Genomic DNA, 72089 nt, shown 5'->3' with positions numbered 1-72089 from the left:
GAAATGCTTACTTACAAGCCCTTAACCAGCAATGCAGTTTTAAGAAAATACCTATGAAAATGTAAAAATTAAATTAAATTAAGAGATAAGAATAACAAATAATTAAAGAGCAGCAGTAAATAACAATAGCGGGGCTATATACAAGTGTCGAGGTAATTGAGGTAACGGCCTGATCTGTTTCACCTGTCCTTGTGCTTGTCTCCACCCCCTCCAGGTTTCGCGCATCTTCCCTATTATTCCCCTGTGTTTTTTATACCTGTGTTCTCTGTCTGTTTGTTGCCAGTTCGCCTTATTCGTTCAAGCTAGCCAGTGTTGTGTCCTGTCAGCTCCTATCGTTTCCCAGCTTCTCTTTCCTCGTCCTCCTGTTTTTTTTTTTTTACCTTTGCCTGTCTTGAACCTGTACCCGCCCGCCTGACCCTGAGTCCACCTGCCATCCTGTACCTTTGCCGTACCCTGGCTTTTCGACCCCTGCCTGCCTTGACCTGTCTTTGCCTGCCCCTGTTGCCACAATAAACAGTGTAACTTCGACAGTCTGCATCTGGGTCTTACCTTGATTCCTGATAGTAATATGTACATGTAGGTAGAGTTATGTAGGTAGAGGGGGGGCAATGCAAATAGTCTGGGTAGCCATTTGATAAGCTGTTCAGGATTCGTATGGCTTGGGGGTACAAGCTATTTAGGAACCTCTTGGACCTAGACTTGGCACTCCGGTACACACTCTATGACTCGGGTGGCTGGAGTCTTTGATCATTTTTAGGGCCTTCCTCTGACACCACCTGGTATAGAGGTCCTGGATGGCAGGAAGCTTGGCCTCGGTGATGTACTGGGCCGTATGCACTACCCTCTGTAGTGCTTTGAGGTTGGATGCCGAGCAGTTGCCATACCAGGCAGTGATGCAACCGGTCAGGATGCTCTCGATGGGGCAGCTGTAAAAGCTTTTGAGAATCTGAGGACCCATGCCAAATCTTTTCAGTCTCCTGAGGGGAATAGGTTCTGTTGTGCCCTCTTCACTACTGTCTTGGTGTGCTTTGACCATGTTAGTTTGTTGGTGATGTGAGAGAGATTAAAGTAGATGTCACGTGTCAAAATTTTGATTGATGACCCTATGTGAACCTATGTGAACTCTATGTGAACCCTATGTAGTGATGACGTGTGCATGTCTTCTGGTCAGGCAAGCCTGGTTAGGTGGGGGCTATGGGGTGAGTAAGGGTCCATTTGACAGGCCGTTAATGATTGATGACCCAAGCCTGATAGGCAAGCCTGGTTAGGTGGGGGCTATGGGGTGAGTAAGGGTCCATTTGACAGGCCGTTAATGATTGATGACCCAAGCCTGATTTATGACCCTATGTAATGATTTATGACCCTATGTCATGTAGAAGGGTGCATGCCCAGGGTTGAGTAAGTGACCATGTGTCAGGTCAACCTGTTACTGTTTCTCACGGTTTGGGTTGGTTAATGCCCCTTATAAAGCGCCTGAACAATTCCTGTTTAAGAGTGCACATGATAACCCCCCTGAATATTAAACAAAAATGACACCTATGCCAATTTTAGGGATGTTATGCTCGGCTTGTCATGAACCCAGTGACCAAAGCCTTGAAGAAGTTCTGTGTGAAGCTCCAGAATGTTTTAAAGGATTTTTGGGTACGAGTGAGGGCCACATGTCTTACATATTCCACCCGGAGGATTCTACGGTAAAGATATTCACAGACCGTGGACCCAAACCCCTTTATCCTGCAAAACCTGGGAGTTTTCCCCCGGCTCTGGGGATGAGAGAATGGCTAAACATCAGGCTGGCTCTTTGTAAAATTGAACAGGTCCTGAGTGTTACAAATGTGCCAGGATATGCGTTGGAAGAACAGGTCTGCGGCCGCAGTGATCTCAAGGCTCTAAGAATTGCTTCAATGGACTATAGCCCTGACAACAAAGTGACAATTTTAGCCTGTGACCTTTATGATAAGTCTAATGCTACAAAGTCTGTCAATTCTCCTGTAGCTTCCAGAGCACGCAAACATGTAAACTTTTTTATTCCTGTGTTTAGTTTTAAATGGGTGGATTATCCAATTTTCATAACACTTATGAATAAGCTGGACATTCTCTTCCAAAATGGGGAACAGTTAAAGCGCTGGGCGAGGCATTTCCTTGAGACAGAGTCAAGACCAAAAGGCCCGACGGAGGATCTACCCCTGGAGTGAAAACTTACCAAGTGTTGATGGACCTAGCAAGAGAGCCTTGCCTTTTGAGGGCGAACTCGACACGGACAATGGCGGTTGGTTGCATAAGCTCCCAGGATCTGTAAGAAAGGCATCGTAAAATACCTTAAGAATGTAAGGATATAAAATGTATGTACTAAATATTTTGAATGAAATAAATGGTTTTAAAATCAGAATCTCACCACGTTATGAACTCTCGCGTTTGTTCACTCTTAGCGCAGTCTGTCCCTGAGAAAAAACTTGCGGAAAAAGCCATGTGCGCGCGTATGTGCGTGAGGGAGTTTTCTGTAGTGGCTGTGTGTGTGTGTGTGTGTGTGTGTGTGTGTGTGTGTGTTTCAAAAACAGAAAAAGGGGGGGCGGGTTGTTTGTTAAAAAAATACCCTTGCATGCCTGGTGGGTCGTTTGAAACCAAGGTTTACACTAGCCTGCAAAACAGATGCCTACCCCCCAACAATAATATTGTGTCTTACGACTCCTAATCTTAAAGGCCTTTCATAAAACTATTTTTTAGGTGGGCTAAAAAGTCATTCATCCCAGCGATGTCGAGACCAACCCACCCCCAGGCATCTAGGTGCTAGCACCCCGGAGATTTTAGAAGATCCAAAAGGATCCTAATGTTTAGACACACCCAATACCATGTGTTTGAAATGTGTCAAATATACCATGGGCGGGGGTATAGCCCGAAAAAAACGACAAACCCCAAATGCTATGTAAAAAATCATTCAGGGGTTTTTCTCTAGGTCGTAGGGTACAAAAGCGCTAGAAACCATGGGCAATGTTAGCAGCGTTTTAGTTCCGATGCAAACAGCACCTCCAGAAACTCCAAGAATCGTTATCGGACTGAAGCGTTAAAAAAGATAATCGGGGAAAACAGTCTAATGGATCTATCGCAAGGTGAGTTCTTGAAATAAATCTTTATTAGATTTGGTTGTTGTGGGGAATTGTTTGAAAAGCGTGGGATGTTATAGAAATATTAAACAATCATTAGGATCAGTATGCTTACCGTATAACAAGGCAATATTAGCTAAAGTGATTATAGCTTTAATATTGTCGAATGTTTTATAGATTCTGAAGCATTCACGCAGATACTCCGAGGTATAACTGAGCTCGAACCATCCAATGGGGCTCCGGAACAAAGTGCAGACAAACAAACGCCTGCCCTGAATTGTAAACGTAAGTAAGCTCCAAGAATTCCATACATAAAAATATTTATACCTTAAAAACAAAAAGTGTGGGCATCTTATATTAAAAGTTATTTTATATGTTTACAGAGGACCTAAAGCCTAGAAGGTTAAACGAGGCCCTATGGAGCCTGAACGGTTTCTGCGAAGCATATGACTACGAGACAATTCTGCCCTACTCCCAGGATGTATTTACACAAAAGCAGCGAACAGAGACTTTAAACGGCAGGTCAACTCCCCTTGGCCAGGACAACGTTGTCCCCCATATTTCTAAACACCAAAGGATAATTAGTGCTCAGATCCACAGTTCCGCTTCACCCGAACAATTCTACTTGGCCGATATTCACGAGACGTCGTTCCAAGGACTAGGTATGAATCAATTATATATTATTATTTATATATATTATTATTTTAATATTTATATATTTTTTTTATGCCGGAATATGTTAAAACAAGGCCTAATGCTGTTTTTTTTTTTTTTGTTTTGTTTTGTTTTTTTCAGGCTCACCATCTACCGAACCTGCAGATGCTGTAATACAGGTTGAACAAAGACATCAGCCCCTGGTTTCAGAGCTTCTTCAGAACAGCCCTCGTCAAAAAAGCCGAGGTATTTAATTAATGTATTGTTAATATATAGGCTTATATCTGAAATGTATTTGGCATTTTTAACATATTTTAGGGTTAATAACCTATTTTTGTATGTATTATTTTTATTTCAGACTCCTCACCGGCTTATAAAGATAACGCACAAACATCGGAGGATGCCCAGACAAGCATCCCCGAGGAGGCTCCAAAGACACCAGTCAAGAAAACAGCGAAACCTGATGATGTCAAAGATTTAAATGACATTTCTGAGGTAGACGATTTGATGTTCTGTGAAGCTGCCAACCTTCTTGAATCGGCCAATTCTGTGGGGGAAACAGCAGATTCTGAAATAGACCAAGAACGTTTTTTCAAAGCGTTTACCCTGGGTTTAAAATCACGAAAGGCTCTACTCCAGAGGCGCATGTGTATTCTACTCGAGCATCAATACAATCAGGATGTGTCATTCTGGCGTAGCGAGCTACCCCGTATGTTAAAAAACATTAGGGCTAAAACAAGCAAATACCGCCGTTAAAAAACACACATGTAAACACACACACACACACACATCCTTAATTAGACAGATGGCGCCCCCTATAGACCAAAGTGAGACAATTGAAACCCTCTTAGCCAGGATCCCTACAGAGCTCCAAGATATAGTTAACCATATGAATGATTCGGGGGTAATTGACATAATGACAATAGATGAAAATCTATTATCCCAGATTCCCTCCGAACTCATAGACATTATTACACGTATGAATGAGTCAGGGCCTTCCGAGGAAAACATGTTAACACAGATTCCCGAAACCATCATATCTCTAATTACCCAGCTTAACGCGAGCCCTAGGTTTAATTCGGCCCCACAGACACCTCTAAGACAGCCTTTAACAACATTGTCCGAAGAGTCTGAAAGTCAATATGATGTTTTTGAACAGTTGGACAAATGTCTAGCAAATCTGGAGGGGGGCGGTCTTGAGATCAGTGTACAGAACGAGAGCGCTAGGTTTAATTCGGCACCCCAGACACCTATAAATCAGCCTTTAACACCAATGTCCGAAGAGTCTGAAACCCAATACGATGTTTTTGAACAGTTGGACAATTGCCTAGCAAATCTGGAGGGGGGAGGTCTTGATCGAAGTGTACATGTTTTGCGTCGAAATAAATTCAACAATATTGAGGTTCGCCAGTTTTTCAATTTCGCATGGGGGGGTCAGATTCGGGAATATGCTGTGTTTTACGTAATGCTTATGGACACTTTGAATGAACTGTTAGCGAGGATTAGAGATTATAGCGAACCTAGGGATCTCTTACAGTTGGAAATTTGTGGAGACAGTCTACAGAGCAAGGTATCGCTTATTTTACAGAATGGTGAAGCAGAGCTTGAACAATTTGTTAAACTGCTAGAACGCCTTGTTCAGTCAAATTTAAACGTGCTAGCAGATAGGACCCTCGAACTTGTAGTACAATTAGTACGACAACCACAAGGGGGCGGGGGTCAGAGACGAAAGCTCGAGAGTTTAATGCAGTCCGAAATCATAAGCAATAAAAGGGCCTATCTCATAAACGTTCACAATCCAGGTAATAAGCTATGTTTTGCCATAGGTTTGGCCCACTTACTCAGCCCAGGATGTACTGATCAAGCCGCGTTACAAAAAGCTCGAGAGCTACAAACTGCGGTGGGTCTCGGTATACAGGATGCTGTGGCTTTCTCAGACATAGTCAAATTTGAAAACTTTCTGAACATCAAGATTGTGGTTTTGTACCACAGTAGGGCTAATGACGCTCTCCTCAAGTTCCAAAATATACCCGAACCACATCCTAAGACTATGTACTTTTATGTGCAAAATGAGCATTACTATGCCGTAACTAACATCACAGCCTTTTTAGGCGCGTCATATGTCTGTCCAGCCTGTCATACCGGCTACACACGCATGGGGGGGCACTCGTGCCGTTACAACTGTTCAGTATGTCTGGATAAACATTGCCCTATGCAGCCGCTAAACTTGACCCCCTGTGCGGATTGTCACCGCACATGTCGTTCGGCCTACTGTTACGAAAAACACAAAACTGAAACATGGCATCCCAAGGCATGTAAATCTGTAAGCAGTTGTGACATTAACAAGAAATGTCCAAAATGTCATTGCAATTACAACCTTAAAATAGATAGCCCTAAACCTCATGTTTGTGGAATTATACACTGCCCAATCTGTAAAGGTCCTTTGAAAAGCAGAGACGCGGAAGCGGTTCAAGAAGTAACACATGAGTGTTACATTCAGCCCTTGGCTGAAGATGAACATACAGAGAAATATGTGTTTTATGATTTTGAGACAAATCAGCAATCAGGGGTTCATTTGCCTATTTTTGTGTCAACCATGACTTTCAAGGGTGAAAAATGGTCGGCCGAGGGACCCAATTGTGCCCGGCTCTTTCTAAAACATTTTAGAAAAGCCCAGTACAGAAACTTCACGTTTATAGCTCACAATGCTAGGGCCTATGACGCCTATCTGCTTCTGAACCCTTTGATACAGCAAGGCGTGGCCCCCAGTGTCATAGCTCAAGGGAGTAAAATATTATGCTTTGTTGACCCCGCCTTCAAACAGAGATACATTGACAGCTTAAGCTTCTTACCCATGAGATTGGCTCAAATGCCAGAGGCCTTGGGTTTTGAAAACTCTGTCAAAGGCTATTTCCCTCATTTCTTCACATCTGAGGAGAATCTACATTATATAGGATCTTATCCAGCCCCCGAAATGTACGGGTGTGATCAAATGTCTCCCAAAGAGCGTGAGAGATTCATGACATGGTACGAGACCGTAAGACATGGCACTTTTGATTTCCATAAAGAGATGGAATCATACTGTGACAATGACGTTGTTATACTTCGTGAAGGATGCCTCAGATTCAGAGAAGAGGTAATCAAAGATGCGGGCATTGACCCCTGGAGCTGTACAACTATTGCATCAGCGTGCATGAAAACCTATCGTACACACTATCTAACTCCTGAATCTATAGCTATCCCATCGCCAGACAACTACCGACGCCAATTCAAGGCCTACTCTAGTGGTTCCATTCAATGGTTGGAGTACTTGGCCCAGGATAAAGATATTTTTATCCAACATGCTTTGAATCGGGGGGAGAAGGCTTTTGGGCCTTACCATGTAGATGGATACACACAGATTGACGGGGTTGAGACAGTGTATGAGTACAACGGTTGTTTCTTCCACGGTTGTAAATTATGCTTTGCCCCCCAGACCTTGTGTGTCCTAACCCAAAAGACTTTTGGGGAAATGTACCAAGAGTTTCAAGACAAACTGAATTCTTTAAAGGCTACTTACGGGTTAAAAGTTGTGGTTTTGTGGGAGCACGAATGGACAGCCCTCAAAAAGGCAGATCCTAGTGTTAAGGCCTTCCTTACCCATTATGACCCTCCAGAGCCCCTGGAACCGCGACAGGCCTTGTTTGGAGGCCGGACCAATGCTTTGACATTGCGTTATGTAGCTCAACCCGACGAGACAATAGGCTATGTAGATTTTACATCCCTATATCCTCATGTAATGAGTTCCTCATTCTATCCTATAGGGCATCCTGAAATTATTCACAGCGACTTTGACGAACCCCAAAATTATTTTGGTTTAATCAAAGCGACTGTCTACCCTCCTAGGGGGCTGTTTATACCTGTGTTGCCTTACAAGGGTCCTAAAGGAAAACTTTTCTTTCCCCTTTGTCGCACATGCTGTGAAAACCACAACCAGGAAAACCCCTGTGATCACACAGATCAAGAAAGAGCCCTGACCGGTGTATGGGTCACTGTAGAATTCTCTAAGGCTTTAGAGAAGGGGTATCGTGTGGCCAAAATCTTTGAAGTGTGGAACTTTTCCAGGAAATCAGACACACTTTTTAAAGAGTACATCAAAACCTTCTTGAGATGCAAGCAGATGGCTTCAGGCTATCCTGCATCGGTCACAGATCAAGAAAGTAAAGACCAGTACATTCAAGACTACCATGACAGAGAAGGCATACTTCTTGACCCTGACAGAATAGAGGTCAACAAAACCAAAAGAAATGTGTCGAAATTGTACTTGAACTCCCTTTGGGGGAAATTAGCGCAGAGATGCAATATGCTAACAACTTCGATCATTAAAGACCCCGAAGAATTTTTGGAATTTGTTTTTTCGGACCAATACGAAATTTCACATTTTTCCTTCTTGAGTCAAGACATTGCCTTGGTGCAATGGAGGCGCCACCAAAAGTGGGTTCTACCCCCGGGTAATGTAAATGTGTTTCTTGCAGCATTTACCACAGCCTATGGCCGCCTTGAACTGTACACCCTCATGGAACAGCTTCAGAGGCGGGTTCTTTACCACGACACAGACTCTGTGGTCTATGTAAGCAAACCGGGGGATTGGACCCCCCCACTTAGCAACTATCTTGGGGGTTTAACGAGTGAACTCGAAGAGGGTGACCATATTACAGAATGGTCCTCATGTGGTCCAAAAAGCTATGCTTTTAGGACTAAAGCCAATCACGTGGTGTTGAAAGCCAAAGGCGTGACTCAAAACTATGAAAATGCACCGCGTGTAAACTTGGAATCAATCACGCGCTTGGTCGAGGGGTTCGTAAAGGACAAGAATAGTGACTTGGAGATTTTGAGCTCCTACAACAAAATAGTGAGGGATAAAAAGGGGTTCCATCTAAGAAACGCACCACTCACTAAAAGATTCAGGGTAGTCTATGACAAGAGACAGCTATTGCCTGACGGTACCACATTGCCCTTTGGCTACTGACTTATGCTACAAGCCCCAGTGTGTCTTAAAGCTTAAGATATTATGACTGCTGTCGAGGGTTTTGACCCCCGTCTACAATTGCCTTTTTCAGCATTAATTGCAGGCCCTTCAAACAGTGGTAAAACTTTTTTTGTAAAAAGTATTTTAGAGAATTCTGAACATGTGTTATCTCAAAAGCCTGACAATATTGTATGGTGTTATTCATGTTACCAACCTCTGTATGATGAATTATTGAAGACAATAAAAATCAAGTTTGTTGAAGGAATACCCGATTCTCTGTCTGATGATGAGCTTCTCCCCCCACATGTAAATAATCTGCTGGTTTTGGACGATATGCTATTTGCTGGTAGCGAACACCCTGAAATTGCACGAGCTTTTACCCAATATACTCATCATAGAAACCTGTCCGTGCTTTACTTGGTCCAGAATGTGTTTCACCAAGGTAAAAATAGTCGGACCATTAGCTTGAATGCCAACTACATGGTATTGTTTAAAAATCCTAGAGACAAACTGCAAATTAGCACTCTAGCTCAGCAGATGTACCCTGGACGGAAATCATACTTTATGGAGAGCTATGAGGACGCTACCAAAGAGCCATTTTCTTATTTAATCGTGGATTTAAAAGCAAATACTCCAGAACACCTTAGGCTACGTACAGGGCTGTTTCCGGGGGAGAGGCCTGCTGCATACCTTCCTAAAAAGTAAACGCTATGTCTCTGCGTTTAAAAAGAAACCTCCCCCTCTTGAGAAGGCTAGTGGGTTCTACAGCTAAAGAACGGAAGGCCATCTTGGGTCGCTGTTCTTCAGATCTCATATTAGCTCTATGTGAGATTGCTTTGAATCTTCTCAAAGGACGCATTCCACTCACCCTGAACCAATTGAAAAAATTAAGGAGACAAAAGACAGCGATCAAACTCTTTGCCAATAAAAGGGCCAGTCTTCAAAAGAAAAGACATAGTATACAACAGTCTGGGGGTTTTCTTCTACCTTTACTCAGTATAGCCGTGCCCTTCATCACCAGCCTTATTGCGGCCAGACGTGGGGGTTGAACACGTGGTGTGATGGCCACTAAAATGTACTTGGTGCCTCAACAAGAGTTGGATAGACTTAAAAAACAAATGCAGGGTCCTGAAGATATCAGACAAACAGCGGAAAATGATTTGGATACGGCCATGAAGGATGTTTTGAACCGAAAAGGATTGAACCCCTATGATAAGATTCAAAAATACACAAACCTAATGCAAAGGTATTTGACTCGGGTAAAGCAAGGGGAGAGAGAGACTAACCATTTAACCCTTTCCCTACCGGACCCTTTAACAGATGTCGAACCTAACGATAGCCATGCCCCTGTAAGGCCTGTACCGTCGATCTTACCTAGTGGAGATAATATGTCGGGTGAAGCTCAAATGCCATTTGAAGATAAAGTTATGCATGACCTACTGACACATGTGCCTTTACGTAACAGGAAGAATGTTAAATACATTATGAACAAGATAAAAGACTCAAAGGGGATAGCTGCTTGGAACGACTCTGGAGAGTTTATCCTTCAGGGCTCTGTGGTTAGGGGGTCCCATATGCAGGACTTGCTTAAAAGTACCACGGCTGCCCACAAGGTTGCTGATGACCGAAGGCCTCCCGGCTGGCGTCAGTTTCTTAAGGCCCTGGCAATCCTCAACATCCCCCTCTCCGGTGTACCCAACCATAAGCTTCGTCAACAGATTCAAGCTTTAAAACAAAAGCCTTCAACGAGATACAGCACCCCTAAAGATGCCCCAACGACACCGTCCCCCTATGAAAGCGATGATGCTAACTCATTTACTCCCATGAACGTCTCAGGACCTTTTCCTAAACCCGATCTCTCGGCGTGGTTAGACTTTTGAAAATGACTTTTGAATGACTATGATTAAATTCAATAAATTTTTTATTTGAAAAATAAGCAAGTTAACATTTGTGGCATTCTTGAAACATATGACGTGAGCATACGCCTTGATTACGCGTTCTTAAAGGACACACATTTGAACACTTTTGATATTTTCTAACAAAACAAGATACAAGGTTATCATTACTTCTTAAATCATCCTTATAAAGAGACATAACATCTTCAAAAGAAACTCCCCGGGCTCTTTGGCACAGGTAAAATACACAGTGGTGACCGCATGTAGTGGAAAGGTTATCTTGCACTTGTTTGATGTTGTAGTAGATCTTTGTACCGTTTAGGGTCAAAAAATCTTTAATAGATTTAGGGAAATGTGAAAAACCGGGGGGAAAGCCATAGGAATCAAAAAAAGTTGAGATTTTTCGTCCACCTTCCTGTTCTAATGTCATAGCTAGCCAATGTTCACCAGGCATGTGTTTAGGATGGGTATTGACAATAAACATTGCAGGCCTCTCAGACCATATCTCAATAGGTAATTCATCACAAGCCAACACTCCACAAAATTGTTTTCCAATCAAGCGGCTCATGAGACCGTCCAACTCTTGGGTATTCATGTCTTTGTTCAAAGGTCCTTAATAATAATCCACTAAGACCTGTCTTCGGGCATTCACTTCCAAGATTGAATCAGAGCATGCGTAAACAATCATGCTAACTGTACAGGCTAAAGGTGTACGGAAACGCATTTCCAGCCTGAGGTTACCTTGGGACACCACAGACAGATTTCCTGAGGTGTCATCATCAGGTGATAAATTGAAAGCATACAATGTGTAACCCTCTGCAAAATCATTTCTGTCAATAGGTAAAGAGAGATCTTTTAGATGTCGCCCTGTAGCCAGGAATAGATTGTAAAATTCTCGCACAGATATGTTGTTATTAAATTGTGGTTGGAAAGCCTTCGCCGGAACCTGACGTCCGTCCTGACAGAGCGCTACATACTCTGCATTGAAGTGCTGAAAATTAAAGGGGTTTTTATCTAAACTGCCCATATTAGAGGCGTGATCAACCAGACCTATAACCACATATCTAGGTAAAGGGCCTAGAAATAGGTTTTCTTGACTGCAGATTCTACTGCCCACAGGTATGCTAAAGGTTTTCATGGTAATTCTTTGGAGAGGGTAAAGGGCATTTCCTTTCATCAAAGCATGTGAGTGACCCAGGCGCACGGCCGGAGATACAGATACTTTTTTAATAAAAAGGGTTGCCCCCAACACTTTCAAACTAAAATCCCCGTCTTGGGGAGACATCAGGCAAAAATCATCCTTGGCCCTGGTTAATTTTAATCTTAAATCAACCGAATTTAAGAGTAACCGTTCTTGAAAGAAAATGTCAGAGTGTATAGGGCCTAGCAAATGAAACTCTCGAGATTCGGCGCAGTAGCGAGCTCGTGCCGCTAGTCCTTTGTTTGCACCGGTGGAAGGGTCTGTCGATTCCATAGAGGCTCCTGCAGTATCCTTGCTAAACAGCCCGGCGCTAAATTGGGTTTTGAGAGTGTCTTCGGAGTAGTTTAGTAAACACTCCATGATGGCTCTATAAGGGTATGTAGCGCTGCTTTGACTGATTAGGCGTTCACCCAAAGTCACATCAACTTGGGAGAAAATGGTGGCCAAGGGGTAATTAATGAGACTCACTTTGGCATCGTCTGCAATATTAGACCCATCTCTTTTGGTCACTTTTAGACGTAAATGCACCAAGGTGTTGTTGAGGTCCAGATAGTTGTCACCATGGCCTGGTATGAAAAATTCGATAGGCCCGTTATCGGTAATAGCAGAGAGAGGGGCTATCTCCACATAACTGGATCTATCTATTGAATGCTGCGTTAACGGTGCCGTGAAAAGATCAAGTTCTGTCTTTATAGCTTCAGAGGACATTCGATGTAAAAGAGCCATGTCACTTATTCTTTTAGAAAATACTTCCTAGTATTCTTTTAGCCTGTTTTGGTACAGACCTCCTCACTTTACCCCGTCTTTGACTTACTGAGGTTCTTTTAACAGTTAACCGCCGCTTTTTAGGTGCCGGCCTACGCCTTAAACCAGGGGGTCTCTTTTTTGGCCTTCGAGACAATATCATAAGCCCCGAGCCTTCTTGATGCTCCACCTCTGGTGACGCCCTTCGGGTCATAGCATTGGCTACAACCTCACTTACTATATTTTTAGCCGCTGATTTTAAATGTGGTTTGGCTATGCTGAAGCCTCTCTTCATAAACGGTAAAACCATCCTGAAGAGGTTACGGAATATACCTCCTATCCCCGAACCATACATTGTCGGCGCTCCATGATATCCTGGTAGTCCATTACCCACTTGATCCACATAGTATGAAACATAACGGTTAGGGTCGAGCTGATGGTGCTCCATAACACTTTTATTTGTATTATGTTTATAAATATAATACAGCTATTATATATGTAGAGAGGTTTTGGTGGGTCTAAAGTGGAGTTTTACAATCGTTTTACCATAAGTAAATTCAATGTTTTCGTTCTGATCCGTTTTAAGCTCAACCAGAATGTTTTCAATATAGTTCTTGCTGACATGTACGTAGTGCGGCTTGTCATAATTGACAGTGACGATGTCCCCATCCTTGCCGTCTATATGAACTGTTCGCAGGAGGGGCACACAGCTGTCTCCGACCCTTTGATAGGTTATGATGTCGGTATAGACAAATATGTTGTAAAAGCCTGCATGTATATCCGCAGGGAATGGGAATAATTTATCGTTCACATACGTCCATTTATTGGGACCCATCCCCAACATGTAGGATAAATTACCGCTGGTCTTTATACCTCCGTTAGCAGGCCCTGAGATTTGTATCCTTTTATGGATTGGATTGTAGAATAGGAATATTTCCATCTTGTTCAGGGTTAGGTGTTCATTCAACTCTGAGACGATCCTGTCGACGGTTCTATAGAAACCTTTTTTAAGCTTAATAAGTATCGCAGGTTCCGAGAACCTTTTGCAATAAAAATCACGGTCCTTAGCTTTGATATTATACCAACTATGGGGGTATGTAATCTCGCTGAGACCTACTTCCCAAGCCTCTGATAACTCTATAGGCTTTGGAAAATTGGTTGTATACTTCGAACTCTGATTATTACGATATATCTGTGCCGACGCATTACTGGGGAGAGTCAGGTAGAAGCCGCTGTGTTCCATGATGCCCAACTGTGTACACGCGAATGATGCGCTAGTTATCATGACTAGGGGTTTAAATTAAGCCCCGTTGCCTCCACCACATCCTGCTCCAATACCCAACTGTTGAACTTTTGAGGCCAGTTTTTCCAGCGGACCAGTAACCATTTTTTACCCTTTTCTCTCTTCTGATCTAGAATCTCCTCCACGTGAAAGACTTTGTCTTTACCCAACTGGACCTTCTGTAATTCCTTCTCATAAAAAGATCCCTCTATAAGATCCCCGTCATAATCTTTTAATTTGTAGACCGGCGGAATGCGTGGCAGACATTCGGTAACGGTAAACAACTCCGAGCTAAAGCCTTGTTGGTATTTTTTGTCGAAAACACCCCTCAACTTTGATATACGCACCAAGTCACCCACTAGGAATTTAAAAGTCATTTTTTTCTTACGGCGAAGTGGGAACAAACCATACATATTTTTAAAGACTTGAAAAGAGTTTTCCGAAGAGACCTCCGAGGGCTTCATACGTATAGTCTTATGGTAGCTGTGGTTGTACCCGTTTACTAAATCCTGAACTATGTCTGTATATCGGTTGGTGTTGTGAGCTGTAAAATAGCGCCACATCCGCTCTTTCAAAGTCCTATTAAAGCGTTCCACAACCGAAGCTTTCAAATCAGAGCCTGTAGCAAAATGTACTATATTATACTTATTCATTAGCTTCTGAAATGTTTTATTAAAAAATTCTTTTCCGCCATCCGTCTGCACTTTCTTGGGGGCGCCTCCTGCCTTCAAGATCGATTCAAAGGCCCTGGTCACCTCTGCCCCGCTCTTATTTTTTAACACCCTTACATAGGCTAATTTAGAGAAAATATCTATAACCGTTAGCATGTAGCGATTTCCATCATTTTTATCGGCAAGGGACTGCATGTCACATAGATCCGCCTGAAATTGGGATAATGGATGCGTAGAAAAAACTCTATTTCTTGGAAAATGTTTTCTTACAGGTTTATGTAGAGTGTAGGCATCTTGCTCTGATAACCATTCATTCACTTTAGCATCGCTTAACAGACTACCTGTTTCTTCGACTATAGCTCTCTGTAAACGCTCTTTACCCCCATAAGACCCGGGGTTAGAGGGATTATAATATATGTTTTTCAACAGCTGCTCAGCCATCCTTCTTGCCTCTCTGAGGTACAATAACTGTAATGAGCCACTTTCATATAACGACAACATTTCAGTTTGTGAATTTTTATTTTAAGAATGCAACAATTATTACGTATACAGACAATTCAGGATTTGTTGCAAGATACAAGTCCCCGTTTTCTCAACAATCACAGCATGCAACACCCTGTATATATTGTTTAGATTTACAGGTTTGTTTCGCTGAATTTTTAAAACACACACGTCTGATATATAAGTATATAAACAACAAATATGATACACATTCACATTAAAGGGTGGTTCAAACAAATAATGTAAAATCTTAGCCAAAGTTATTTCTAGTTCTTCAGAATCCTCAACAAGCCTTGATACCATATGTGACCATTGTAAACTCTCGCCCGTATGTCGGACATGTTTCATGATTTGCTCCATTTTTAACACACGCTCTACAATAACCCCTGTATTGTGGGTTGTGTAGAACTTTACATTGTTCACTTTATTTTCAATAATCTGATGCATAACATTTGTAAGGTCTCTCAAAAGAAAAAATGTATTTATTCGCTCAAACATCGTAGACACATAGTTACCCATAGCTCTAAATAAACAAAATGTCACTCGGTCTCTTGGGATTTATTGAGCCAGAAAAGCATCACATCAGCCACCACAGCTTCCCTGTATTTGTTGTCGTCCACCAGGGTGTGTCGGATTTCTTTGAGTTTCTCATGGATGAAGATGGCCTCCTTCAGTTCATGTAGGAAGGCTTCGGTTACCCCGTAAACTCTAGGGATAGACGGCGCAATACCCATAGACTCCAGGGCGATGACCAGCGCTGGTATAAAACGGCAGGACCACAGTCTTTTCACCAGCTCCTCAAAATGATTGAAAAAGTAGTATCTAGGAGGGTCGTAGAGGCAAGGATGACGACGCTGGCTGGGATGATTGATCTCACAGCCGATGCATTTTTCTCGTATATATTCGCCAATCACCACGTTTAAAAGTGTAGCTACAGAGGCCTTGATTGTATCCACAAAAATAGTACTGGCCACCCCATCAAACACATCCTCAGGCTGGGTAAATGTCGGGGGTGTCACGGGTCTTGCCAGGGGTGCGTAGAGTGTAGGGCTTCGTGGCATAGAGTCTTTAGTGTCGGGCCCCCATGACGTAGTGGCTTCCTCGTAGATGGTCTGGAGATCCATGGTGTATGCTGAAATGAAGAACTGGCTGCTTTTTTCTTTTTATTGTAGAACAAGGCCATTGGGTATCTGGGGGGCGGGGTTAAAGCATCCGCTTACTTAGTTTTCTTCTGACGCTGTATCTTCTTGAGGCTCTTTTGCATCGTAATCTTTACGATTCGTATATATTATGCACTTCTTTAAATGAACAAGGCTCTGACGCTGTTGGCTCTGTACAAAGAGAGCATCCAACGGTTGCAACATTTTCAATTCCAGTACATCCCAACTCTTAAAAGGAATAAGCAGACGCAGTCGGGTATCCCCAGTCAGGCCACCACCCCTAAGGTTGTGGTTTCGGATTGCCTCGGTGCCGATATAGAACTCCACGCTGCCGCACGGTCGGCCATTCTTTCTTTGTATTTTCACCCTGTGAAATATTTGTCCTGAGGAGTCCGGGGTACCTTCCCAACGGGTCTCGTGGCCCGTGAACACACTATACCCCTTGGTGATAAGGCTCAGTTCAGGACACACAACCTTGCGAAAAACCGACCAGTCTTCAACACCATATTCCAAGCCTACAGTCTGGTCTGTATATTCTTCTCCTTCATCTACCGTATAGAGGGTCACTCTACAGGCCAGGTAATCAAACCGATACCCCCACTGCTGGCCATTAGACATCAACACTTGATCTGTCAGAGCATTTGCTGGCGGTATTTGGGTTCTATACACATTTAAAAAACGTTTTTTTGGCGCATCACATATTGCTGGTTGATACTTTGCCCTTGCTCTATGGGCAACCCGAGGGCCTGCTTCAGTTGTTACCGTCATCACTTGTTTGGTACCGATCCCAAATTCCATGGTTATTCTTAAGATCTTGTGCACTCTTAAACAGGTATTGTTCAGGCGCTTTATAAGGGGCATTAACCACCCCAAACCGTGAGAAACAGTAACAGGTTGACCTGACACATGGTCACTTACTCAACCCTGGGCATGCACCCTTCTACATGACATAGGGTCATAAATCATTACATAGGGTCATAAATCAGGCTTGGGTCATCAATCATTAACGGCCTGTCAAATGGACCCTTACTCACCCCATAGCCCCCACCTAACCAGGCTTGCCTATCAGGCTTGGGTCATCAATCATTAACGGCCTGTCAAATGGACCCTTACTCACCCCATAGCCCCCACCTAACCAGGCTTGCCTGACCAGAAGACATGCACACGTCATCACTATATAGGGTTCACATAGAGTTCACATAGGTTCACATAGGGTCATCAATCAAAATTTTGACACGTGACATCTACTTTAATCTCTCTGATGTGGACGCCAAAGAACTTGAAGCTCTCAACCTGCTCCACTACAGCCCCATCAATGAGAATGGGGGCATGCTCGGTTCTCCTTTTCCTGTAGTCCACAATCATCTCCTTTGTCTTGATTGCATTGAGGGAGAGGTTGTTGTCCTTGCACCACACGGTCAGGTCTCTGACATTCTCACTATAGGCTGTCTCATCGTTGTCTGTGATCAGGCCTTCCACTGTTGTCATCAGCAAACTTAATGATGGTGTTGGAGTCGTGCCTGGCCGTGCAGTCTTGAGTGAACAGGGAGTACAGGATGGGACTGAGCACACACCCCTGAGGGGCCCCCGTGTTGAGGATCAGCGTGGCGGATGTGTTACTACCTACCCTTACCACCTGGTGGAGGCCCGTCAGGGAGTCCAGGATCCAGTTGCAGAGGGAGGTGTTTAGTCCCAGGGTCCTTAGCTTAGTGATGAGCTTTGAGGGCACTATGGTGTTGAACGCTGAGCTGTAGTCAATGAATATCATTCTCACATAGGTGTTCCTATTGTCCAGGTGTGAAAGAGCAGTGTGGAGTGCAATACAGATTGCATCATCTGTGGATCTGTTGGTGTGGTATGCAAATTGGAGAGAGTCTAGGGTTTCTGGGAAAATGGTGTTGATGTGAGCCATGACCAGCCTTTCAAAGCATTTCATGGCTACAGACGTGAATGCTACGGGTTGGTAGTAATTTAGGCAGGTTACCTTAGTGTTCTTGAGCACAGGGACTATGGCGGTCTGCTTGAAACATGTTGGTATTACAAACTCAGACAGGGAGAGGTTGAAAATGTCAGTGAAGACACTTGCCAGTTGGTCAGCGCATTTCAGTTAATAATATGCCCCGTGATTTTTTAAGCTTTTTATTTGATCACAAAAATGTATTAGGCATGTATTACCTTTTCATATACCCAAATCTAAAGTTGTGTAACCATGATTTCTAGACTTATTAGTCACCTCTTCTGTAGGGCCTGTAGGAATTTGATGATAAAGAATAGGGTTACAAGGGAGTTCATTTTCTCATAGTTTAATGCTGCTGAAAAGCAGCAGCACAAGTAGGAGCGCAAATACAATACAATACTTTATTAATCCAAATGTATTATTAATCCAACTTTGGCTACAGTTGTATTAATCACTTTATTAATCCAAATGTATTGTTAATCCAACTCCGCAGTTGAATTCATCTTAATCCGTTGTTAATTTTTTACTTCATATGTCCCTGTGGCTGTCAGTTAACCCAAGAGGTCATAACCTCTTGATGAGGTTGCTAGGTGTTGTACCAAGGTCGCTGGTCTACCCCCTTCCTTTGGAGAGTGCATCCCACACTCTTGAGACCCTCACCACTCTCGATGGCCTCACCAGGGTGCCATGCCACTTCAGACACCAATGTAGCAAGTTTAGGGATAGCTCCGAGCTAGCCTTGAGTTTGTTACTGCTGCTGTCAGTCCAACACCTTAACCATTACACCAAGAGGTCTGAACCATTGGACAAGGTTGCTAGCTGTTGTACAAAGGTCACAACAATATCATCAATTGAAATGATCATTGAAAAGCAGGACATAACCCAGATTTTGCCTTAACTAATTGCTCTTGTCTCTTAAATATCAATTCATATTTTGTCATTTATCCTTTTATCGATTAGGGTCGACTTGCCTGACAACTCAAACGGAATACTTCTGCTGCTCTACACTGAGTGTACAAAACATTAGAGTTTAACCCCCTTTTGCCCGTTTGTCTTGCTCATTCATAATCCGTGTCTCAAGGCTTAAAAATAATTATTTATCCTGTCTCCTACCCTTCATCGACAATGATTGAAGTGGATTTAACAGGTGACTTCAATAAGGGATTCAATAAGGGATTCACCTGGTCAATCCACTATATGTCATGGGAAGATCATGTTTTGTAAACTCAGTGTATGTTCACTACATACTTCATTAAGGAGGCAAGGGGTCCACTGCAACATTTAGCCAGTAGCGGTACATGGGTTAAATCACTATTGTGATAATTGCTTTGTTTGCTCTATAACCTGTTAGTTCATATGCCTTGCGACCTTGATATACACCTTTGTTTCACTACAAAACCCGGAGTGCAATGTCTGTCCGATGAAGTCCACTAAGCATATTGCACGTAACAAACAGTTACATGAGCAACAGTCATGCAAGTTACTGGTTCTGACATTTTCAGACTACTAAAGAGTTACAGCAAGTCGCAAAGAAAACAGGAGCTGCATCCAATATTCCAACACAATTTCAACTACAACATTTCAACAGCATCAAATCACCTATGCTTAGTCTAATACAGTTACAACTAAAAGATACCAAAAACAATTTAGTCCAATCAACGTAAGCTAAATATGATGCGGCTGTCCATGGTTCTGATGTGTGTGTGTGTGTGTGTGTGTGTGTGTGTGTGTGTGTGTGTGTGTGTGTGTGTGTGTGTGTGTGTGTGTGTGTGTGTGTGTGTGTGTGTGTGTGTGTGTGTGTGTGTGTGTGTGTGTGTGTGTGTGTGTGTGTGTGCGTGCGTGTGTTGTGCTAGTAGAAAAAACATGTTGACTGACTTTCCTTGTAGAGAAATGCCAATGCCATCCTCCTCTCTTCCATCCTGTGTAGCTCAGTTGGTAGAGCATGGTGTTTGTAATGAATGCCAGGGTAGCGGATTTGATTCCCGGAGCCACCCATACGTAAAATGTATGCCCATATGACTGTAAGTTGCTTTGGATAAAAGCATCTGCGAAGTGACATATATTATGTTGATTAAATGGTCTATGACTGTCATACAGTACACAATTTTATTTGTTGTTGTCCTAGGCTACCTGGCTAAAATGCTCGATTTGCAAGCCTAACTTCATTTCATGGACAACGTTAGCTAGTTAATATTAGACTTCTACATCCTCTCTGTCCAGGGGCACAAAGTATGAATTTATGGTTGGATCAGAATCGCCATTATAATCATTGGCCAGTACGGAGATAAGTAAAACCACAAGTCCAAATCCCTATCTCCATTCATGGCTAATTTAGGAAACAGACCATTTTAGCTAGCTAGTTAGCCACCGTAGGACAACACAACAAGATGCAACAATTCAAGTTGTTTCTGTCAATGACATATTCCTCTTAATGCGATGTGATGGAGTGAAGCCTAATCCAAACTGGCGTTCCTTTACACAGTTGAGCTGAATCATTTTAGCTCAATGCTGATTGGCTATTACTTTAGACTTTTTTTCTCAAGGGAGGCCAAATGCTCGCTGGCTTCCCTTGCATTCAATGCTATTGGCAGCGACAATACCATACTGTTTATGACCAGACAGCATCAGTTTGATGGCCTACACATACAGAAACAGAGGAGCGTTGTTTCGCTCGGTTTGATGCTTTTTCCAGTGAGATACATTCAGCCTCATGCAAATTGAAGGAAACGTATGAAAACACAGAGACCAAAGATTAAATTATTTTATACATTTATTAGCTACTGTTTTTGATTTCCATTTGGAATAATATGAGCTGTATACTCCACTAAAACCATAATATGTCCTATTTTTATTTTCTCTCCTATTTCCTATACTGAACCATGTATAAGTAAAAAAGAGAGTCAATAACGTCTGTCCCTCTCTCTTGAATCTGATTAGTCTAGCTAAATCCATCACCTGAGGGCACACCTTTCCGTACGGTGCGCTCACATTTCTTAATTCCAGCCGCAAGAGGGAGGTGTTGATTGTGATACAGAACCGAGTTGTCTGCTGCTAGTCTGCCTATCATCATCATCATCATCATCATCGGGGTCTGGCTGGCTGTTGTATTTGCGTCGGAACGGTCCGAGCTAAAAAAAAGTGCTTTGGCTAAAGGATGTGGGATTAAAAGAGAATAAACGGACAACATACCTCCCTGGTTTTAATTTGTTTAGCGTTACCGTCTCTGCTTCGAAATGTCGGGGAAAATAGAGAGTAAGCAAGGTAAGCTCGTCTAGACTGGACTAGGTAGATACATAGCTAACGGTGGCTAGCTGTTAGTCTGGGGTTTGTCTGCCTCTTGTAGCCAGAAATGCGGCCAGCCAGTGTGGTTTGGTCTAGCTGTGGATCAAAGGCCGATTCTAACACCAAACTTCCACATTTTTGCCGTAACAGGAGCTAGCTGGCTATCTACTACATAGTCAATATTTGCTAAACATTCAATCAGTGTTTGACTACCTAGCGAGTTGTTGTTAGTTAGCGAGCCAGATAATATTTGATTTCTAGCTAGAGTGCGCTAGAATTGGATAGATGTTCTATCTACATGCTAGGCTAGCTAGCTAACGTAATTGAAATGGAAAACATTAGGTAGCTAGCTAACTGACACGTTAGCTAGAGATTTTCATAACGTGTGTTCTAGCTAGCTACAATGTTGCAATATAGCTAGCTATATTATGGTTATATTAGTCAAGTTAGCTAGCTAACGTTAGCTGCCTTTTTCCCCCTGAAAAGATGGTGACGAATTTAACGTTATGGAATATGACTAGCTACTGTAGGTAGCTACAGTACAGTCAGCTGTAGCCCGAATAGAATGTTGTCTTGACCGTAACGGTACTAAACTATCGTTAAGTAGCTAAGTACTTTAGATACATCCTAACCTATTTTGCTAATCCATGTTACTTTTAATGCACAGTGACAGTAGTCGTCATTCATTCTAGGATACGTGGTGGGGTCTAGATAGGTACTGTAAATTAGTAGGCTAACGTTAGTACAGTAACCTTAAGTGTTTTTTTCCATCCCTATGTTTTTATAGGCAATAATGGTAACGTACTAATCTGGGTTGGTAATATTACAGTACCTCATGCACCACCAGCACTGCCTTTACTAATCAGGCACTAGCTAGCTATTCGAGGAGAACGACAAGTACTTTGTCTAATTCACTGTGTTTGAGTTTCCCCCTTAGCTTGGGTTCTCGAACTATTATGAGTCATGGCTAGTTCTCTATATCACGGAACACTGAAAAGCTCCTTTGACTGGAGAGTCTCTTCCTCTTCAGTCAAGTGTCCCCATCTGTTGCCACTTGTACCATGTATGTGTTCTAGCTATGTATTTTGTGAGTTGTCATTGGAGAGCTAGTTGAGACTGCTATGGACGGGAGTCAAGCCAACCTATCTTTTTTTGCAACCTTGGAATGAATTTGGTATGTTTGTTACTCATACCTGAGTTGTCCAAGTACAGTGTATTCGAAAAGTATTCAGACCCCTTGATTTTTTCCCCATATTTGTTACGTTATAGCCTTATTCTAAAATTGATATATATTTTTTTTTACCCTCAATCTATACTCAATACCCCATAATGACAAAGAAAAAACAGGTTATTAGACATTTTTGCACATGTATGGAAATATCATTCACGTAAGTATTCAGACCCTTTGCCAGTGATTACAGCCTTGAGTTGTCTTGGGTATGATGATATAAGCTTGGCACACCTGTATTTGGGCAGTTTCTCCCATTCATCTCTGCAGATCCTCTCAAGCACTGTCAGGTTTGATAGGACAGCTATTTTCAGGTTTTTCCAGAGTTGTTCGATCGGGTTCAAGTCCGGGCTTTGGCTAGGTCACTCAAGGGCATTCAGAGACTTGTCCCGAAGTCACTCCTGCATTGTCTTGACTGTGTGCTTAGGGTTGTTGTCCTGTTAGGTGAACATTGGCCCCAGCTTTGGAGCATGTTTTCATCAAGGATCTAAGGATCTCTCTGTACTTTGCTCTGTTAATTTTTCCCTCTATCCTGACTAGTCTCCCAGTCCCTGCTGCTGAAAAACTCCCCCACAGCATGATGCTGCCACCACAATGCTTCACAGTAGGGAGGGTGCCAGGTTTTCTCCAGGCGTGAAGCTTGGCATTCAGGCCAAAGAGTTCAACCTTGGTTTTATCAGACCAGAGAATCTTGTTTCTCATGGTCAGAGAGTTCTTTAGGTGCCTTTTGGAAAACTCCAAGCGGGCTGTTATGTGCCGTCTTTTAATGCTTCCGTCTGGCTACTCTGATTGGAGTGCTGCAGAGATGGTTGTCCATCTGGAAGGTTCTCCCATGTCCACAGAGGAACTCTGGAGCTCTGTCAGAGTAACCATCAGGTTCTTGGTCACCTCCCTGACCAAGGCCCTTCTCCCCTGATTGCTCAGTTTGTCCAGGCGGTCAGCTATAGGTGGTTCCAAACTTCTTCCGTTTAAGAATGATGGAGGCCACTGTATTCTTGGGGACCTTCAATGCTGCAGACATTTTTTGCTACCCTTCCCCAGATCTGTGCCTCGACACAATTCTGTCTGGGAGCTCTACGGACAATTCCTTTGACCTCATGTTATGGTTTTTGCTCTGAGGTGCAAAGTCATCTGTGGGACCTTATATAGACAGGTGTGTGCCTTTCCTAATCATGTCCAATCAATTGAATTTACCACAGGTGGAATCCAGTCAAGTTGTAGGAACATCTCAAGGATGATCAATGGAAACAGGATGCACCTGAGCTCAATTTCGGGTCTCATAGCAAAGGGTCTGAATACTTATGTAAATAAGGTATTTCTGTTTTACGAACATTTCTAAAAACCTGTTTTTGCTTTGTCGTTATGGGGTATTGTGTGTTGATTCATGAGGGAAAACTTTAGAATAGGGCTAACCTAACAATGTGGAAAAAGTCAAAGGGGTCTGAATACTTTCCGAATGCACTGTATGTCCCACCCCTAAGAATGTCCAACTTACAGTATGCCCTACTCAGTCTATTTCCCTGGTTTGTTTTTGCACTAAAATGTCTGTCTCTGGTTATGAATGGATTGAAAATATGCTCCTGGTGTATCTTTTCCGTAATGGTTTATTAGTGAGACTGAGAAGCCTTCATGCAGCAATATGCCCAAGTCGAGCCATGGCCTCCCAATCAAAAGAGATTCTGCTACTACTCTCATTGGAAGCTCGGATTCCACACTATGCTATAATTTGTGGTTTTGTGCAAACAAGCAAGCAGAATCATGGAATTCTAGAGACGTTGTCCCAATACGAGTTTCAAAGGTGTTGTAGCCTAACTAAAACAAACTCTGTGGTGGAGCCTACAGATGGGGTCTGATTTTGAAGAACTGGGTATTTGCCCAATGGCGGTTGTAACTAATGAGCCATGGGAAAAGGTTTAGGCTAGTGCAAGCAAGTGGAGAAGCACGTGTCTTTTCTCCCCTACAAGTAACCAGCAGATCCAACCCACTTGCTTAGAGCTCCACTAAGGTCGGACAGCCCCCCGCCCAGGAATGAGAAATGGCCATTAATCCTCATGATAGGTAGCAGCAGCCATTTAGGAATGGCAGTGTGGGCCAATCAGTTTCTTTGTTGTTCAACGACATTCCATAATGGCTACTGCTAGCTAGCATGAGGATTAATGCTAGCTAGCATTGTCTCATCCCTGGATTGGTGTATGATTTTCCCGAGCCATATCTTGCTCTGGCTCCGCGTTGTCGTAATCTACCCAAGAAGCCTGTCCGACCCCAGTGCAGCTGTAAACAAGCGGGTCGGATCTGCTGGCTACCCTACAAGATGCTATTGTATTTGCTACTGTGTGTACTACTGGAAAATTTCACAGTAACGGAATCACGCTTTGCTAGTTTTTTTCCACTCTAAAATCTATACCAAACAAAAAACATGATTTCAAAGTTTAACAAACCATACAACTCTATGCACAAGGATTACTTTTAACAATTTCTGATGAAAAAATGTACAAAAACTAAGTTGGTGAAAGAACTGTGCAGATGCATACTTTGGTAATAGAATTACTGTAAAATCTCCCACAGATTTTTATGTGGCCACGTTTTCCAAAAACTCAGTTAAATACACTACTTACCAAAAGTATGGACACCTGCTCGTCGGGGGGAAAAAATCTCATTCCCAAATCATGGGCATTGATATGGAGTTGGTCCCCTGTTTTCTGCCACAACACCCTCCACTCTTCTGGGAAGGCTTCCATTCAGCGACGAGCATTGGTGAGGTCGGGCACTGATGTTGGGGGATTAGGCCTGGCTCGCAGTCGGCGTTCCAATTAACCCCAAATGTGTTCAATGGGGTTGAGGTCAAGGAACTGTGCAGGCCAGTCAAATTCTACACCAATCTTGACAAATCATTTCTCTATGGACCTCGCTTTGTGCAGAGGAGCATTGTCATGCTGAAGTACGAAAGGGCCTTCCCCAAACTGTAGCCACAAAGTTGGAAGCACAGAATCGTCTAGAATGTAATTGTATGCTGTGCCATGTTGAAAGTGACAGCTCTTCAGTAAGGCCATTCTACTGCCAATGTTTCCCTATGGAGATTGCGTGGCTGTGTGCTTGATTTTTATACACCTGTCAGCAACGGGTGTGGCTGAAATAGCCGAATCCATTCATTTGAATGGGTGTCCACATTCTTTGTGTGCGTCGTGTATCTGCTCCAAATTAAGATTCAAAGAAGTCTGTAGAAAGTATGGCTTGTCAACTATGACATGGCACCTTGAGATTGGGAAAACAAATATTTGGGTTATTGAACTACAGCAAGTGAAGTGGATGGAGACGGTGACGGAATTATGATAACTGAATTATATCATGGGTCCCTGATCTGTACGACACAGAAATGCATTATTATGAATCTAATGCACAGCAAAGAAGAGCAGAGTAAGGTAGCGGTTTGTACAGTCCAGTAGCGTATGGTAGAGTATAGTACAATATACTGTATTGTACTCTACTATCCAAACTTGTGAAACACACTTCTATGATGGACTGGACCAAATCTGATCCCATCTTTGGACATTAACATCCAAGGCCAGGGTGGACTGACCAAATTTGAACTACTTTTCAACGTTCGTGGACATCTAGTGTTGGTCGGTGCTCAGTGGGTGAGGATGCTGGTTACAGTAAATGGAACAAGAGGGCGCTCATGAGTAGATGTCAGTAAGAGCTGGGAGAGGTGACATTAACTGGAGAGAAAGCGAGGCAGAGGGAGAGATGGACAGAGAGGGAGGCGTTGTCCAGACTCGGACTGTTTTAACACTCTTGGTTTGACAACAGAATGACAAAGAAAACCGTTATTAGCTAAACAACAGTATGCCAGTGGAAGGGAGGACCGTGTAACATATTCGTACCGGTTTGGTCCGCACTGTGAACCCGAATGAATACATTAAAAAAAAAATATTTACAAAATAAAAACACTAGGCTATAGGTTATGCCTACGCCCTTTGAGTAAATCTATTTTCAGGCTATTCCGTGAAAACAATTAGAGTGCACATTGTAAATCAACATTTTAAATCTTAAATGGTGCATTTCAATCCGTCCTTTTGTGAGGCACAGCTGGGAACTAGTTCTGTGTGACGGGGTCAATAAACCAGAATTGGAGTATCCTCCATTTTGGCTTCCCAGTAGATTACAACGGCGATGAACAGAGAGTTGTGGATACAATGTTAACCGTATGTCACCATGCTCAACGAGAATAGCATATGCAGCCGCCAACACCTCAAATATGTTGACACATTTACACCAACATCATCCCAGTATCCTGGAGCAAGACGTAAACGCAAAGAAACAAGACATCATCCTCTGCATTCAAGCAGAACTTGGCAGCTGATTTTATTATACACTGAACCTGGGTGACATTGGCGCTGACGGATAGGGCTGCCGTGCTTCTAACTCTTAGGAGACTTTGCAGTATTTAGTTTTTTTAATGTATTATTCATACTTTTATTAGCCCAGAAATTGTTTTGTGCAATTACATACAGCCGGGAAGAACTTTTGTGTATCAGAGCGGCAGTACCTCACCAGCACTACCAGCATTACAACCAGGAATATGACTTTCCCGAAGCGGATCCTTTGTTCGAACCCCCCAGAGCAATTGAACTGATTCAGAGGCCAACCCAAAACACCGGCGTCGGAGAAGAGGTACTTGGAGTGGTCTTCCGACGTAGGAGGCGTGCACCACCCACCGCTTCCGAGTATATTACTCGCTAATGTTCAGTCTATTGATAATAAAGTGGATGAGCTCAGGCCAAGGATTTCTTTCCAGAGAGACATCAGGGATTGTAACATACTCTGTTTCACGGACACATGGCTCTCTCGGGATATACTGTCTGCGTCCATCCAGCCAGCTGGGTTCTCAGTTCATCGTGCAGACAAGAATAAATATCTCTCCGGGAAGAAGAATGGCGAGGGTGTATGTTTCATGATTAATGACTCATGGTGTGATTTTGATAACATAAAGGAACTCAAAGTCCTTTTGTTTACCCAACCTAGAATATCTCACAATCAAATGCTGGTCGAATTAGCTAATTAGAGAATTCTCTTCGGTTATAATCACTGCCGTGTATACCCCCCCCCCCCCCCCCCCCCCTAAAGCCGATACCACAATGGCCCTCAAATATCTTCACTGGACTTTATGCAAACTGGAAACCACATCCTGAGGCCGTATTTATTGTAGCTGGGGATTTTAACAAAGCAAATTTGAGAAAAAGGCTGCCAAAGTTCTATCAACACATCCACCGTAGTACTTGCGGTGCTAAAACACTCAACCACTGCTACTCCAACTTCCAGGATGCCTACAAGGTCTTCTCCCGCCCTCCTTTTGGCAAATCTGACCATGACTCCATTTTGTTCCTCCCTTCCTATAGGCAGAAACTCTAACAGGAAGTACCCATTCTAAGGACTATTCAACGCTGGTCTAATCAATCGGAATCCATGCTTCATTATTGTTTTGATCACGCGGACTGTGGGATATGTTCCGGGTAGCTTCCGAGAATAACATTGACAAATATACTGATACGGTGACTGAGTTTATTAGGAAGCACGAGTGAAGGATGCTTTGTTGCGAAGTAGGAAGCTGAAATGTGTCTGCCTTCATTTCCCAAAAATATAGACTCTTAGCAATCATTTAACCCTCCAACTTGATATGTTCTTGTGAACTTCACATGTTGATGCTCATGGGTCCTTTTAGATGGAAATGCTCTACTACTAGTGTTTCAGGAAAAATTAGTGTTGGCTATGCAGTGCCTGTTTGGAGCTTCCAGGGACCAGTGATCTTCTGCACAGCAACACTTTGCAGTCATGAAGCAGCATTACCTATCACTCCACAAAAGCCATATCCCTTTGTGGAGCAAGGGAAACAACTAGCCTACTTCAAGTCTCAAGGGGAGTAGTGTCACTTGCACAAGGGATGCTACTAGCGCACTGTTAACTAGCTAGCGATTCCACATCAGCTAGGCTACAAAGTTGGAGGGAATTTGATTTACTGTACTAGGGCTGGGCGGTATACCGTATTTTACTATGTACCAGTATTGATGCACGTCCGGTTTGGGTTTTTACCTTCTATAAAGGTATTTCAATGTTTGGTTTGTTAGGTGTGATACACTGTGTGTAACATCCATTTTAATAGTTTACTTCACTACTTGAGTTGTCTCTCTCCACGCCGCTTTCCACACAGACCTAGCCCCGACCCCTGTCACTGAGGGAACGCATTTGTTGTTGCTCGACCACGAGACACGAGTTCAGTCTGCATGGTCATGCAACAATGTTGACGACAACAATGTTATTTCCACTTTGCTTAATATAAATCCACAAGCGCTCTATAATTACACTGTTTGTTTCTTACATCCGCAAACATCTAGTTTGTCTTTTAAATCGTGTTCGCATTAATACTAATCGCTAGTTCATGTTATCCGCTAATGCTAAATAGCTGGCTGGCTAGCTAGCTAATAAATGTACTGAGTCAGAGCAAACGTAGCCTGCTGTACAGCCAGATACCAGTGATGGTATATGCCTAAATGATCATGTTGTTTGTGCAACAGTACCTTCTATATCAAAGAGGAATAGGCAAAGCATGAATATGTTAGGTACATTAAGTAACTAAGAGAACGTTTAATCTATTCAAAGATTATAGGGTCCCCTAGGAAACACTGACCAACACTTTGTTTGAAAATAACTCCTCCCTGGCATTTCTTTAATTGTCATGTCAAACGCTGTATTCAAATATGGCCGACATATTTTTGCCCATATCGTGCAGCTCTACGTGGCAGTGTGGAAATTATCTCAAATGAGTGCAGGAAAGGCAGAAATTAATAAAATGGATACTTTTTTTAGGGGGGGGTTGAAGTTTTAATTGAGCAGTATAAAACGATCATAATGGAGAAAGACTCATTGAAATCACTTAGAATGTGTGTTGCCGCCCGAGGGTCATGCACTACTCATAAAGCAAATTTTAGAACTTTTATTATTCAAAAACATAAACATAAAATGCAATCAGACCGTCTGAAATGTAAAAAATATCGTAGTGATATTTTGGCTTTATCGCCCAGTCATACACTTTACTGTGTTTTATTTTAAAGTAATGGTTCATCGTTTCCAGATTTCTATTAAATATGACCTATAATTACTTACAATATGAGTTAAATAGTTTTCCTTCCAAAAAATGGTAATTAAGTATGTTAAAAAGCAGGTTTTCTGTTTTGTAATGGTGTTGGGCTTACACCAACAACAGAATGGTGTGAGTGTATGCTGGTTAGTTAAAAATATGCATGCGAGTAGAATGCTGATTGGCCAGCTCATATCATACTTCGTGAGGAAATGGCAAGCATTTTTAAAACCGTCTGTTTGAGATACACGTATGAAGTGTTTCCCCCGCCCAATTTATTCTTTGGCCACAAATAAGTCAGCAACATTATTTGGGTGTCACAGCATATGTGATATTTTCACTCAGTTACTTTAAGTATGTTTATGTTTTGCAGACAAAATCTTACCGGAGCCGACAGATCCGTATTGAACACAGTCTGAGGCCCTACATTTCATTGTATGTGCTCTCTCTTGAAGTGATGTTGCTTAATACTAGCAGTAGGTGTATTTTAGGCAGACACTTCCTCCCACGGGGAGAGAGCTATAGATGCAATGTCTTTTTGTTGTGGCTGCATCTCTAAAATGAACCTTCATATTCAGTTGTTCTCTGCAGTTTTTCTTGGTTGAGAGACCAGATATGTTTTTATGCGTGACCTACTTCTGTGGTTGTTTCGGGGTTTATTTAAATGTGGAGAGGCTGAGACCTACTAACATGGTGAGAACACTGCCTCAGTCATGGCTGTTCTGGCCTCTCCTTTGTTTACACCCATTGTGGAGAAACCTCCCTCTCGGTGAAGTGATTTCCACCCTCACACAGAGACCGAGTAAACAGGCGAGTTTACTGTACCCTCTTGCTTATGTTACTTTTCTTCTCAAGCTAGCTGGACTGGCTGTTGCAAATGGATGCATAGCAATCATGCCTTATTGTCAAAAGAGTTAACTCCCAGTAGTACGGCGTTTCAGTTCGATTAGTTTTGAAATGTAATAGGAAGTAGTGAGGAGAACCCTGACTCTAAAACGGGCTATGTAGGCTGTTGTCTGAATGTATCTATTACAGGAAGGCAAATGGTTCAGCCCTCACATGATGTTGGAGACCGATGCCTCAGCCATTTAGTTTATCTTTTGGTTTAATAGTCGGTGTGCATGTTGACCTGAGAGAAAAGTGACCTGTCATAGCTTGCAGAACAGCGGGAAATAGCCTGTCATCCACAGTAGCCAGCTGTTAACATCCTATTGAGCGGCAACTGCCAGCTTCCGGCAAGGAGAGCAGTCAGAACACACATACACACACACACACAGCCTCATTTATTGGTCAATGTCTAGGCCTAGATGGATTAATTCTGTCGCACATGATCGATGTAGACTATACATTTTTCTCAACTTGAGCACTGCTCAATAGCGGAGGTGCTAATTCCTTTTTTTGCCAAGTTCACCGTATTGTACATTGCTCTCCATTTACTATTTTCTTGTATGCTCATTAGCAAAGTATACACTATCCCAATTATAGCTTCAAGACACCAGAAATGTGAAAAACCTAAAGTAGATTGTACTGATTTATTGGCACATTGAACCATATCGCGCGCCAAAGTATAAAAACTTTGTATACAGTGTTAAAAAACAATGACGTCATATCTGATTTGTGCCATCTTTATGCACGTTCGCCATTGTTTTTGTGCCCTGCTTGCTGTTTAATGACTTGGTCTATTGAAGTGTTTCTTACCACTCTTTGTAATGGCCTCTGTATTATTTGATCACTGGGTGTGCCGTGCCGTCAGCAATGCTGGCAGTAGCCTAGATACGAGCTCCAAACGATGGCTTTTTTGTTTTTCTTCAACCTGTCTACACCGCTTAATTTACTGAGCAAGTCAATGTTTAGGCTAGGTGTATAAGCCTTTTTGTTGTTGAAGATATATCGTTTGAAAGTCTTGACTGAAATATTAGTGTACACTTTAGTGCTGAGTGATTTGTGCTTTTTGAGGTTGGTTTGGTTTCAGGTTGGTTTATATTTTCAAAAATGATATACATACATTATGTAGGTTCAATGCGGTAACAACACAGAATGAAACATTTGATTGTAGTGACTGCCTATTACTATCACTTATTAGGCTCTAACCATAATTTATTCATATTACCTAAATAAAATATTTAGCCACACACACACACACACAGTACCAGTGAAAAGTTTGGACACCTACTCATTCCAGGTTTTTTCTTTATGTTTACAATTTTCTACATTGTAGAATAATAGTAAAGACATCAACATATGAAATAACACACATGGAATCATGTAGTAACCAAAAAAGTGTTAAAATATGTTTTATATTTTAGATTCTTCAAAGTAGCCACCCTTTGCCTTGATACAGCTTTGCACGCTCTTGGCATTCTCTAAACCAGCTTTATGAGGTTGTCACCTGGAATGCAATTTCAATTAACAGGTATGCCTTGTTAAAAGTTAATTTGTGTAATTTCTTTCCTCAATGCTTTTGAGATAATCAGTTGTGTTGTGACAAGGTAGGAGTGTTATATAGAAGATAGCCCTATTTTGTAAAAGTCCAAGTCCATTTTATGGCAAGAACAGCTCAAATAATCAAAGAGAAATGACGGTCCATCATTAGTTGAAGACATGAAGGTCAGTCAATCTGGAAAATGTTAAGAACTTTGAAAGTTTATTCAAGTGCAGTCGCAAAAACCATCAAGCGCTATGATGAAACTGCCTCTCATGAGGACCACTACAGGAAAGGAAGACCCAGAGTTACCTCTGCTGCAGGGGATAAGTTCATTAGAGTTAACTGCACCTCAGATTGCAGCCCAAATAAATGCTTCACAGAGTTCAAGTAACAGACACATCTCAACATCAACTGTTCAGAGGAGACTGCGTGAATCAGGCCGTCATGACTGAAGAAGACTGTTCTTCTTTTTGGTGTCCTTTAGTAGTGGTGTCTTTGCAGCAATTCAACCATGACGGCCTGATTCACGCAGTCTCCTCTGAATAGTTGATGTTTAGATGTGTCTGTTACTTGAACTCTTGGGCCTAGAAACACAAGCAATGGATATAATTAGACCGGTGGAAATCTGTCCTTTTGGTCTGAGTCCAAATGTGTGATTTTTGGTTCAAACCGGCGTGTCTTTGAGACTTAGTAGGTGAATGGATGACCTCTGCATGTGTGGTTCCCACCGTGAAGCATGGAGGTGGAGGTCTGATGGTTTGGGGGGTGCTTTGTTGGTGACACTATCTGTGATTTTATTTTGAATTCAAGGCACACTTAACCAGCATGGCTACCACAGCATTCTGCAGGGATACATCATCCCATCTGGGTTGCACTTAGTCCCACTATCATTGGTTTTTCAACAGGACATTGACCCAACACACCTGTTTTGAATCCCAGCCCCTGAGGCCTACCAAGGGGCAAAAAGGTCATTTTTGTAAATAAGATTGTTCTTAATGGACGTGCCTAATTAAATAAAAATACCTTTTAATATCTCTATCACCCTTCCTCTCCGTGTCTGCCGGCCCTACAGGCTTGCCCGGCAAGAACCAATGAGAACAGGCAGCTGTAGGCACAATGGATTCTGGTCATTGTAGTTCATTATCACGTTTTCTGCACTTAACTATTATGAGTTGGACATGTCCCAGAAGAGATCTCTCTAGAGAAATGGCACAAACAGCATGTTGAAGGACAGAAAAACGGCCGAGCTAAATGGAATTGAAATATACTAATTGAACCGATGTGGTCAATTAGTTACTTAAAAACTGAAATCACTCAGCACTAGTAAAGTTATTTTAGTGGGACTGGCAGTAGCCTATATTCACACCCACTCTTGTGTCCTGAATACTGAGGATGAATACTCTTTATCACTGAATGCAGTGCTAGATTCAGAAATCATATGACACCAATGTATTTCATTGATTTGTTTTGGGGTCCCAGTGTCCATTTGCAAGATTCACTATGTTGTCCTTAACGCATGATGCCTGGCTACCATTGGACACGTGTCCGGACTCCGGTGTATGTAAGGCCACTGCTGCTCAGGCAAGACTGCGTTGAGCAGTCAAGCTGTTGCCACGGGCGTCTCCAGGGGAAGACTGTTGCAGTATGTGGTGAGCATCTCTCCACACAATCTGCCCTCAGGTCTGCACTGAGGTGGAACTAATAGAGCTTTAGTGGAAACCACTGCACATTGGGAAGCACTGCACAGGGAAAGGGAATCATAAAATGCATATGCCTAGTTTTTATATTGTTACGTGACAAGTATATATGAAATTAGCCGGAGACAACACACCCAGTGACAATCAACCTCTCCTTGTCCCAGTCTGTAATCCCCACATACAGTGGGGCAAAAAAGTATTTAGTCAATAACAAAAGTTTATCTCAATACTTTGTTATATACCCTTTATTGGCAATGACAGAGGTGAAGACTAACAGAAAACGTTTGACAAGGTTTTCACACACTGTTGCTGGCATTTTGGCCCATTCCTCCATGCAGATCTCCTCTAGAGCAGTGATGTTTTGGGGCTGTTGCTAGGCAACATGGACTTTCAACTCCCTCCAAAGATTTTCGATGGGGTTGAGATCTGGAGACTGGCTAGGCCACTCCAGGACCTTGAAATGCTTCTTACGAAGCCACTCATTCGTTGCCTGGGCGGTTGTGTTTGGGATCATTGTCATGCTGAAAGACCCAGCCACGTTTCATCTTCAATGCCCTTGCTGATGGAAGGAGGTTTTCACTCAAAATCTCACGATACATGGCCCCATTCATTCTTTCCTTTACACGGATCAGTAGTCCTGGTCCCTTTGCAGAAAAACAGCCCCAAAGCATGATGTTTCCACCCCCATGCTTCACAGTAAGTATGGTGTTCTTTGGATGCAACTCAGCATTCTTTGTCCTCCAAACACAACGAGTTGAGTTTTTACCAAAAAGTTCAATTTTGGTTTCATCTGACCATATGACATTCTCCCAATCTTCTTCTGGATCATCCAAATGCTCTCTAGCAAACTTCAGACGGGCCTGGACATGTACTGGCTTAAGCAGGGGGACACGTCTGGCACTGCAGGATTTGAGTCCCTGGCGGCATAGTGTGTTACTGATGGTAGGCTTTGTTACTTTGGTCCCAGCTCTCTGCAGGTCATTCACTAGGTCCCCCCGTGTGGTCCTGGGATTTTTGCTCACCGTTCTTGTGATCATTTTGACCCCACGGGGTGAGATCTTGCGTGGAGCCCCAGATCGAGGGAGATTACCAGTGGTCTTGTATGTCTTCCATTTCCTAATAATTGCTCCCACAGTTGATTTCTTCAAACCAAGTTGCTTACCTATTGCAGATTCAGTCTTCCCAGCCTGGTACAGGTCTACAATTTTGTGTCCTTTGACAGCTCTTTGGTCTTGGCCATTTTGGAGTTTGACTGTTTGAGGTTGTGGACATGTGTCTTTTATACGGATAACTAGTTCAAACAGGTGCCATTAATACAGGTAACGAGTGGAGGACAGAGGAGCCTCTTAAAGAAGAGGTTACAGGTCTGTGAGAGCCAGAAATCTTGCTTGTTTGTAGGTGACCAAATACTTATTTTCCACCAGAATTTGCAAATAAATTCATTAAAAATCCCCTCATTTTGTCTGTCATAGTTGAAGTCTACTTATGATGAAATTTACAGGCCTCTCATCTTTTTAAGTGGGAGAACTTGCACAATTGGTGGCTGACTTTTTTGCCCCACTGTAGTTTAAGATGGCCACCGTCATTCCTGTTCCCAATCATTATACGGCTTCATGCTCCAATGACTACCGCCCCGTAGCACTCACATCTGTAATCATGAAGTGCTTTGAGAGGCTGGTTATGGCACACAGCAACTCTAACATCCCAGACACCTCAATTTACATTCCCCCCAACAGAACCATAGATGACACCATCTCAATTGCACTCCACACTGCCCTCACCTACCTAGATAAGAGGGATACCTATGTGAGTATATTTGTTCATTGAGTACAGACAGCTCAGCGTTCTACACCATTGTCCTCTCCAAGCGCATCACCAAGCTTTGGACCCTGGGACTGAACACCTCCCTCTGCAACTAGATACTGGACTTCCTTACGGACCAACCCCAGGTGGTGAGGGTAGGCAACATCACCTTCGCCACGCTGACCCCTAACACGGGGGCCCCACAGGGGTGTGTGCTTAGTCACCTCCTGTACTCCCTGTTCACCAACGACTGCGTGGCCATGCACGACCCCAACATCATCATCAAGTTTGCTGACGACACAATGGTGGTTGGCCTGATCACCTGTGACGATGAGACAGCCTACAGGGCGGAGGTCAGTGACCTGGCAGTGTGGGGCTGGAACAACAACCTCAACGTAACTAAGACCAAGGAACTGATTTTGGACTACAGGAAACAGGGGCGAGCACACCCCAATCCACTTTGATGGGGCTGCAGTGGAGCGGGTCGAGAGCTTCAAGTTCCTTGGCTTTGTTCTTCTTTTTATATCTTGTGTGTTTTTGTTCTACCTTGTTATTTTTAGTATTACATTGATATTGATTACTGCATTGTTGGGGTTAGAGCGTGCAAGAAAGTCAAATCACAAAGAATTTAAAATGTTCCACACACACGGACACAGTCGTGAAGGTGCGACAGCTGTACCGTTGAGAGCATCTTGACTGGCTGCATCGCTGCTTAGTATTGCAATCGCACCGCCCTTGATCGAATGGCACTACAGAGGCTGGTGCAGACATCCCAGTACATCACTGAGGCCGAGCTCCCTGCCATCCAGAACCTCTGTGTCAGGCGGTGTTAAATAAAGGCCCGGAAAATAGTTAGACTCCAACCACCCAAGCCATAGACTGTGCTCTCTGCTTCCGCACGTTAAGCGGTTACCGGTGCATCAAGTCTGACACCAACAGCTTCTATCCCCATGCCATAAGACTGCTAAATAGCTAACTAAATAGCTAACTAAATGGCTACACGGACTATCAGAGTTGACCTTTGTATTTGATTCATATTTCTGTATACTCTCACTATGCACACTGATACTCCAACACGCATACAAACACTCATTCCACGATTTGCTCACAGACGCATAATATTAACGTACATTTTATATTAATTCTATATACACACACCCACATACAATCATCATATGTGCTTCTGCTACTCTGTTTATCATATATCCTGATGCCTAGTTACCTTACCCCTTTGCATATCTACCTCTATTGATCCAGTATCCCTGCACATTGTAAATATGGTGCTGGAACTGACCCTGTACATAATATGCTTACTTATGTTATTGTGTTCTTCTTTTTATATCTCATGTGTTTTTGTTCTACCTTATTATTTTTAGTTTTTAGTTTGGTTATTGATTACTACATTGTTGGGGTTAGAGCTTGCAAAGAAAGGCATTTCATCGTACTTGTGCATGTGACCTTAACTTGAAACTTAAGTCCCTCTGTTCAATTTAGTCTGTAGTCAAACAAGATTTTACTTCTGTTTAATTAAATCGTCTGGTTTTAAAGGGAAATCGTATCAAAACTACCAGAGAGCCTATTCTGGAAATGCGACATGTTTGAAGAGGATATTGTTACAGTCCATGTCTAAAAATAAGCTAAATCAAAAAGGTTTTGAAATATTAATATGCTGAATGTTTTTATTTTATTTCAGATTCTTGACTTTTCTACATTTTGTTACGTTACAGCCTTGTTCGAAAATGTATTAAATAAAAAGAATTGTCAGCAATCTACACACATTACCCCATAATGATAAAGCAAAGACAGATTTTTAGAAATTAACAAAAAAAACTGAAATACCTTATTTACATAAGTATTCAGTCCCTTTGCTATGAGACTTGAAATTGAGCTCAGGTGCATTCTGTTTTCAGTAATCATCTTTGAGATGTTTCTACAACTTGATTGGAGTCCACCTGTGGTAAATTCAATTGATTGGAGATGATATGGAAATGCACACACCTTTCTATATAAGGTCCCACAGTTGACAATGCATGTCAGAGAAAATACCAAGCCATGAGGTCGAAGGAATTGTCCGTAGAGCCCCGATACAGGATTGTATCGATGCTCAGATCTGGGGAAGGGTACCAAAACATTTCTGCTGCAGCATTGAAGGACCCCAAGAACACAGTGGTTCCATCATTCTTAAATGGAAGGAGTTTGGAACCACCAAGAGTTGGTCGCCTGGCCAAACTGAACAATCCGGGGAGAAGGGCCTTGGTCAGGGAGGTGACCAAGAACCCAATGGTCACTCTGACAGAGCTCTAGAGTTCCTCTGTGGAGATGGGAGAACTTTCAATAAGGACAACATCTCTGCAGCACTCCACCTTTCATGGTACAGTGGCCAGATGTAAGCCACTCCTCAGTAAAACGCACATGCCAGCCTGCTTGGAGTTTGCCAAAAGGCACCTGAAGGACTCTCAGACCATGAGAAACAAGATTCTCTGGTCTGATGAAACCAAGATTGAACTCTTTGGCCTGAATGCCAAGCGTCACATCTGGAAGAAACCTGTCACCCTCCCTACGGTGAAGCATGGTGGTGATAGCATCATGCTGTGGGTTATGGGAGTGTGATGCAGGGACTGGGAGACTAGTGAGGTCGAGGCAAAGGTGAACGGAGCAATACTTACAGTGCCAGTCAAAAAGTTTGGACACACCTACTCATTCAAGGGTTTTTCTTGATTTTACAATTTTCTACATTATAGAATAATGGTGAAGACATCAAAACTATGAAATAACACCTATGGAATCATGTAGTAATCCAAAAAGTGTTAAACAAATCAAAATACATTTTATTTGAAATTCTTCAAAGTAGCCAGCTTTGCACACTCTTGGAATTCTCTCAAACATCTTCATGAGGTAGTCACCTGGAATGCTTTTCAATTAACAGGTATGCCTTGTTAAGTTAATTTGTGGAATTTCTTTCCTTAAGCCAATCAGTTGTGTTGTGACAAGGTAGAGGTGGTATACAGAAGATAGCCCTATTTGGTAAAATATCAAGTCCAAATTATGGCAAGAACAGCTCAAATAAGCAATGAGAAACGACAGTCCATCATTAATTTAAGACATGAAGATCAGTCAATCCGGAACATTTCAAGAACTTGAAAAGTTTCTTCAAGTGCAGTCGCTATGAAACTGGCTCTCATGAGGACCGCCACAGGAAAGGAAGACCCAGAGTTACCTCTGCTGCAGAGGATGTTTATTAGAGTTAACTGCACCTTAGATTGCAGCACAAAAATAAATGCTTCAGAGTTCAAGTAACAGACACATCTCAACACCAACTGTTCAGAGGAAACTGCGTGAATCAGGCCTTCATGGTTGAATTTCTGCAAAGGAACCACTACTAAAGGACACCAATTAAGAAGACACTTGCTTCGTCCAAGAAACACAAGCACTGGACATTAGACCGGTGGAAATCCTGTCCTTTGGTCTGACGCAGAGTAGGTGAACTGATGATCTCTGCATGTGTGGTTCCCACCGTGAAGCATGGAGGAGGTGGTGTGGGGGTGCTTTACTAGTGACACTCAGTATTTTATTTAGAATTCAATGCACACTTAACCAGCATGGCTACCACAACATTCTGCAGCCATACGCCATCCCATCTGGTTTGCTCTTAGTGAGACTATTATTTTGTTTTTAAACAGGACAATGACCCAACATAACTCCAGGCTGTGTATGGGCTATTTGACCAAGAAGGAGAGTGATGGAGTGCTGCATTCAGATGACTTGGCCTCCACAATCACCAGACCTCAACTCAAATGAGATGTTTGGGATGAGTTGGACTGCAGAGTGAAGGAAAAGCAGCCAACAAGTGCTCAGCATATGTGGGAACTCCTTCAAGACTGTTGGAAAAGCATTCCAGGTGAAGCTGGTTGAGAGAATGCCAAAAGTGTGCAAAGCTGTAATCAAGGCAAAGAGTGGCTGCTTTGAAGAATCTAAAATATATTTAGAGTATTTTAACACTTTTTGGGGGTACTACATGATTCCATATGTGTTATTTCATAGTTTTGATGATACCAGTACTGAAATATTTTTTTCAATGGCAAAAATGGAAATATGAAGCAGTCCAAACTCTTTGGTCCTTTTAAAAACCTGCTGGATGTAAAATATTCAGTGCTAATGCTTGGAAAATAAATGTAACTCTGGATGACACCATAATGATATTTGTTTCCAGGGCTGTTTTCCAAAAAAAAAATGTTAAATCCTCTTTGTGTTTTGTTTCCTTGTCATGATACTAACGGGTATAGTGATACTGGTATTAATAGTTACGTGATGACATCACATGACCGCGTTCCTTCAGAATCTTTGGGCGATCCTAATTCATTTTTTAAAAACGGTTCATTTGTCATAATATAGAAAGTTCGACAAAGAAAAATGCACCCCTGTTGAACCGATAACATTTCTCCTGAAGTTGCTGTTTGCATTACCCATGTCGCAATGTTGTTGCAACATTGCTATTGTTGAATAAACCTGGGTCAATGGAAACCTGCCTAGTGTGTCCGAGCGCCTGTGTCTGTACGAGTTGCTAAAGGAGTTCATTTGGGCCTTTTGATGCAGTTGACTTGGGAAAACGGTCAATTTAGCCTACAATTTATTTCAGGTTTTGTGGGTACCCATTATTTTCATACAGTTGAAGAACAGTACATGGTTTTTGAAATGGAGACAGATGTACAAGGCTCTCATTCGTATAATGCGGTTTAGACTCATTAGTGTTCATGAGTTTTGTGTTATCTCACTCTGACAACACATTTTTGCTGTATTATTTCTTATATGTGAGCAATTGTGAGAGGTTGTGTTTAAGTCTGAAATCATGTAACATTAGATGAAACTTCCGTATGTGTGAGGTATCCGAAAGTGAATTTCTAACAAGGGTTCTCTCAATTCTCACACTCTGTAGATAATGAAAGGTTATTCTCTTAATTCTCCCTCTCGCTTTCCCTCTCCTCCTCAGACTCCCAACGCTCCCATTTGTCTTCCTTCACCATGAAGCTTATGGACAAGTTCCACTCTCCCAAAATCAAAAGGACACCCTCGAAGAAAGTCAGTAAGCCGCCTTTAGAACATAGCGTCAAGACTGCGGAGAAACCTGCTAACAAGGTTTGTTAAATGTCTGTTTCTCCCTCTACATTTTGCTGTGTCCATCTCATAAGGGCAATCAGTTGTTCATTTATATCCTACAAGAAACCAGAGAATGAGACTGTGACCGCAGAGCGATAAAGCCTCACATTATGCAATAATCACGTAACCAAGATGCACCACCATGTTCACGATTTGCTCTCATGTTGGCTTCCTTTTTCAGGGTTTGAGTCGGTTAGAGGAGCATGAGAAAGACGTGGTCAGTGCCTTGCGTTACTTCAAGACCATCATTGACAAGATGGCGGTGGACAAGAAGGTGCTGGAGATGTTACCAGGCTCTGCCAGTAAGGTCCTGGAGGCCATCCTGCCTTTAGTCCAAGTGGAACCAAGGATCCAGCACAGGTGAGTCTGGCCCACGAGGATGTATATCTGGAGCTCTTCCATTGTGTGTTTTAAGACGAGGCTTCAGTTGACATGAGATGAGGTGCAGCCAAATGTCATTTAAGGTTGACGATTTTGTTTGTTTTGTAGGGTTGCAATCGTAAGAAACCTTCAACCGTCTATTAGCCTAATCTTTCCTCTTGGTTGTTCCCAGTTCAGCGGTGTCATCTTGTCTTAACCGTGTGTACCAGAGTCTGGGCAATCTCATTCGCTGGTCTGACCAAGTTATGCTGGAGGGGGTCAACCTGGAAGATAAAGAAACCATCGTTACCGTCACCACTGTGATCAAGGCAGTGCTCGACGGTGTTAAGGTAAAGTTGGCATACCAAAAAAAACTAACGAACATGAAATATGCAACGTCACAAATGATTTGTAACAATGAATGCATGTTATGTTTTTGGGGGAAATGGTAGCTAGTCGAGTACTTGTTACTCTTTGGGGAAGAGATGTTGAAAGGGGTTGAAGTTGGCTCACATTTAATAACTGCACACGGTGATTGTCCACAGGAGCTGGTGAAACTGACCATTGAGAAACAGGAGCATCCCTCCCCTACGTCTCCTGTCAAACCAGTGCCACCGGCCGCCCTGACTGAGAGGTGAGTGAGCCACAGAGGATATCAATCACACTCCTCCACTTTAACCTGTACTGAACACGTCTTACACTGTGAGGAAATTGTACACAATGTGAACAACACCTGTATAACAACACCACAGCGCTGCAGAGCCACCTGCCAAAGAGAAGGAGAGTCTGGACAAGAGTTCAGCCACAACCCAATCTACGGAAGTCTTGACTGAACCCACCGAGGAGGAAGCAGAGGAGGTGGCCCCTCCGAAACCCCCTCTCCCTGGCGTAAAGATGGCTGAACACAAGTAAGAACTCATTTCATAGAGATGGTGTCCCTTTCATAGCTCTAACAAACAGTAGTTCAGTGGATCCAAAACTGTGGGGTGCACCTGGGTCGGTGGGGTGAGTAAGTTGAAAGCCCTTTATTTTGTATTTTTATGAACTCTGTTGGCCTTAGAACTTACTCCTGAAAGTTGTAATAGAATGCATAAGGTGCAATTTTGAAATTGGGTGGTGCATCAGCATGAGGTTACACGGGTCGTGAAGTGGGGGTCGTTACTACGCCGATAAATTACTAGTCATCCAGACCTTTGCCACCAAGGGAATTTGTGTTGGGGGGGGGGTTTAACCCTTCCTAAGAGCAGTTTGTGATAATAACTACCTTTTCGTTCAGTCATTGATAACTCTCAGAACATTTGATGTCACAGCACAAGTCAGAGTCAAGTCTGAACTGAAGTGAATGCAGAGTTCTAGCCACGTCACAATTCACTGTTTAGACACTGACTCAGGTCTCCATCTGTATACTCGTTAGGCCTGCAGAGAGCTGAGCACACAGCTCTCTTGTAGCCTCCGCCAACATCACAAAAGAATGTTTAGTGCCTTAAGGAAGTATTCACACCCCTTGACTTTTTCCAAATGTTGTTGTGTTACAAAGTGGGATTTAAAATTAGTTTGTTATTTTTGGTCAACGATCTACACAAAATACTCTGTCAAATATGAAGAAAAATGCGAACTTTTTTAAATGTAAAATAAAACACTCATATATTTAGATAAGTATTCAACCCCCGGAGTCATATTGGATTCCCTTTAAGCAGCACTTACAGCTGTGAGTCTTTTTTTGGGTAAGTCTCTAAGACCGGGCTCTCCAACCATGTTCCTGGAGAGCTACCTTCCTGTAGGTTTTCACTCCAACCACAGTTGTAACTAACCTGGTTCAGCTTATCAATCAGCTAATTATTAGTCAGGTGTGCTAGATTAGGTTGGAGTGAAAACCAACAGGACGGTAGCTCTCCAGGAACAGTGTTTGAGAGCCCTGCTCTAAGGGATTCGCAAACTTGGATTGTACCATATTTGCCCAAGCTCTGTGTAGTTGGTTGTTGATCATTGTTAGACAGCCATTTTCTAGTCTTGCCATAAATGGGCTCCTGAGTGGAGCAGCGGTCTAAGGCACTGCTTCTCAGTGCAAGACGCGTCAATACAGTCCCTTGTTCGAATCCAGGCTATATCACATCCGGCCATGATTGGGAGTGCCATAGGGCGGCGCACAATTTGGCCCGGTGTCGTTGGCCGGGGTAGGCCGTCATTGTAAATAAGAATTTCTTCTTAACTGACTTGCCTAGTTAAATAAAAATGTTCAAGCCGATTTAAGTTAATTGTAACTAGGTCAGTCAGGGAACATTCAATGTCATCTTAATAAGTAACTCCAGTCTATAATTCGCCTCGTGTTTTAGGTTATTATCCTGCTGAAAGGTGGATTTTGTCTCCCAGTGTCTGTTGGAAAGCAGACTGAACCAGGTTTTCCTTCAGGACCTAGCATGTGCTTAGCTCTATGCCTTTTCTTTTTATCCTAAAAAAACTCCCTAGTTCTTGCCGATGACAAGCATATCCATAACATGATGCAGCCACCGCCATGTTTGAAAATATGAAGAGTGGTATTCAGTGATGTGCTGGATTTGCCCCAAACATAATGCTTGTCCAGTATTACTTTAGATCCTTATTGCAAACAGGTTGCATGTTTTGGAATATATTTATTCTGGACAGGCTTTATTCTTTTCACTCTGTCATTTAGGTTAGTGTTGTGGAGTTACTACAATGTTGTTGATTCATCCTCATTTGTCTCCTGTCACAGCCATTAAACTTTATAACTGTTTTAAAGTCACCATTGGCCTCATGGTGAAATCCCTGAGCGGTTTCCTTCCTCTCCAGCAACTGAATAAGGAAGGACGCCTGTATCTTTGTAATGACTGGGTCTATTGATACACCATCCAAAAGTGTAAATAATAACTTTACCATGCTCAAAAGGATATTTAATGTCTGCTTCTTTTTTTGTCATCCATTAAGTGCCCTAATTTGTGAGGCATCTGAAAACAACCCTGGTCTTTGTGGTTGAATCTGTTTGACTGAAGGACTTTCCAGATAATTGTGTGTGGGGGGGATACATATGTGGTGTATTCAGAAAGAAATCGTATTAAACAGCATTATATCACACAGTTAGTCCATGCAACTTATTATGTGACTTGTAAGGCACATTTTTAATCCTGAAGTAATTTAGGTTTGCCATAACAAAGGGGTTGAATACTTATTGACTCAAGATATTTCAGATTTTCATTTTTTATTTGTAAAAAATTCTAAAAACATAATTCCACTTTTACATGATAGCAATGTAATGCATTTTAAATTCAGGCTGTAACACAACAAAATGTGGAAAAAGTCAAGGGGTGTGAATACTTTCTGAAGGTACTGTTTACCGCTCATAACGTTTGATGCGTTTTGATTACAGGCCAACGTGCTTGTCGCTCATGTCTTTACAAGAAGGCAAGAGTGGTAGCTGGGTAACTGGGCTATAAATAGTCTTAATTCTTTAGAAGGCTTTATGGTCTTTGAAGGGTGTAATGAAGAGAGGTGTCAGAAATTAAACTTCCGCTTGTGCAGCACCGTCTCTGAGGCAAATTTCTTTTCTGAGAAACTGGGCTCGGCAGAGGCTGTTGAGCTCACAGCCAGAGAGACACGACAACGGATGGAAAGGGGCCACATTAGATTCTACAGCCTACCACACACAGCAGCACATCCAGACGCTTATACATTTGGGGTTGGCTTAAATGCGGGAGACACATTTCAGTTGAATGCTTTGTTGAACAACTGACTAGGTATCCCCCTTTCCCTAAATACAAAAGGCTCTCTGCCTTTCCTTGTGCTCCGATCATACAAACACAAATTCTCAGAATTTCACCTTTCCAGCAGAAGGTGCTCTGCACCAGTCTCTGTGTCTTACGCAGCGCCACACTGCAGATTTTATTTTTTTGTGACATAATTTCCTGGGGGCTGTCATTGACCCTTGCCTTACTGGCAGATAGGATATCCTCCTCATTTTCCACCTCCTCACCACTACAGCTGCCTGCCTGCATTCTCCACATGCCCTCTTGTCATTGGGCCATCTGTGTACACTGCGGTGTGGAAACAGTTCAGTAGCTGCTGCTCTCCCCACCGCTATCTGTTTGAGGAGGGGGGGAAAGCAGCCAGGCAGTGACACATGCACGACACACTTTTCCATTGTGCTGCTACTACAGAAGGCTCTCGGAGTGTGTCAGCTATTGTCCTCCTGTCTCTCAACCCCCCCCCCCCTCCACTCCAGTGCAGTCTTTTCCCCACCTCCCTTCACCATACATGCAGTACATACACACAGAAGAAGTGGATCAGTCATTGTACTGTGGCTCGAGCTGCATGCTTGGCTATTGGATACTGGACAGTGGGAACGTTGCACACTGCCTCATATTGAAATGATGCCCCCTTCTCCTCCCCCTCTAGTCCTCCAGCTCTCCCTCCAAAGAAGCGCCAGTCGGCGCCCTCCCCCACTCGGGTGGCAGTGGTGGCCCCCATGAGCCATGCCACCAGTGGCTCCGGTCTTCAAATGGGCACCGGCCTCCACAAGCAGGTAGAGTAGCTTTGTTGCACTGTTAACTTATTTTGTGCCATTGTGTCTTTTCACCAAATGCTCTGACAAACATCTTGACAAACGCTGTGGCTAATAACTGGTCTGGTCCCGCTCTGGTCGACAGGAGTACGAGGTGGACGCGTTGCAGCGGCGCTTCTCAGGGGGCAGCCATTCGTACGGAGGGGAGTCGCCGCGCCTGTCGCCCTGCAACAGCATGGGCAAGCTGAGCAAGTCGGACGAGCAGCTATCCTGGACAGTGGACAGTGGACAGTGCTCACGCAACACCAGCTGTGAGACTCTGGGTGAGAGTCTGACACACACACACACACACACACACACACACATGAAACACATACACGGACACACGAAACAACAAACACACTTCACAGATGGTTAGAGAGGAGCCACCATGAGCCCAGCATGAGAGGCCTATCTCTTTTTGATACGGTGTGTGTTTACCTCGGTCGCCACAGGGTCACCACAGGTTGTCGTAATGTGGCTCACAGACCACTACGACAGTGGAAACAAGCTGCTGCAGATGCGTGAACCAAATAGACACATGCAGGCAGGGGGCTTCCTGTTCCTGCCGCCTCCAGCAGCACAGAGCGAGGCTCACTACCTGTGACTACCATCCTGTGAGCAAAGAGACCAGACACAGAGGCTGCATCTCAATAGTCTTTAAACTGCCTCCTCTCCTTCATCTGCACTGGTCTGAAAACATAGGATAGCAGAGGGGAAAGCAATATGGTGGATGGCCGCTGAGAATGTGCCTAGTTTTAGCCGTCCAGAGATGATGAGAGGTGACGCTATTGAGGCGCAGCCTTAAAGTCTTAAGCTGTAAAACCATGGCTGTCACATTGTGGAACCAGGGACAAGCAGTGAGGGTTGGGGATACCAACGTTGCACCAAGTCATCCGGTGGCACTTTTCTCAGACGAAGGAGAAGCGTGCCTTCTCCATTGTGATCAACTGACATGTGCCACAGATCAATTTCACACACGGTGCTCGCACCTCAAAACCTTTCGTGAAATCCTAACTCTCCCTCCAATGAAATTGGTTTTCGCCAATGTCTTAGTTGTGTTCTTGTTGTTTAGAGTGGGGTTTGTAGAGAAATGTGCTTTTTATGCCGAAGTGACAGTGAGGTTTGTTTTCAGTGCTCTAAACAGTGACTCGCCTGTCCCTCCCTGTCTTTCTCTCCCACCACAGACACCACAGACCACTACGACCCGGACTACGACTTCCTGCACCAGGACCTGTCCAGCCTGGAACAGATGCCTCCCCTGCCGGTGGGGGGGTGCCTCAGCCCCCTGCCCGAATCCCACAGCGAGTCCTCCTCCCCTTCCCCGTGCCCTGGCCCCGGCCCACCACTGGCCCAACCCCACTTCACCCCTGCCTACCCCTCCCCCCAGCCGTCCCTCCAGGGCTCCTCCACGTCCCCCCTCTACTCCCGCATGACTCCGGCATTGCCGCCCCCCGCCCTGCCAGAAAAGAAGCGCCGCAGCGGGGCCAGCTCGGGCATCTCCGACGGCTCCTACTCGGGCTCCTCCTGGCGTGTCTCCTTCGAGCGTCACCCGTCCCAGTATGACAACCTCATGGAGGAGGACATGCCGCCTGTGCCCCCCTTCCCCCTGTTCACGCCTGGCGTCTCGCCCATGACCCTGTGCCACTCCGGCGATGGGTTTGTGTCTGAGTTCTGTGCCAGCGAGACGGCAGACGTCCCCCAGAGTCCACCCCCACTCCCCGAGAAGAAGAGCCGCCACAGTGAGTATCTGACGCCAAGGGGAGGGAGAGAGGACATAGCAAGTATTACACACACACTGCTGATACCAGAGTTAAGAAACCCAGGGTGTAGCCCCAAATACACTGGACTGGGTCCCTTAGTTATGTCTGAAAAACACAATCGTGCCTCCTACTGTAATGGAATGATAAAATCATAGTATTAAACTAAATGTATATATTTTTTCTCTCTCTCTGTAACATATAAGGTGTGGCTATGTTCAGACTAGGGACCTTATTCGCCTGGTGTGTCTGTCTGATACATGTTTGCAATCCCTGGCATTTCTGCCATACTTATGTTCCAGTAGGATTTGGTTGTTCCACCTTGCTCTCAACCCTCTGTCTGCTGCTAGCTAGACCATCATAATGGGTCAGCCATGTTGGACAGGACATGCTGCTAGCTAGACCATCACAATGGGTCAGCCATGTTGGACAGGACATGCTGCTAGCTAGACCATCACAATGGGTCAGCCATGTTGGACAGGACATGCTGCTAGCTAGACCATCACAATGGGTCAGCCATGTTGGACAGGACATGTTGCTGCTGCTAGCTAGACCATCACAATGGGTCAGCCATGTTGGACAAGGACATGCTGCTAGCTAGACCATCACAATGGGTCAGCCATGTTGGACAAGGACATGCTGCTAGCTAGACCATCACAATGGGTCAGCCATGTTGGACAGGACATGCTGCTGCTGCTGCTAGCTAGACCATCACAATGGGTCAGCCATGTTGGACAGGACATGCTGCTGCTGCTGCTAACTAGACCATCACAACAGGTCAGCCATGTTGGACAGGACATGCTGCTGCTGCTAGCTAGACCATCACAATGGGTCAGCCATGTTGGACAGGACCTGCTGCTGCTGCTAGCTAGACCATCACAATGGGTCAGCCATGTTGGACAGGACATGTTGCTGAATGGAGATCAGTTGGGAGTTCTATGCTCTTCATGTTTGTGCTGCAGGCTGGCCCTCTGGCTATGTGCATGTGTGTGGATGAGTCCACATCTGAGACTCCTGCCATTTGTGTGTGTGCGCACACACACACACAGACCTGGAGGGAATCACCGATGTCAGCCCTTTGAGCTCACATGGAATAATATATTTGTTGATGGATTGTGTGGGTGAGTAGAGGAGTGGACTCTCCCGGCCGGGCAGAAAATGAGCATGTGCTGATTGACCCTCTCAGCGGAGGTGTTGAGGGGTGGCCATTATGATAATCAGCCCATTCCCCATATGGAGCGTCACTATAAAGAGCTTACAGCCAGGACCAGCATGATTGTGCTACACTTGTGCCTCCCCTGTTTATTTAGATTTCCAACAGCTGAGCACTATTCTAATAACTAAATGGTCAGGGTTTCTGCTAGGGCTAACCCCATTTAGTCGACTGTTACGTTACAGCCGTATTCTAAAATTGATTAAATTGTTTTTTTCCCTCATCTATTTACAGACATTACCCTGTAATGACAAAGCAAAAACAGGTTTTTAGAAATTGTTGCTAATTTATACAAAGAAATATGAAATGTACATAACTATTCAGAGCTTTTACGCAGTACTTTTTTGAAGCACCTTTTGCAGTGATTACAGCATCGATTCGGTAAATACCTCTGTATTTGGGGGGTGTTTCCCATTCTTCTCTGCAGATTCTCTCAAGCTCTGTCAGGTTGGATGGGGAGTGTTGCTGCACAGCTATTTTCTGGGCTCTGGCTGGGCCACTCAAGGACATTCAGAGACTTGTCCCGAAGCCACTCCTGCATTGTCTTGGCTGTGTGCTTAGGGTTGTTGTCCTGTTGGAAGGTGAACCTTCGCCCCAGTCTGAGGTCCTGAGCGCTCTGGAGCAAGTTTTCACCAAGGATCTCTCTGTACTTTGCTCCCCACAGCATGATGCTGCCACCACCACAATGCTTCACCGTAGGGATGGTGCCAGGTTACCTCCAGAAGTTACACTTGCCACTCAGGCCAAAGAGTTCATTCAGACCAGAGAATATTGTTTCTCCTGGTCTGAGAGCGCTCTGGAGCAGGTTTTCACCAAGGATCTCTCTGTACTTTGCTCTGTTCATCTTTGCCTCGATCCTGACTGGTCTCCCAGTCCCTGCCACTGAAAAATATCCCCACAGCATGATTCTGCCACCATGCTTTATTGTAGGGATGGTGCCAGCTTTCTTCCAAATGTTATGCTTGGCATTCAGGCCAAATAGTTCAATCTTGGTTTCATCAGACCAGAGAATATTGTTTCTCATGGTCTGAGAGTCTCTGAGTGCCTTTTGGCAAACTCCAAGCGGGCTGTCATGTGCCTTTTACTGAGGAATGGCTTCTGTCTGGCCACTCTACCATAAAGGCCTGATTGATGGAGTGCTGCAGAGATGGTTTTCCTTCTAGAAGGTTCTCCCATCTCCACAGAGGAACTCCAGAGCTCTGTCAGAGTGACCATCATGTTCTTGGTCACCTCCCTGACCAAGGCCCTTCTCCCATGATTGCTCAGTTTGGCCAAGCGGCCAGCTCTAGGAAATGTCTTTGTGGTTCCAAACTTCTTCCATTTAAGAATGATGAAGGACACTGTGTTCTTGGGGACCTTCAATGATGCAGACATTTTTTGGTACCCTTCCCCAGATCTGTGCCTCGACACAATGCTGTCTTAGAGCTCTATAGACAATTCCTTCGACCTCATTGCTTGGTTTTTGCTCTGGCATGCACAGTCAACTGTGGGACCTTAAATAGACTTGCCTCGCTAAAGGTAAAATAAATAGACAGGTGTGTGCCTTTCCAAATCATGTCCAATCAATTGAATTTACCACAGGTTGACTCCAATCAAGTTGTAGATCATCTCGAGGATGATCAATATGAACAGGAGGGTCTGAATACTTATGTAAATTAGGTATTTCTGTTTTTTATTTTTAATAAATGTGCAAACGTTATTTTTTTTTTAAATCACCGTTTTCGTTTTGTCATTATGAGGTATTGTGTGTAGATTGCCGAGGGTTTTTTGTTGTTGTATTTAACCCATTTTAGAAAAAGGCTGTAATGTAACAAACTGGAAAAAGTAAAGGGCTGTATACTTTCCGAAAGGCTTCTGTTGCCTGTTTGAGTGTTTAACCTCTCTAGGGTATGTGGGATGCTAGCGTCCCACCTGGCCAACATCCAGTGAGATTGCAGATTGCCAAATTCAAATACAGAAATACTCATTATAAAAATTCAGAAAACAAAACATATTTTTACATAGGTTTAAAGATGAACTTCTTGTGAATCCAACCACGGTGTCAGATTTTTAAAATGCTTTACGGTGAAAGCATACCTTACGATTATTTGAGAACATAGCCCAGCAGACAAATCATTACATACAGTAACCAGCCAAGTAGAAGAGTTACACAAGTCAGAAATAGAGGTAAAATTAATCCCTTACCTTTGATGATCTTCATATGGTTGCACTCAAAGACATTAATTTACTCAATAAATATTTATTTTGTTCGATAGTCTCTTTATATCCAAAAACCTGTTTGCGCGTTTTCTTCAGTATTCCACAGGCTCAAACACAGTCAAAACAGGCAGACAAACAAATCCAAATTGTATCCGTAAAGTTCAAAGAAACATGTCAAACGATGTTTATAATCAATCCTCAGGTTGTTTTTAGCCTAAATAATCGATAACATTTCAACCGGACAAAACATCGTCAATATAAAAGGTAAACAAGAAAGGCACTCTCGGTCGCACACATGAAAAAGCTCTGTGAAACGGCAGGGTCCACTCATTCCGACTCTTACTCCCTCATTTTTCTGAATACAAGTCTGAAACCATTTCTAAAGACTGACATCTAGTGGAAGGCATAGGAACTGCAATTTGAGTCCTAAGTCAATGGATACTGTAATGGCATTGAATAGAAAACTACAAAACCAACAAAAAAAACTACTTCCTGAATGGATTTTCTCAGGTTTTCGCCTGCCAAATCAGTTCTGTTATACTCAGACACTATTTTAACATTTTTGGAAACTTTTGTGTTTTCTATCCGAATCTACCAGTTATATGCATATCATATCTTCTGGGCCTGAGTAGCAGGCAGTTTATTTTGGGCATGCTTTTCATCCAAAATTCAGAATGCTGCCCCCTACCCTAGAGAAGTTAATAGCCTACTGATTCCGTTAGCACCGAGCTGCATGCAACGGCAAAATGTCGGATAAAGCAATTTCACAGATTTGTCTGCTGTAATAAAGGCTTTACAAAAATGTTTTTGTTAAAGTCTATTACATTCAATTATTGTTGTTTACACTGTTCCAAACAGGCAGAAAAATTATATTGTAATCGAACAGCACCTGTTTGTCGCACGTATAATGCCGCAGCTCTCGCTCCTATACCCTCATTTTTCTGGATCTCCGGTAGTTTCTACAACTAAGTCAAATGTCTTCCACTGATCTGACTTCCCTTTCCCTCCTGGGCAACCAGTAAACATTCACCCATTTCAAGTTTCTTTTTCACTTCCTCCGCATCCATTTTGCTGTCAGGTGTTACTGTGTTCACAAATTTATTGATGTGATTATGATAGGCTATAGGTCAGGCCTTATTGGTCACAAATAAAGAGAGCAAGGGTTGAGGGAATAGGGAAGGTTTTTCCTAAACACATTAAGGGATTTCGGTAACAGAACTTTCCAGTCAGAAACAAGTAAGAAAATAAATGGCTGACATGATGTTGCAGCTTCAGCATGGACAGCGCAATAAACACTTGCTGTGCTGTGGTGCCTTTTTAGTAGGCAGGTGAGTGAGACAACATGCGCCAGTCACACAGGCCCTTGCTGTCATTTTTTTAACACAGTGTGACCAACATGGTCTTTCTTGGGTAATTTTTTGTGTCTTAATTATTTAATAAAACAGTGTGCCTAAAGCATCAGACAAGCTCTATGCATATGTAGTTGATTTTATTCAAACACATAGGGTTTGTTTGTCTGTGTATGGAAAAATAAGTGGTCAAAATGTTGAAAATCTATTGGTCGAAAGAACAGGACGCCTCTCGGTCGACCAAGATTTTTTGGGGGTCGGGGACTGCCCTCATTTCCCCCTAAATATGCTTTTCTTGTTTTTAAGTGGAGCTGGTTTGAATTCACTTAATGAACATTCTTCATTCGACTTTCAATTTCCAATGTTAGAATTTACGGGATAGAGAGAAGTTCTCAGTTTTAAACAAACGTTTGACATGTAGATTAAAAAACACTGTAATACGGTTTGAGATTCTCAGAAGGACACTGTCATTGTCATCTGCTAATGTTTTGTCATGATTTGTTTTGTTCTTTTGTGTGTGCACACATCTCGCCCCCACAGTACTGAAGTACATGCAGTTTGTGGAGGACTACTCGGAGCCCCAGCCCTCACTCTTCTACCAGACACCGCAGAGCGAGAGCATCTACGAGCAACGCAACAAACGCTTCCAGGAAGTCTACAGCTTCAACGACTCGTATAGCAGCAATGACTCTGTTCACGAGCCTCTCCCACCCCCGGCACTGCCACCCAAACAGAGGCAGCTGGTGAGTTACAGCCCAACAGCTCCACCTCACACACTGACGCCCACACCGAGGCCTCACACCCACCAGTAGCACAGCGTATTGTACAGCAGCCCACCCTGTACATGCACATCCATCGCTTACTATGCCTTTTGGCCCAATACATATACATTTAAAGTAACTAATTTTCTCATGATATATTGTTCCAAGTCTGTAAGATTGAGTGGCATAATGTTTTATCCCATGCATATATAATGGAGGAAGAAAAGCAGGGTGAATTGAAAGTCCTGAACATCCAAATGGCAGGCGATGCTGCAGAGCCCTTGGTAGTTGTAACACATCTCCCAACACTACTTCTATACATAAAAATCCATTTAAATGCTTTTTCAGCATCAGATTTACAATCCAGTTCTATGGTAGAATTTAAATTGCTACGATTTCTGTCACAGGAAGAGGGGAAAAAAGTACCCGGTGGCATAAGACGATTGGCCTTTTGTACAGAGTAGTTCAACACCCTCTACGACGTCCCATCTTACATCCCACCACAAGGCTTGCCTTTGATTTCATCACTTTTGCTATTGTTGTGATTGTTTGAGACCTCTGCAAGGCTGTAGTAGTTCAATTTAATGTCATTATCTCCGTAACCAGACAAAGTAATTGATATAAATGAGGAAATCCGTGCTCAAGATTTATCCACGATTTACAAATATGATTTTATTTTTACACGCTATATCTAAAGCAGATCAAAATGTGAGAAACATTTCTGCACGTTCTGTTGTTTGGTCTTGGGGATTACTGCATCCGAGTACATATTGGGTGTAGATTAAGACGAGTCACATCGCAGAATTCTCTCTGGAGCAGGGAAAGAAAACAAGGATGGGTTTGAAGCTATAAATGTAGGGAGGGCGAGGAAAGGGTGTTTTGTGTTTCATGTAATCAAACAGTTGTTTCTGGGCTGGCTGTTGATAAGTCATGTCCACTGGGTGTACTTTCTGATTCCTGGAATGAATAGACTTCTTCCCTGAGCAGAAAGTCCACCTACCACTGGTCCAAAGCTGAGAAAGTAACTAGTTACATACGTTTAGGCCAGTCACCTGCTTTGCACAGTATGTAGGCATAGCTTGAACTACAACAGTAATTAGTTTGTAAATTAGGTACACAATATATAGGATATGGAATCCGAGCTAAAGTATTTTAAATTGCTGTCGAGTACCCAGCCGAGTTTGAAAATTGTGTGGTCGATGAATCTCATTCAGGCCTAGCTCTCTCTGGTAAAGCATGTGGTGTTGCTCACTGTCGGCTACATGTGGTCTCGGGTCTGAAATGTCCATTCCCTCCCTAACTCACTGCAATTGTCATGTATGAGATGGAGAGCGTTTCTACGTTTTCCCTTTTGCCACGACGTTGTGTTCAAATTTTGCATTTGATTTACTGTCCAATCTCTTCCATCTTATGTTGTTGCTTATTTTCCATTGCACTCATCAAATCTCATTCCCTTTTGTCTTTCTGGAAAGCCCACTCTCCATCAGAGCGATTCCTAATACTGAGGTAACCGTAGAATATTAGAGAACGCTTAGGACTAGTGTGACTCTACTTTAACCCTTTGTCTGCTGTAACATTATTTGAGTCCATCAAGCCTCTTCTTTCCTGCTGCTTCTATTGTGTGCTTAACTATCTGCCTAAACCTACATCTTCTTCCGCTGACTAACATCTCCCACTGCACTTTTATCTCTGCTCCTCTCTCTCGCTCTCTCCCTCTCTACTTTCTTCCCCCACGACCCCCCCCCCCCCCTCTTCCAGGCCTCCCACTCTGCGTCTCCCTCTTCCTCGTCCTCATCCTCTCTCTCCTGCCACCTCCAGCAGTCGCAGGCTGCGGTGGTGGAGGAGGTGGGGTCTGCGCTCAGCATGTCCATCTCTAACTCCTTCCTGAGCCGCCAGTCCTCCCTGACCACCCCCATGGTGAGTGACCCTCAATGGGCCTGTCTGTCTCTCTCTACATCTGCTTCTCTGCTCACTCTCTACAGCAGACTTGACTTCAAATAGTGTTTTTATTTCTAGAACTTTCTATATTTGAACTTTATTTAACCAGGCAAGTCGGGGCTAAAGTGCGGGGCTAAATAAAAAAGAAAGGGGAAGCTTGATTGAGCCTGTTTAGTGTAGAGACTCACTCTCTGCATGATCTGGCTCTGTGCCCCCTTGGAGAGCCAGATGGGCGTTTTCTTTTGCAGCTTGTGGTGTACTCCACTTGTCCCACTGCTCCCAGGCAACCTGGATCGAGTGCAAAAAAACCAATACTAGTTGAACCCTGGTCTGCTCCACTTCAGGCTCCGCTCCGGCTTTAGAACTAATAATCCAGCGAGTTCATTTATTAGCCGTTGTACACAACGTGTTCGGCTACTAATAAGGGAGTATCTGGGGCAACAACATGCGCACACACTGACAAACCAACTTTCATTCTTCACTCTCTGCCAGACCTCTCGATGTTTACACACTGCTAATGACAATCGTTGTCAGAGAGAAAGGGTGCACTTTAACATGTGTTTTTTCATCCAGCGTTTGTGAAATGTGGCCCATGCAACGCATACAGATCAAAGATGATTCAGACCAATATGAGTATTGCAGTTATTTGAATCAACCGATGTCATTCCTTTTAAATCTGTCTCTTGTACCCCATCCGGGATTATTAAAGGATACAAGCCTATCAAAATGCATGTTCACTATTCTTTTCTGCCTAATGATGTCATTTTGGAGCAATGATGAGGATGATTGACTTGGTCTTGCTGAAGAACGGTTTATCCTTGTTGCAATTAAACCCATATGCATGGGATATTCAACAGATATTACAACAGACTTATTACCACAAGCACATTTTGTGAAAATGTCATTTTGAAGAGAGTTGGAATAGGAATTCTAGCCACTGACTAACCAGTCAAATAAACAATATAGCCTACAGTCATATTGGTTTCTGATGGCAGGAAGGCCAATGCTTCTTACTTCAATTATTTATTTTTTTCTTCACATTTTTACTCTTTAAAATTTTACGTCTCTCGAGTAGGTTTGAACTTAATCTCTCTTTCTCTTTCCCTCTTTTCTCGCCCTCGCTCACTCAGCATAAGACAATTCTCAGGTCCTATTCTCAGGACTTTGCGCCTCTCTGCCAGTCTTCCATTCCATATCTCCTCTCATCTGTCTCTTCCCACTCTCCCATTGTCCACCAATCGCAGAGCATGGACCTAGCTGCCCCGGGCACTGGCGGCCCTGACCCTGTGCTGGTGGCCAACGGCTCACTGGACAGCTCTGGCGGCTCTCTTGCAGTCTGCCTTCCCACTGACTCTTCTTTCTCTGACACTCGTCAAACCTCTTTGGTGAGCCCTAGCTGTGTGTTGTGACAAGTGTTTGACAATGGGATTGTCTATGAATCGTTCGATTTGAGGGGGGGGGGGGGGCAGATCTGGAGTAGGTTCTAAACATTGTTTCAATGTCAGGACTGTGATGTTCTTATCCTTGAAAATAGGCCCAGCCTTAAGTTAAAAAAAACAGGCTGTAGCCTATGTATGCTGTGGTGATTGGAACAGTTGGTTCTTAGTGGTTTCACTTGAGATGATATAGCTACTTGTTTGTTTTAACCGGCTTACTGCGAGCAGCTTTCGCATTCGCAGTATACTTTTTTTTTTACACATTTGCTTTTTCCTGGCATCTGTCATTCTCTTTGCTGTCCTCCTTTTTCCTCCGTAGAGTGAAAGCGCTAATGAGGAAGTCGGGGAGGGAGAGTACGTCAATCTGTACTCATCCAGCCAAGCCAAAGGAGATGGGCCGCTCTCCCGCCGAGTAAGTAGCGTAGCCTTAGCAGAGAGAGGCGGCATGAGAAAAAGGAGAGAGCGGAGAGAGCGGGGTGCTTTCACAAACACAGTGCACCATGACTGACAGCGGACCTCACAATCTAACCCCATTTTGAACTCGACCTGACTTCTCAGGGTTCACCGTCTCTTCGACCGCTTGGCATGCCCTGCTTCGCTGACTTGTCTGTACATTACCATGGGTTGTCCTCCTTTTCCAAACCCCCCTGCCACTGGACTGTCCCCATGTCCTACTATAACCTCAAAGGACTCCAAAGTCACCTCCTGTCATTGTCTGAATGAGGGTTTGTCTCCAAGTCACAGTGAGACATTTTACCACGTTCACATACTTGACATTTGGCTGTTAAAGCCACCGGTGGTTGTCTCCGACCGTTGGGTCAGGTCCAGATCGTAGTAACTAATTTCAACTGGAAGCATTAATGGCTTTGTGTTTAGTCCCTGTGCTTCACTTCTTCCATCGGGCCTTTTATCAGGGATGATATAATCCAATAAAATGACTAATCGACCAGTTTATTTCTTAAATCATTATCACTCAGTTCTCCCCACATAAAAAAAACACTGGCCTATTAGAGCATCTGCTTTTGGGGTGGAGATGGGTGTATGTACAGGGCCTTCAGAAATGATTCACACCACTTGACTTTTTCCACATTTTGTTGTGTTACAGCTTGAATTTAAAATGTATTAAATTCAGATTTCGTCACTGGCCTAAACACAATTCCCCGTAATGTCAGAGTGGAATCATGTTTTTTCCAAATGTTTGGAAATTCATTTAGTCATTCAAAAAGAAAAGCTGCAATGTCTTGAGTCAGTAAGTATTCGACCCCTTATTGTTATGGCAAGACTAAATACATTCCGGAGTAAAAATGTTCTCAATATACACAACATGACCAAAAGTATGTGGACACCTGCTCATCGAACATCTCATTCCAGAAATCATGGCCGTTAATATGAAGTTGGTCCCCCTATAACAGCCTCCACTCTTCTGGGAAGGCTTTCTACTAGATGTTGGAACATTGGTGCTGGGACTTGTTTCCATTCAGCCACAAGAGCATTAGTGAGGTCCGGCACTGATGTTGGGCGATTAGGCCTGGCTCGCAGTCTGCGTTCTAATTCATCCCAAAGGTGTTCGATGGGGTTGAGGTCAGGACTTTGTGCAGGTCAGTCAAGTTCCACACCGATCTCGACAAACCATTTATGTATGGACCTCTGTGCACGGGGGAATTATCATGCTGAAACAGGAAAAGGCCTTCCACAAACTGTTGCCACAAAGTTGGAAGCATATAATTGTCTAGAATGTCACTGTGTGCTGTAACATTAAGATTTTCCTTCACTGGAACTAAGGGGTCTAGCCTGAGCCATGAAACAGCCCCAGACCATCAAACCTTTCCAAAAAACTACAGTTGGCACTATGCATTCGGGCAGGTAGCGTTCTCCTGGCATCCGCCAAACCCAGATTCGTCCATTGGATTGCCAGATGGTGAAATGTGATTCGATTCATCCCTCCAGAGAACGCGTCTCCACTGCTCCAGAGTCCATCGGGGGCGAGCTTTACACCACTCCAGCCAACACTTGACATTATGCATGGTGATTTTAGGCTTGTGTTGCAACCGAGGACAGATGATTTTTACGCGCTACGGGCTTCAGCTGTCCCGTTCTGTGAGCTTGTGTGGCCTATCATTTTGTGGCTGAGCTGTTGTTGACGTTTCCACTTCACAATAACAGCACTTACAGTTGACCGGGACAGCTCTAGCTCTCAGAAAGGCAGAATGAACTTTGTTGTAAAGGTGGCATCCTATCACTGAGCTCTTCAGTAAGGCCATTCTACTGCAACTGTTTGTCTATGGAGATTCCATGGCTATGGGCAGGATAATGAACCCCTGTCAGCAACGAGTGTGGCTGAAATATCAGAATTTGAGGGGTGTCCACATACTTTTGTATATATAGTGTAAGTTGCATGGACTCACTGTGTGCAATAATAGTGTTTAACATGATTTTGAATCTCTGTACCCCATACACACAATTATCTGTAATTTCCTTCAGTCGAGCAGTGGATTTCAAACACAGATTCAAGCACAAAGACCAGGAGGTTTTCCAATTCCTTGCAAAGAAGGGCACCTAATTGTTTAAAAAAAATGTAAACATATATTGAATATCTGTTTGATCATGGTTAAGTTACACTTTGGATGGTGTATCATTTGACCGTCACTCCAACGATACAGGAGTCCTTCCTAACTCAGTTACCAGAGAGGAAGGAAACCGCTCAGGGATATCACCATGGGGCAATTGTGACTTTAAAACAGTTTAGAGTTTAATGGCTGTAATAGGAGAACTGAGGATGGATCAACAACATTGAAGAAAAAATACTTCAACAAGTTTACAACAAGACACTAAAAGTAATACTGCAAAAATGTGGCAAAATAATTAACTTTTTGTCCTGAATACAAAGTGTTTATGTTTGGGGCAAATCCAATACAACACATTACTAAATACCACTCCATATTGTCAAGCATAGAGGTGGCTGCATCATGTTATGGGTATGCTTGTAATTGTTAAGGACTGGGGAGTTTTTCAGGATAAAAAGAAATGGAATGGAGCTATTCTAATGTATTGACGCGGAGTTGAATACTTATCCAACAAAGATATATTAGTGTTTTTATTTTTCATAAATTCTAACATTTGTATTAAAAAAAATGACATTAGAGTATTTTGTGTAGATCATTGACAAACAAATGCAATTTAAATCCATTTTAATCCCACTTTGTAACACAACTAAATTTGGAAAAGGTCTAGGGCTGTGAATGCTTTCTGAAGGCGCTGCATAGAGCCCCACCGTGGAAGTGTCATAATACCCGTAAAACCTAGCAGTCAAACTAGGAAATGGTTCCAATTCTTTTTCCACCATTCGTTTTTCCGATAGGGAATTTAAGAAACACTTAAAATAAGGGCTGTGTTTCGTGTAGGCTTACCCTGGCGTGACGTTCTGGTAACCATGTCAATCTCTCTTAGCATTTCATTTTTGGGAGTAAATACAGGTGAATATATTGATAAAAGTCACCTTGTCCTAGAGAGATTTACAGTTATCAAAACGTCATGCCAGGGTAAGCCTACAGTACACCCCAGAAAAACAAAAACATTTGGTGTGTTTCTATAATCCCCGATCAGAAAAATAAAAGGTGGAGAAAAAAACGATTCAAACCATTTCTCTTATCTGTATATTTACTGTTACACTTGCGCTAGAGAAGTAAGGCTGGAGTTATGCATGTATGCATACAGCATTTGATAATGATAGAGTGTGTGAACTACCATTTGCCTGTTTTACTCAAACCTGACTGAACAACTCACTGAATACTAAGTTGCTTAAACAGCGTAACGTACGATCACATCGACCTTAACTAAAAAAGCATTTTTCACCATTTTTCACCTCAGGGTCATGTTCATTAGGCACCAAACAGAATAACATGTACTGAAACAGGGATATAAATGTCCAATGAGAATCTCACATTTTAGTTTTCCACTTCAGAACCATTTCCAAATGTTTTCCATTGCGTGCCCTAATGAACATGAACTCAGGCTGCTGGATTTGGTGCGAGACCTGTCCCTGTCCTAACTACGTTGTGTGTCATTGTCAGGACTCATCTGCCATAGATGACTCACTGGAGGACACTGCCTCAGAGAACCCACTGTGCGAGGACACGTGCAATGACAGGTAAGTGCCCATGCCATGACGGACTGTGCCTTCGGTTAGTTCATCATTCTCCATTGTTCCTACTCTCGATTGACAATAAGAAGGATTTTACAATTTAACAAGTGAACCTATAATGATTTTGATATCTTAAATCACCCTCCACCCCCTCCCCCTTTTCGCTATAATCTTTTTTTCTCTCTCTCTCAGCCGAAGGCAAAAGTCCTCAGAAGAAGGGCCGAGTAGCGAGGAGACTGATGAACTTTCCCTCATTGATCACATGGAGATCATGTCCCGGATAACACTAAAGCAGGAGGTAAACGTGCTTCTTAGTTTCTACTATTGCGGGTCAGTCCGTTTGACCTCGAGGCTCTTTGAGCTCAATCCGTTTATAATCACTGGGAAGGCCTCTTTCTATGAGATACTTCATAGGAATCTACAAGAAGGATACTCATAATACTAAATAAGCCTCCACCCCAAAGCTGCTTACAGAGAGCCTGTCCTCTGCTACCCCATGCCTCTGTAACTCAATGTTACAATCTCACAGTAGATAAGTATGTGATTATCGGCGAAAAGCTAGAGTTGGCATGGCAAGGTCAGACCGGCTTTAGTAGCGAATATCTCCTTATAGATAACCCTCACGGCTAACAAGTCTGGCTTTTCAAAACATATTTTTTCCATATTGTCGGTACGGTTTAATCAGGATAGTCACTCGTAGCACTACACTGGGACTCATCACAAAGTCAACTCTTAGGCTAATCCTTTCTCCCCGTACAACTTTTTCATCTGTCCGTGTGATACCAGAGCGACGATGGTCCAGATGTCCGAGCCGGATCGGGGGATATTTTATTAGTCCACGCCACAGAAACGGACCGCAAAGGTGTGTATGTATGACCTCCGTAGCGCACAAACACACACACACATCCCCCAGAGGAGACTAGTACATGTGGTCTGTGTTCACTCAGTAGGGCGGGTCTCTCCCCAGACTCCTACTTCAATACCTCATAATTACTGGAATCAACAGCACTATATGTCGTGCTTCTGTATGCCAATGTTTTGCATATAAAACCAAGTAGTTTTTTAAAATGTTTATTTTGTGATGACCTATCCGAGGTTGAATGTGTTACTGTCAGTAATACGTCTTTTTCCCTAATAGACCCAGACTTTCCTTCCCTCAGATGGGAGTGCTTGACAAACGAGAGGATATTTAGTGATCTCCTGTGGGGTCTTCTTTTCCAGATCTTGTCTTGTACTGTGAGGCTTTCCTGACGACGTACAGAACATTTATAACCCCCGAGGACCTCATCAAAAAGCTGCACTACAGATATCCTTTCCATGCTTCACATCTCACATGTAGTCACAAGGGTCACCCACCAAAAAAGGCTTCAGATAAAAGTATTCTGTGGCCCAGGAAACGAAACTGCCGAGTTTCAACATCATTACGTAGATCATTTTATGAATATGAACACTGTGTGTTAAAACTTGTAAAAGTTGCACGTTAATTACATATTATAAATAAAAGGTACAGTTTTGAAATCATAGCGCATTTTGGGTCATTTCCCCTAGTTGAGGTTGCCATGTTACACCTTGGTTACAATTGTTACACATGTTCCGTTGAACATGCTTGCAGAAAGCAACTTGTGTACTGGACTGGAGAAATTCCGAAATAATACGAGATAAGAAGCTGTTCAAAGGTGCTAAATAGAGTTTTCTCCGATGCCAGAACAGCGCTTTATGTAGCTGTCAGGACCTTGAATGTTTTGAGAGCTGTGTTACCTAGCAAACGTTGTGCGGTCTTTAGTTTAGCTAGCAGTCAATAGTAATGATGGCCCTTGTTATGCTAAATACAGCTGCTAAAACATCTTATACTGTACATGCTTAAAACACATTTTCTAATTTAGAGGGTTCACCTGGATCAGTGATGGACCTGTAACGTGTTGCTTGACCTTATGCAAGGATGAACACACAAATAAATGTGCAACTTTGACATGTTTTGAACCACAGCGTTCATATTCATGAAATGATCTACGTAGAGAAGAAACAGATTTTTGATGGCTTGCCCTTGACTAATGTGGACAGAGAGAGCTTCCTTCAACAAAGCCTGCTTGGTTGAGACAATAGGGAATGGGAAGCAAAATCCTTACGATAGACGTAAACACTGAATACTGTAAGATTGGAGACTGTTTGTTTCGCTTAACCCCTCCACACATACACCAGATTTAGTCACAGCCCAGACACCTTCAAGAAGAGAGTCAGCAAAAACACCTTCTTCGTTCTGGTCCGTGTGGTGGACGAGCTGTGGTGAGTTCCCTGGGCTGTCATTTGACTAGAAAACTGTCTATCAAAAACCTACACTCTGCAAAGACCATTTTTCATGTCCTGATTCTTATTCGCATTTCCTTTTGCGAAAAGGGGGGGGGGGGGCTTAACTGGTCATGATTCATTTTCAATTAAACGCCTCGTGTCTTTTTCCTGTCTTTTTTTTCTCCTTCACCCTCCGCTCTCATACCCCTCTCTCATCCCTCCATTCCCTCGGCTTTGGAACTGTGTGTGTGTGTCAGTTTGGTGGAGATGACGGAGGACATCCTGAAGCAGCTGATGGACCTGGTGTTCAGGCTGGTGTGTAACGGTGAGCTGAGCCTGGCCCGCGTGCTCCGCAAGAACATCCTGGACAAGGTGGAGCAGAGGAAGCTGCTGCGCTACACCAACTCCCTTAAACCACTGGCCGCGCGAGGTGTCGCTGCCAGGTAGGCCCACCCACCCACCCACCCACAATTAGCGAAGGAGAATACTGTGACCGCTAAAACCTTGAATTTTGTATTGTTTCCGAGAAAGTTAACATTTAGAAATGTTCGGCGCCGCAAAAGTAACAGAATTCTTTGTTGCTTTCTGAACATCAATGTATCACAGTGTCTAGTTCGAACTCTGGCCATATTTACTTTTTTCGTTGTCGGTTTTAGACCGGGGACCCTGCATGATTTCCGCAGTCACGAGATTGCTGACCAGCTAACTCTCCTGGACGCGGAGCTCTTCTACAAAATTGAGGTAACTCATCCAAGCATGTCCTTCTCCTCCTGCATATGCTGCCCCTCTCTAAAAAAGTCCTTATTCGTGTCACTCTGTCTCCCTCTACACAGATCCCTGAGGTGTTGCTTTGGGCTAAGGAGCAGAACGAGGAAAAGAGTCCTAACCTCACACAATTCACAGAGCACTTTAACAACATGTCCTACTGGTAAGCCTGAGCCCCAAATCTTAACTTAGTCACCACAGTGCTTCTCTTCGTCCCTGCAGCACTTCACTGCCCTCTCCGAGAGGAAAGAAGCCAGGTCTGGAGAACGTGATGACAAACTGATGCATCTCTCCTCCTTCGTGTCTCCCTCAGGGTACGCTCCATAATCATTCTGCAGGAGAAAGCCCAGGACCGAGAAAAGCTCCTCCTTAAATTCATCAAAATAATGAAGGTATACCTGTTTGAAATGTGGATACTTAAGAATGGGCAAACAGTGGTATTGGGGAGGGTTTGTTGAAAAAAGCAACAAATTCTCAAGTGCGTTTTAAGGTGGTTTCCCTTCACTGTCTTGCAGCACTTACGGAAGCTAAATAATTTCAACTCGTATTTGGCAATATTATCTGCCTTGGATTCGGCTCCCATCCGAAGACTGGAATGGCAGAAAACAACCTCCGAGGCGAGTTGGACTGTGTTGTCTAATAGATGCCCAAAAATTGCTATGAAACCTTTGGTTAATTGTTAATCTTTCCTTCGCAGCACTTTACTCTTAGATGAAATCTCTACATGTGTTGTGTTTGAAGTTAACATGGCTGTCACTGTTCTGTTCTGTTCACAGGGCCTAGAGGAATACTGCACGTTGATAGACAGCTCCTCGTCGTTCCGGGCCTACCGAGCGGCACTGGCTGACGTGGAGCCCCCATGTATACCATATCTGTAAGTCAAACTGCTGGGTTGCAAGGTGTATGCACTTTGTTGTCACAAGTGACAAATTTATTTGCACGTCTCCGATATGTATTGCTTACTGTGTATTTCTCGTCTTTATTGTACTGACTGTTTCTTGTTTTGGTTATTTCCCACACGACACATAGGGGACTTATCCTCCAGGACTTAACCTTTGTCCATCTGGGCAACCCTGACCTCATCAACGGGAAGGTCAACTTCTCAAAGCGCTGGCAGCAGTTCAATATCCTGGACAGCATGAGGCGCTTCCAGCAAGTGTATGTATATAGTGGCCAACAGATCTGGGAGAACTCTATTTTGAACTATTCCTTGTGGAAAGTAATAATTTTTTCCAGGGGAACAAATATTTACTTTGGAGGTGACTACAACTATTTGAATACAGATCCCAAAAAAGTATTACATTTTCAAACTATTTCTATACAGATCTCAGGAAGTAACTACTTTTCAAAACTATTTGAAAACAGATCTCAGGAAGTGACTACTTTTCTGAAACTGTTGGATTGGCTGCTTTCAACTAATGACAGGGCTGTATCTGGAACGGCATGTTAACCTGTTCGTGATCCCTTCCTGCGCCAATCCCATTAGCGGGATCGATTTGACAACATCCAGTGAAATTGCAGAGCGCCAAATTCAAACTACAGAAATATCAATATTCAAGATTCATGAAAATATAAGGGTAATACATCAAAATAAAGCTTAACTTCTTGTTAATCCAGCCGCAGTGTCAGATTTCAAAAAGGCTTTACGGCGAAAGCAGACCATGCGATTATCTGAGGACAGCGCCCTGCATACAAACACATGAGAATAATTTTCAACCAGGCAGGTGGCTACACAAAAGTCAGAAATAACGATATAATAAATGCCTTACCTTTGAAGATCTTCTTCTGTTGGCACACCAAAATGTCCCAGAAACATCACAAATGGTCCTTTTGTTTGATAATGTCCTTCTTTATATCCCCAAAATGTAGAATCCATCTGGAGTGACACTTACAAAGAACAGCCGTACTTCTTAATTTCTCAAAAGAAAAACATCAACCAATTTCTAAAGACTGTTGACATCTAGTGGAAGCCATAGGAACTGCAACCAGGTTCCTATTAAATAGGGTTTTCAATAGAAAACCAATGGGAAATACTATGACCTATTAAAAAAATCCCCCTTGGATGGTTTGACCTCTGGGTTTTGCCTGCCAAATCAGTTATTTAACCGTTATTTTATCGGTTTTGGAAACGTTAGCTTGTGTTCTATCCAAATCTACCAATTATATGCATATCCTAGCTTCTGGGCCTGAGGTACAGGCAGTTTACTTTGGGCAGTTTACTTTACTTCAGGATGTGAAAATACTGCCCCCTATCCCTAAGAAGAAAGAAATAGAATTAATAGAGGGCACAATCTCCTAAACTATTCCAGTTTATCTGACAGTCATATTTCATCTACACAATACATTTTCTGAATGTCCATTGCCCAATGTGTACGTAATCAAGTCAAACCAATTGACCAATTATATTTTATACAGATAAGTATAAATAAGTTGTGACGCTCAACTACTGCATGACTCTTTGAACACGCCACTGAAAAGGTTGAAAGCAGCAATTCATTTTATAATTAAAAGCCATTTGCAAACAGCAAGTTGGATGCTTAGCAAAAAAAAAGTTTGAACCTTTTTGTCCATCTGAGGGTAAGTATTCTTGTTTCAAACACACACACACACACTACACCATCTTTAAAGGGATTTCCCATCTACCTTGACTGTCGTTGATTCAATAAGGAAGTTTTGGGATATTTTGTTTCCTTTCGACACTTAATAACCATATTTTGTTACAGTTCGCATTCTCAGTAACACTTAACATTTAAACTGTTCTTGTGCCTGTGTAATAAAACTGTACTTACTTTTGGAGCAACATTTTACTATCATGTTACATGATACTTTGGTAATTGCATTTTAATTGCATAGCAATGAGCTGAGTTTTTGTTTCTTCTGTACACAGGAAATGTAACTGTTCCTTATTCCACTTGTTCCACTCCATTATTATTCAATTATAAAGCAATTTCCAAAGTCCTATGTAATAACAATGTTGCTATTGTAATAATCACAGTTACTACACATGCATTATAACTTGATAACAAGTGCTACTTATGTATCACTCTTTATGAAAATATATTTGTTAGTAATTTTGAAGCTGCAAAGGTGATCTACTCTTATTGTTGAGATTATTTTAATTCTAGTCTATAGGCTATATTAAGATTCATATCTAAGAGCCCTCAAACAATGTGCTTATGATCATATATTTAGACTAATTCAACTAACTTGTAGTATTTTGTTGTTCATCAAATATTTGGCAGCCATCAAATAAATATATATATATATATTTATATACAAATACCTTCAAATATTTAGTTTTCTGAGACCTGTATTTATTTGAAAATCCAAGAAAATAGTTGAAACTCCTATATAAACTATATTTGACTACCGTAAGTATTTGAAAAGTTGATATTTTCAAATAAACTACAAAATATAACTATTTTCTGCCCAGGTCTGGTGGCCAATCTGTCCGTTGCTGTCATACAGCTTTATGTTCAATGCACTTTTCTTTCTGTTTTGGAATTTTATGATATTTTCCCACCTTTGCAATGTTTAGATGGTGTTTTCCCTCTCTCCCAGGCATTATGATCTGAAACACAACGACGACATCGTCTCCTTTTTCAATGACTTCAGCGACCACCTGGCAGAGGAGGCTCTGTGGGAGCTGTCTCTAAAGATCAAACCTCGGAACATTACGCGGCGCAAAACAGAGCGCGAAGAGAAGACATAGGAACTTGTCCCGCTGTATTGGACCTTTTGGTCATTTTACAAAATCATGGAATTACAGGAGACTACAAACAAGTAGAACTGTGAAGGCAGCTAAAAGACTGTGGATGATCTTATGTTTTTTACTGGACCTCTCAGACTTGGGATTCTCTGTCTGTGTGTAAGTAAAGCCAGTGAGAGAGACACTGTGCAGTGTTGGAAGGCTCGCAAAAAGATTGCTCATGTTCACCTTTGACACCAACCTCATCCACCCGATGCCATATTATGGGTATGGTCCAAGCATTACAGGATACGCTAGGGGCTGTCCTCTCACAACCCAAGACATTGCCCTGACTAAAACCTTATCATACTGATGTGGGCCATGGGAAACACTGCCCAATGTCACTCAGTTTAGACTTTTTTTTATACGGGACTCCAGACCCCTTTTTTTGCTGCCACAAACTGTGACGCTGTATCGCCTGACATGGCAGAGAACTGCTATGGGTGGTGCAGAACTTTGAGCAAAGACACTCAAATCACCTGGGTCTGCTTCTAGACTGGTGGAAAAATATATATTACTGGTGCACATAAGACATCATTTTGTCATAAAAAAAACATGGGTTTTTTTCAAGGATGTGTTGTATGTATGATACTGTCTGATGCAATGCAGTTTTTGTTTTGTTCTTTAAAAGGATGTGAAAATTATACTTCAGAAATGCGGAGAAGTGATACATGAAGTTCATATACACTGGGGTCCGGAATTATTGGATCCCTTGATAAAGATGCGCAAAGAAGACTGTATAAAATAAACAATACAAATGCTGAACTATATTGTAAATAAATATATTGTGTATAAATTGTACTTGGTACTTGGTAATGCCATTGACCTTTAACAAGGGCTCCAGGACCAGTGGAAGCATAATAGCCCCATAACATCAAAGATCTACCACCATATTTTTCAGTAGTGCCTATGCATTTTTCTTTTGAAAGCCAAACTCACCATTGATGTGCATGGCCAATGAGCTCTATTTTCATGTCATCTGACCATAGCAGCGCCAGGAGTTTGCTAAACGGCATTGGCACTTGGATTGGAGCCAGAGCTATGGTCATAGGACACGAAAATAGAGCTCCTTGGGTTTGGCTTTCAAAAGAGCAATGCATATGCAGAAAAAAATCCCTACTGTAAGATATGGTGGTGTATTTTTAAATGACATGGGGCTATTTTGCTTCCACTAGTCCCGACGCCCTTGTTAAGGTCAACGGCGTCATTAACTTTACCAGGTACCAGGACATTTTAGCCAAAAAACCTGGTTGCCTCTGCCAGAAGGCTGAAACTTTTCCACAGGTGAATCTTCCAGCAAGACAATAACCCCAAAGCATATGTTTAAAAAATCATCCAAAAAGAAATGGTTAATTGACCACAAAATCAACATTTTGAACCTCATTGAAAACCTGTGGTTTGGATTGAAGGGGACAGTCTATAAGCACAGACATTCTGTATGGAGGAATAATCTAAGATCCATCCGAATGTGTTCAATCTCATAAAACATTTTAGAAAAAGGCTTTGTCGTTATCCTGGCTAGGGGAGGGTTGCTGGAGAACTGAAAACGGGATCCAATACATTTTATCCTTTTTTAATTTATTTAATTTATTTTAAACAATCTTTCTCTGAAAAATTGTATTTGTATAAAATATTTATTTTTGCATTTTTACAGTCTTTTTTGCATATCTTTATCAAGGGATCCAATAATTCCAGACTCCACTGTACTTGCACTTAAAAATCAAATGAACAAAAAAAGTGATGTGATGTATGTATCATAGCAGTGAACATTAGAAACATTACAGCAATCAGAAGTGGACCTGGTCACCATCCCTCTACTGTTTAATCTGGATGGTGAATGAAGGCCTTTTATACAGAACAAAAATATAAACGCAACATGTAAAGTGTTGGTTTCATGAGCTGAAATAAAAGATCCCAGAAATTTTCCATATGCACAAAAAACTTATTTCTCTCAAATTTTGTGCACACATTTGTTTACATCCCTTTTAGTAAGCATTTCTCCTTTGCCAAGATGATCCATCTACCGGATGTGTGGTAAATCAAGAGCTTATTAAACAGCATGATCATTACACAGGTGTACCTTGTGTTAGGGACAATAAAAGGCCACTAAAATATACAGTTTTGTCACCACAGATGGTTCAAGATTGAGGGAGCGTGCAATTGGCATACTGACTGCAAGAATGTCCACCAGAGCTGTTGCCAGAATTTAATATTCATTTCTCTACCACAAGCCACAATGTTGTTTTAGAGAATTTGGCAGTACTTCCAACCGGACTCACAACCGCAGACCATGTGCAGCCACGTCAGCCCAGGACCTCCACATCCAGCTTCTTCACCTGCGGGATCATCGGAGACCAACCAGTAGACAGCTGATGAAACTGTAGGTTTGCACAACCATAAACCGTCCCAGGGAAGCTCACCTGTGTGCTCGTCATCCTCACCAGGGTCTTGTCCTGACTGCAGTTTGGCGTCATAACCAATTTCAGTAGACAAATGCTCACCTTCAATGGCCACTAGCATGTTGGAGAAGCGTGCTCTTCATGGATGCATCCCCGTTTCAACTGTACCGGGCAGATGGCGTTGTGTGGGCGAGCGGTTGTGAACAGAGTGCCCCATGGTAGCGATGGGGTTATGGTATGGGCAGGTATAAGCTACGGACAAGGAACACAATTGCATTTTATCAATGGCAATTTCAATGCATAGAGATACCGTGACAAGACCCTGAGACCCATTGTCGTGCCTTTCATCGTCTGCCATCACCTCATGTTTCAACATAATGCACGGCCACGTTTCGCAAGGATCCATACACAATTCCTGGAAGCTGAAAATGTCCCAGTTCTTCCATGGCCTGCATACTCACCAGATATGTCACCCATTGAGCATGTTTGAGATGCTCTGGATCAGTTTATGACAATGTTTTCCAGTTCCCGCCAATATCCAGTAACTTCGCACAGCCATTGAGTGGGACAACATTCCACAGGCCACAAGCAACAGCCTGATCAACTCTATGCAAAGGAGATGTGCCTCGCTGCACACCAAGTATTAACTGGTTTTCTGATCAACGCCCCTACCTATTTTGTTAAGGTATCTGAGGCCGATTGTCTGCTTTCCTTATTTAAACTGTAACTCTGTAAAATATTTTTGAAATTGTTTCATGTTGCGTTTGATATTTTTCTTCAGTGTATATCGCAAATACAAGATGGCACATTAGCACCATTATCCCTTGACGTAATCAACCCTACCAGACCACACCCTGTGCAAATAAATAAAACCTGCAGTATATCTTCATGCTCTGTTGGTATTATTTATTCTCCCCGCCACAGTCATACCATGCAGTCTGCACTTGCATGTTATCAAGTAAGCATAGAATGAATGGAGGGTCAATGGAGGTTTTCCTTATGAAAAAAAACATACAGTCCCAGTCAAAAGTTCGGACACACTTACTCATTCAAGAGTTTCTTTACGTGACTATTTTCTCATTGTAGAATAATAGTGAAGATGTCAAAACTATAAAATAACACATATGGAATCATGTAGTAACCAAAAAAGTGTTCAACAAATCAAAATATATATATTTGAGATTATTCAAAGTAGCCACCCTTTGCCTTAATGACAGCTTTGCACACTCTTGGCATTCTCTCAACCAGCATCATCGGGAATGCTTTTCCAACAGTCTTGGCTGCTTTTCCTTCACTCTATGGTCCAACTCATCCCAAACCATCTCAATTGGGTTGAGGACAGGGGATTGTGGAGGCCATGTATTCTTATGCAGCAATCCATCACTCTCCTTCTTGGTCAAATAGCCCTTACACAGCCTGGAGGTATGTTGGGTCATTGTCCTGTTGACAACTAATGATAGTCCCACTAAGCCCAAACCAGATGGGATGATGTATCGCTGCAGAATGCTGTGGTAGCCATGCTGGTTAAATATGCCTTGAATTCTAAATAAATCACAGACGTTGTCACCAGCAAAGCACCATCACACCTCCAATCTTCACAGTGGGAACCACGTATGCATCTCACAAAGACAGCGGTTGGAACCAAACATCTCAAATTTGGAATTATCAGACCAAAGGACAGATTTCCACCGATCTGTCCATTGCTTGTGTTTCTTGGCCTAAGCAAGTCTCTTCTTCTTATTGGTGTCCTTTTAGTAGTGGTTTCTTTGCAGAAATTCAACTGTGAAGGCCTGATTCACGCAGTCTCCTCTGAAAAGTTGGTGTTGAGATGTCTTACTTGAACTCTGTGAAGCATTTATTTGGGTTGCAGTCTGAGGTGCAATTAACTAATGAACTTATCCTCTGCTTATGAGAGAGCCAGTTTCATCAGCATTTGATGGTATTTGCGACTGCACTTGAAGAAACTTTAAAAGTTCTTGAAATTGTCCCGATTGACTGACCTTCATGTCTTCTTAACCAGCATGGCTACCACAGCATTCTGCAGGGATACGTCATCCCATCTGGGTTGCACTTAGTGGGACTATCATTTTGTTTTTCAACAGGATATTGACCCAACACACCTCCAGGCTGTGTCAGGGCTATTTGTCCAAGGAGAATACTGATGGACTGTCGTTTCTCTTAGCTTTTTTGAGCTGTTCTTGCCATAATATGGACTTGGTCTTTTACCAAATAGGGCTATCTTCTCTATACCACCCTTACCTTGTCACAACACAACTGATTGGCTCAAACA

The 72089-nt window shown here is 42.9% G+C and overlaps 1 protein-coding gene across 3 annotated transcripts; it reads left to right on the top strand.

Moving 5' to 3' along the window:
• The first annotated feature begins 21196 nt into the window (after positions 1–21196).
• On the top strand, positions 21197–70690 carry LOC109895644 (rap guanine nucleotide exchange factor 1). 3 transcript variants are annotated; one of them, XM_031830394.1, is made up of 26 exons: positions 21197–21432; positions 40726–40871; positions 41074–41252; positions 41446–41602; positions 41798–41886; positions 42005–42160; positions 45660–45786; positions 45911–46088; positions 46992–47546; positions 52866–53068; positions 54845–55003; positions 56269–56409; positions 56780–56872; positions 60531–60607; positions 60794–60899; positions 61388–61463; positions 61823–61907; positions 62792–62884; positions 63145–63330; positions 63544–63628; positions 63721–63815; positions 63966–64044; positions 64168–64269; positions 64429–64526; positions 64682–64810; positions 67214–70690. In XM_031830394.1, the coding sequence occupies exons 1-26, from the start codon at positions 21405–21407 to the stop codon at positions 67362–67364; spliced, it is 3573 nt and encodes a 1190-aa protein (XP_031686254.1). In that variant the 5' UTR covers positions 21197–21404; the 3' UTR covers positions 67365–70690. The 3 variants fall into 3 exon arrangements, with proteins under 3 accessions (XP_031686254.1, XP_020345104.1, XP_020345105.1); XM_020489515.2 differs by lacking the exon at positions 54845–55003 and having other exon boundaries at positions 21198–21432; XM_020489516.2 differs by lacking the exons at positions 54845–55003; positions 56269–56409; positions 56780–56872 and having other exon boundaries at positions 21200–21432.
• The last annotated feature ends 1399 nt before the right edge of the window (positions 70691–72089 follow it).

This window comes from Oncorhynchus kisutch, linkage group LG8 (assembly GCF_002021735.2).
Source record: "Oncorhynchus kisutch isolate 150728-3 linkage group LG8, Okis_V2, whole genome shotgun sequence".
In the NCBI taxonomy this organism is placed as follows: domain Eukaryota; kingdom Metazoa; phylum Chordata; class Actinopteri; order Salmoniformes; family Salmonidae; genus Oncorhynchus; species Oncorhynchus kisutch.
This window is presented reverse-complemented; position numbering and strand designations above follow the sequence as displayed.

What these genes read in the sequence shown, in the direction of transcription:
- LOC109895644 (XM_031830394.1), top strand. Translation starts at nt 21,405, where the DNA reads ATGTCGGGGAAAATAGAGAGTAAGCAAG. An exon ending in GAGGACACGTGCAATGACAG is followed by an intron (nt 60,608 to 60,793) that starts GTAAGTGCCCAT and finishes TCTCTCTCTCAG; the next exon opens with CCGAAGGCAAAAGTCCTCAG. An exon ending in GGCAGAAAACAACCTCCGAG is followed by an intron (nt 64,270 to 64,428) that starts GCGAGTTGGACT and finishes TTCTGTTCACAG; the next exon opens with GGCCTAGAGGAATACTGCAC.